This window comes from Pan paniscus, chromosome 4 (genome assembly GCF_029289425.2).
Source record: "Pan paniscus chromosome 4, NHGRI_mPanPan1-v2.0_pri, whole genome shotgun sequence".
Lineage (NCBI taxonomy): Eukaryota > Metazoa > Chordata > Mammalia > Primates > Hominidae > Pan > Pan paniscus.
Genome location: NC_073253.2, coordinates 92,574,899 through 92,646,987, shown reverse-complemented (window position 1 = coordinate 92,646,987; position 72,089 = coordinate 92,574,899). Strand labels below are relative to the sequence as shown.

The 72,089-nt window shown below is 37.8% G+C and overlaps 1 pseudogene; it reads right to left on the bottom strand.

The window, feature by feature from the left end:
- Positions 1 to 21,749: 21,749 nt before the first annotated feature.
- On the bottom strand, positions 21,750 to 29,924 carry LOC100980764 (YTH domain-containing family protein 1-like; annotated as a pseudogene).
- Positions 29,925 to 72,089: the final 42,165 nt, after the last annotated feature.

Below are 72,089 nucleotides of genomic sequence, written 5' to 3'. Positions count from 1 at the left end.
ATGTGCAGGAAAGAAAATCTGATGAAAGAAATCAAAGGAAGCTCTAATGGACAGATATTCCATATTCATGGATTGAAAGACTCAATATTGTTCAAATGTTAGTTCTTCCCAATTTGATCTATAGATTAAATGCAATCCCAAGCATAATCTCAATAAGCTCTTTTGTAGTTGTAGATACACTTACTCTAAACTTTAAATGAAGAGGGAAAAGATCCAGAATACAATGCAATGCTGAAGAAAAACCAAGTTGGAAGACTCATACTACCCATTTCAAGACCTACTATAAAGCCACAGTAAGAAAGACAGCATGGCACTGGAAAGAGAGTACACTGAATGGAATAGAATAGAAAGCCCAAGAATAGACCTATGCAGGTACAATCAACTGATCTTTGACAAAAGATCAAGGGTAATTCAATGAAGAAAGGAGAGTCTATTCAACAAATGGTGCTGAAAACAATGAGACATTTATATGCAAACAAAAAGGAGAAAGAATCTAGACACAGACTTTAGGCCTTTCACAAAAGTTAACTCCAAATGAATAATGGATCTAAATGTAAAATGCAAACTATAAAACGTCAAGAAGAAAACACAGGATATATAGAAATTTAGGTGACCTTGGGTTTGATGAAGAGACTTTATATACCATACCAAAACCATGATCCATTAAAAAAATTAAGTTGGTCTTTGTCAAAATTTAAAACATCTACTCTATGATAAAAACTATTATAAAAATGAAAAGCAAAACACAGACTGGTAGGAAATATTTTCAAAAACACATATCTATTAAAGAATTTCTATCCAAAATATACAAACAACTCTAAAACTTAATAAGAAAACAAATAAACAAATTAAAAAATAGGGGAAGAATCTGACTAGACAGTTTACCAAAGAGGATGTTGTTGGAGTTCATGAAAGATACTGCAAAGTATGGCATTTTGAAATGCTGAGCACTTTGAATTAAAGAGAATTAAAAGGCCTTAAAAGCATCCTCAGAGCCAAGGACTTTTTGACCTTCTCTTGATATCTACCCCCAAGCAAGCAATAGAACTGTATGCAAAGTTCACTTATCTGAGGCTCCTCCAGAAGGAAGATAATTGCCTTTGATCTCTTCCCTAAACTCTTACTAACCAGGGAAGATTAAACTCATATTGCAGAAAGGATGACAGAGGAATGTCACTATATCTAGGCAGACTTTGTCACAAGCTATTGTCTGTTCTTCAGTACCATTCAACTTCTAAAGAGAATCATTTATAAACTATTGTCTGCTCTTTGAGTCTATTAAACTCTCCTAAAAATCATTTAATACCCCACAAAATTGCCTACATTCCCCCATGTCACTCTCCTCTATGAAGAGGGTGCTATTTAAGCTTCAGCCATTTGATCCTTCTTTGTGTCTCATATTTTGGTGGTCTGGTGCATATTAATAAATTTGTGTGCCCTTCCTCATGTTAATCTATCCTTGTCCATTTATTTCATCAAATTCTAATCTTCAGAGAGAGAGGAAAACTCTCTTTGCCCGTACAATATATAGATGGCAAACAAGCATATGAGAAGAGTCTCAATACTATTTGTCTTTAGGGAATTGCAAATTAAAACAACATGTGATAGAGCTCAGGACATATTACTCCAAAATATGACTGTAGGTAACCAGAATATGTCCCTTTGGCATACTCATTATTTTGGATTGGTTATGTTGAGAAACTGCAGACATGGGAGTAGCTATGAAAATTTGCTCTTTCATAAGAGAAACTTATCTCTAGAAAGAAAATCTCTATTTATAAGGGTGTCTTCCTCTCTGCAGCAGGAAGAGAATGATAACTAAATCACCAGAGACTTAACCAATAGAGACAGCATATGCTTACATCTGTACAATAAATCTTACCTTTGTTTTATGGTGCTTTTCCTGGCAATCTCCTCTTAACTGAGCCTTTCCTCACAAACTTTTTTGTTTCACAGGAAGTGATATTAAAGCCTAAAGCTTAAATGCACTTTTGAGTTTACTCTGGTGATTTACTCATTTCTCTGGGTTTTCTCCCAGAGAAATCAACATATATACAGGCAGTATATATGTTGATAAAATTCTGTTTTTCTCCTGTTAATCTCTGTTTTGCTACAGTGAGTTCCAGTTAAGAACTATAAAGTGTGGAGAGAAAATTATTTTTCATACAAATCAAATACCACTACATAATTTTTAGAAGTTAAATCCAAAAACTGACAATGCCAATTGCTGTCAAGGGTGCAGAGCAACAGGAGCTTTCATTCATTGCTGGTGGGGATGCAAAGTGGTATACTTTGGAAGATAGTTTTGATGCAGGGCAGAAGATGCCCAAAATTTGGGTTTAGCCCAGGAAGGTTTCTGGCTTCACTCAGGACAGAATTCGAGGGTAAGTTGGTAGTAAAAGAAAACAGCTTTTTATTGAGGCAGCAGTGTTACTGCTGTGTGACTGCTCTTGCAGAGAAGGGCTACCCCATAGACAGTATGATGAGATTAGCAGTTCAGGGGCATTTATACCTACTTATAATTATGTGTAAATTAAGGGCCAGGTCATTCAGAAATTTCTAGAAAAGGGGCAGTAACTTCCAGGTGTTGCCATGGAAAAGGGTGTTAAGGTCTCGGTGTTGCCATGGCAATGGTAAACTGTCATGGTGCTGATAGGTGTGTCTTATAGATTCTCTTTGGCCAAGGTACTTAGAGTTAAAAGACTTTTAGCCAATTAAACATTCTAGGCCAATGGAGATGAGGAGGCACTCACTAGCCCTTAAAATATTTTTGAGTCAAAAACTAAAAGACAAAAATAAGATTATATATCAGTAAAAACCAAGATTATAGAATCAAGCTATATTGGGGGGAAACATTGCTCCCAAAGACCTCTGAGACAAAACACTTTAGCATCAAGCCACAATTTTAGTCAGAATCAGAAGAGAAAAACTCACTGGAGATGTTGAAAAAGGAGAGAGCCATTATTCCAGGCCTTCTTAAAGGGAGATAAACTTGGAAGTAAAACAATAGTTGAGTATGTTAGACATTAATCTGAGAACTTTTAAAAGAAATTGGTTATAGTACTAACAGCAAAATTTCCTCTAATTTAGGAAATCAATACCTTAAGAAAGCCTGGTTCTAATATGGAGACCATTTTCTAGAAAGTCTACCGCAAATAATTCTTCTTTAATCATAGCAAGCTTAATCCTAAACAAAATTACTTTTATAAATTCCCCTTCACAAGCCTTATCCTCACTTATGCAGACCAGCTACATTATGCTTGGACTTTCTGACTTGTCCTACCTTTTCTACCTTCTTCTTAAATAGCCAATCATATTACCCTAGGACCAGGATTTACTATTCAAAATCCTTTCTCATATAAAATTACCCTTTTTTTTACATTCTTCCTAGCCAAAAAAAAAAACATGCACTTTCTATCCATAACATTCTTAACATCTCTTTTCTACTAATTGGTTCCCTCATATTTTGAAACTCCCTTTTAATAATTTCCAAACTGACATATACATATTTATTTTTTTTCTTTTCCCAATAGACAGTACAATTTTTGGTATATTTTCTATAAACCCAGAAAGCAAGAAATCCTGAATTGCCCACCAGACACTGACATTTTATAGATGAGAACCATTTCACAACTTAAGATTTTTAACTACACAAAGCTCACTTTTTAAAGCCATTTTAACCATTCTAAAGCCTATGGACATCAATTTATTGTAAAGTTACATTTTAGAAGACACAACATTATTTTCAAACTAAAACATTTGAACTAGCCTTATTTGTTTAATTTATGAGTGAGTTTATAAACCAATTTGTCAAATTTGGTTTATAAACCAATTTGATAGCATCCTAGACATAACACCCATCACAATACCTGTATATACACATAAACAAACATATCAAACAAAGTGACCTACACAATACAACTGGATCCAAGTTATTTACAAAATTGGAACCTGTCTACCTGGCCAAATTTTGTTTGCCCCAATAGGTATGGAAAACAGGAAGAGTCAGGGAAGAGGATCCCATAGCATTAAGTAAGGAAGAGAGGGGGCAAAGTATATTACTCAAAGGGAGATCCTGGAGTCCCTAAACCACTGGAGGGCTCACCGGGCAATGGAAACACTGAAGAAAAATGTTTGAGTGGCCACTTGTCTGCCACTGCAGAAAGCTGTTCATCAAGTCAAGTATCCAAGACCCCTAGTAAACTTACTTGAACAAGGTAGCTTGTTGGGGCTAGTGGAAGAAGGTTGGCTCTAGTATTGATGGGGAGCTTTTTTTCTCTCTCACGGGGGGATGGTTAAGACATTCTCATTGTCAATAGCCCTTTTGCTTATACTACACACACTGATTCCAGCCCAGGGGCCAGAGAGTCAGGAACTCTTCTTTGGGCATTTGAGATGCCAATCTTGTGACACTTTCTTGGGATGGGTAACCCTGAGAGGGTAGGGAGCTTAATGAAACTGTTAATAATTGCATTTTTTGGCTATTTCCTTTTTTTTTTAACCTCTTTTGCCCTATCCCTATTGTAAACTTTAGAGGTGATGATTAAGAGTTGGCTCATAGAGGTTTGGGGTCCCATTGCTGCTTTCTAAAGCTTCCTTCTAATATCAGGGGTAGAATGAATAATAAAATACATACCAAGGAGAGCTTTCCCTTAGGGGTAGTCTGGGTCTGTATTCATATATTTCTGAGTGCCTCAACCAAATGACCCTGAAACAGAGCAGGATTTTTGTCTTTTCCCTGACTTATTTCTTTAACCTTGTCATAATTAACTGGCTTAACTTTTTTTCCTACAACACAGTAAGCACATGACAATACTTGCAAGTCTTGACAAATTAAAGCACATGGTCACCTTAACAAACATCTCTATGAACTTCTTTCGATCCTCTGAAAATCGCCCATATTTTGACTGGAAAAAGCCAAATCACACTTAGAAAATTGGACATATATTCCAAGTGTTACTTTATTTCCATCAGCTACCTCCTGCAATCGACACAGGTTCGATTTTAGAGACTGATGTGGGACCCCGCTCCTGGTGGTACTGTTTGAGCTTACTTTCTTCTCAGGCAGTAGGAGCTATAAGCTAGGGCTAGTGGATAAGGGGAAGGGGTACCTGATGGCCCTGGGGTGGAATCCTTCATTAGAGAACTAGTGAGATTCCCCCTGACCAGAACTGAGGGACTGAGGAAGATCCACGGAGCGTTAGGGCTTCTAGGGAGAGAAGCTAGGAGGAGATCCCTTAGGGATAGCTCAGGGGTAGCTTCCTGGTGGTGGAAGTAACATAAACAAGTAAAGGGTCATAAAAGCCTGTACATAAGGTACCTCCTCCCATTGTCCTTCTTATTTACAGAATGAATCTAATTGTAAAATAACATTACATGCCTAGGCCAGATGTGTTGGTTTTCTACTGTGTAGTGGACCCAAAAATGTTGCAATAGAAAATGAGTTTCTTTTTCTTTAAGCCAAATTTGAATTTGCTCTAGTAGCCTAAAAGACACCCTAGTGGAGAGTCCTCTGGGATGCTCATCATTGTCCCCATGTCTAACAAGGATTTCTACAGGACACAGAAGACTTTCTAAATCTAGTAAGAGGGAAAGCAACTAGGCCCTTGCTATTTTTCCCTTTTAGTTTCTCACTTCCTGCAAAGAAGGTATAAGTATAGTTAGCAAGTTATGAGAGTGGATTATAAGTGTTTGCCAGTAAACAAAATATGACAAAAGAAGTATTTTTTTAACTAAGTGTAGAAGGAAAAGTGTAAATAAAGTGACAAGAAAAAAAAATGCTGTTGTGAAAAATAATAACTTTAGAGCCAAAAACAAGAGAAGGCAAGAACAAGTTTCCCCCAAGATTCCCCCAGGGTGGGCCTCTAACCCACATTCCTAGAAGAAATGCCAATGTCAAAAACCCTGGAGAATCCAGGGAGCAACTAAAAATACCAAATGTCTAAAACCCACAGTACCTGAATATCGGCCAGTGAGGGTCTCCACAACTAATGCGAGAAAACCCAGAGTATCTGGGAGCCAACCAATGCTGAAAACCCCAGAGCACCCAGGGGATAGCCAACAGAACCCCAAAGGCATGGTTGGGGCCACAGAACAATGTGACTCCAGCATTTCAGAGTCCTGCAAACAAAACATTAATTTTAGGACTGAAAATAAAATGACTGGTGGTGCAATAAAATGGAGTCAGAAGAAAAAGGACCAGGGGAATGGGTAACAAGGGTGTGTTTCAGGGCATTCAAATGACAGGGGACTTTAAATTGACCACTTAGCCAGAGGCTTTTATTCCCTAGCTCACCCAATATTATGGGAATTGGGGAAGTGGGGACACTCATCAATCCACAGGAGCCAAAATGGTGCTGATGAATCTTCTGCATGGGACCCAGGTGAGCTTTCTTCAGGTTCCCCAGGTTGGGTAGGCTCAGCTGTTGCAGTGGGAGTGGCTAGCACAGGGACCAGTAACCCATTAGCCTGCTGGTCAGAGTGGCAGGTATTGTGTAAGGCAGCAGTACTATGATCACTTGCCTGTCCACTCACCTCTGGAAAAATGAGGGCTCTGAAAAGAGCCTTTGCTTAGTGCTATAGCTCTTGCAGTGTGAGCAGCTCTTCAGTGTTACAGCCTCAGTGTTACAACTCTTGCAGCCTCAGTCACTGACCACTTTACCATCTCTCTCCTCTTTGCTCATCGTCTCACTGGTCGCTGTCTCTTGCCATCATCTTGCCAACTATAACCACTGCTTCTCTCACCGTCATCTTCTCTCTTCAGCCCCACTTTGGGCACCACTTGATGTAGGGTGAGCAAGCCCTAAAATTGGTGCTTAGCCTTGGAAGTTTCTTGGCTTTGCTCAGTGAAGAATTCAAGACCAAGCTGGTAGTAGAAGAAAACAGCTATATTGAGGCAGCAGAGTTACAGCTCTATGACTTCTCCTGCAAAGCAGCACTACCCCATAGGCAGCGTGTTGAGAATAGCAACTCAAGGGCAGTTCTACAGTCATATTTATACCCACTTTTAATTACATGCAAATTAAGGGGAGAGTTATTCAGAAATTTCTAGAAAAGGGGTGGTAACTTCCTTGGAAAGGAAGGAAGGGGCAGTAAGTTTCGGGTACTGCCATAGCAATGGTAAACTGTTATGGTGCTGGTAGGTGTGTCTTATGGAAAAGTGCTTTCAGTGTATCTTCCTGTTTCAACCAGTCTTCAATCTGGTCCAGAGTTGAGTCCCACCTCCTACCTCAGTTTGGCAGTTTCTTACAAAGTTAAACATTTGGTAACATTACTACATAATCCAGCAACTGCACTCCTAGATATTTACCAAACTAATTTGAAAACATGTCCCAAGAAAATATGCATATAAATGCTTATAACAATTTAATTCATAGCTATCAAAAACTGGAAACAAGCAAGATGTTTTTCTATATCTGAATTCATAAATACACTCTAGTATATATTAATACATACAGTGCAATGTTACTGAGTGATAAAAAGAAATGAGCTAATAAGCCACAAAATGACATTAATAAATCTTAAGTGTATATTACTATTTGAAAGAAGCCAATTTGAAAAGGCCATGTAATATGTGGCTCCATTTATATGACATCATGGAAAAGACAAAATGATAGGGATGATAAACATATCAGTGGTTGCTAGCAGTTGGGTGGGTGAGGGGAGTTGAATAGGTGAAATTATGCTATATGACATTGTAATGTGGAATACAAGACATTAAGTAGTTGTGCAGTGGCTCACGCCTGTAATCCCAGCACTTTGGGAGGCCGAGGCAGGCAGATCATGGGGTCAGGGGTTTGAGACGAGCCCGGCCAACATTGTGAAACCCCATCTCTACTAAGGATACAAAAGATTAGCGGGGCATGGTGGCACGCGCCTGTAATCCCACTACTCGGGAGACTAAGGCAGGAGAATCGCTTGAACCTGGGAGGTGGAGGTTGCAGTGAGCAGAGATCACACCATTGCACTCCAGCCTGGGCAACAGGGCGAGACTCCATCTCAAAAAAAAAAAAAAAAAAACCGTGGGGAAAAATGTACAAATTGCCCATGCAGAAGAATTCCAAATAATTTATGTGGCTATTCTGTCCCCAAGGAGGTAAAGCATAGCTCCCCACTCTCTCAAGTGCGGGCTGTGCATAGTGACCTTTCAAAGAGTATAGTATGTAAGGGAAGCATGGAAAGAGTAACTATACAGTGGAGAAACTTGACAAGCAATACCTCAGCCAGCTGATGAACGTCCACATCAACAGTGATAAGTCACATTGAAAGCATGTATCCTGAATATGATAGAATGAAAATGGAACATTGCCTCTATGGTTCTCCTCCCAAAAACGTTATGAACCCAAGTCTAATCATAAGAAAAACATCCTACAAATTCCAATTTAGGGACATTCCAGAAAATGTCTGAGCAGTGCTTTCAAAACTGCCAAGATCATCAAAAACAAGTAAAGTGTTAGAAACTGTCACAGCCAAGAGGAACCTAAATGAACATGACACTAAATATAGTGTGGTATCCACTAAATGTAATGATACCATGAATAGAAGAAAAAAAGGACATAAGAAAATATGAATGAAGTGTGAATTTTATTTACTAATAATGTATCAATATTGATTCATTAATTATAACAATCATACTATATTAATATAAAATAATGATAATAAGGGAAATGGTGTGCAGTCTATGGGGAATCTATGTAATATCTTCACAAGCCTTTTCTGAATCTAAACCCATTCTAACATTAAAAGTTAATCTAAAAAAAACAATTTGCCAACTTCAGGGGATGATAAAGAAACAACTCCTCTTCCTGAAAACTAGTAAATTAAGGAAAAGAATCATGCATTTATCCTGTCATTCCTAAATAAACTGGACTCTGAGTAATTTTGGTAGCTTTGTAATATGGCAATGTGGCTGGGCTGAATTATATACTTGAGAATTCCCTTTCCTGTGTGTTTTCAGTTAGGCTGGGTGAAAAAGATCATCGAAGGCTCATGCAGTATAAGGCCTGTAGTGGCTGCCAGCACAGTGGACAGGAGAGACCAGTCTTCCGAGAGTCAAGCTGCTTGATAATGCAGCCCAAAGTAAGTGGTAAACTTCATCTTTGGCTAAATATCAGCAAGATAGTGATATTTAATAAACTAGTACAATAAGGGAAAGTTGAAAATAATTTTGAAAGGAGAGAGTGAGCAAGACAGAAAACAGTCTTTTATAACCTAGTTTAGAAAGTGACATCCCATCACTTCTGCCATATTCTATTCCTTATAAGAGAGTCACTGGTCCTAGCTTACATTCAAGAGGAGGGGATTACACGGAGCATGAATACCAGGAGGCAGGGATCATTGAGAGCCATTTAGAAACTGCCTACTACAGTTTGCCTTGTGACTCCCCATTGACTCACATCCTTCCACATACAAAACACACTCATCCCCTCCCAGAGTCCCCAAAATTCTCATCCCATCACACCATCCGCTCAAAGGCTAGAATATGGCAACCTCCAAATCAGATTGTATACAGATAGGGCTCCTCGGGTGTAGTAACTATTTATTTTCCTTCTTAAAAATTAAAGATGCTTGATTTCCAAATCTAAAACTTAAAAATATTATTAACTTCAGGGCAAATGCATCCTTCTTGTCATTAGCAAATTGTACACGATGTATCATATATGTTCCAAAGTAAATATTTAAGTGCTAAAGAGGAGATATTTTAGGAGAGCTTAATTAACAATTGCCAGGTCCATTGATTAATCTTGACAAATGTCTTTATTAAATGTTAATGAGAATCTAGAAGACTGACAACAATTTCTGAAGTTAGCTGGCAGATCAAGACTCAGATACTTGATTAATACTAATTCTTCCCTGTCCTACTTTAGTGTGTAAAAATGACATTTGCGACATTTTTCAACTGATACCAAAGAAGTAAAAAAGAGAAAATTTATTATGCTTCCTAAAATAGTTGAAACTTTCATTCACAAATGACAGAAGCACACTTTAAACTAGTATAAGCAAAAATGGAATAAGGAATTTACTTGTTCATTGCAATTGAGAAATGTAAGGCAGAGCTGGATTCAGATGCAAATGAGACCTCAAATAATATTGTCTTTCCTTTCTGCTTCCCTTTCTCTCCAGCTCTCAGAACCACATTTTTGAGAATGTTCGAAAATTCTCCTCTTTAGGCACATATCAACCCATCAAATGACCATAGAACACACAGAAATATCTCCTTTTTTGAATCAATATATAAAATTTCAGAGAAGGCCTCTGATTGGTCCAACCTGGATCACATGTTCGTTGGGCTGATTTTTTTAATCAAGAAGCAGGGTACTGTCATCACAAACACACCAGAACTGGAGTAGAAGAGGGCCAGTCTCCTAAGGAAAGGCAAGAAATAGGGGAGAGCAGGTGGGAAGGGGATTTTACCACAGCAGGAAAGAAAAAGATAGCTGGACAAGCTAAAACAGTTTTGTTATGCTGTCTTAATAGTAAATTGAAATCAAGTATTATGTGAGTTATCCAGCTACATCTAAAATGTACAAAGATACTAACATTTCAATTCAAGAAAGTTTATCTCGGCCAAGATTTATCTGCTTTCGAAAACTAATAATCTTCATAGTCATTCATATCTATTATGTATTTAAACTTTCAATTTGTTGGTATTTAATGCTACACACCATCACTAGAAGAAGAATTATAGGTATTTGCTTTTTAATCTGAGTAAAGATTTACCTTATCTTAGTCTGAGTTCACTGCTGTTGTAGTAGATGTTTAAATAGTTTTTACATATGACTCAACTGTAAAAGTTCTCTAATATAACTCTTCCAATAAAAAACATGGTATATGCAAAAACAACACATTTATAAAAGTAACCTAACTCCTGTAAGAAGGTGATACTACTGACATGTTGTTGATATGTTGTTTTAAATTGTTTTCAACTGCTTTCTTTGAAAATGAAATGATAAAAAAACTGAAAAATGAATAACTTGATGAGATATTTTAAGATGAACTCATTTATAACTACCACCCAGATCATAAAGTAGAATTTTGCAAGCCACCCAGAAACTCCTCCATGTAACTCATCACAGTAATAAGTCCCTTATTCTCCTAAATTTAATCACTGTTCTGACATTTGTAACATTCACTTCCTTCCATTAATTATCATGTTATCACCTAAGTATGCATCCTTAGACACTATAATTTAATCTTGCACCCTCTTTAAGAATCTGATGTGTCTTTTAAGTCTCTTTTAATTTATAGGTTTCTCCTTCACCCCTTTCTTCTTATATCTGTTAAATAACTCGGCGCATTTGAACTATAGAATATCCCAGCAGGTTCCTGTAGCAGTTTAGTTATTTCAAGTCTGTTCCTTCAGCTCTCTTAATAATTGTGTAAATTGCTAATAACCCTGAATAAATCCTTTTCTGTTTAAACTAGTCAGAGTGGGTACAAATGCCTACAGCTAAAAAATACACATATAGTGGAATATAAGATGAGGATGAAAGTTATCTTTAAGAAAATTTTTAGTGAAATTTTATTTAGAAATATATCCAGCTGGGTGCAGTGGCTCACACCTGTAATCCCAGCACTTTCGGAGGCCGAGGCGGTTGGATCATGAGGTCAGGAGTTCGAGACCATCCTGGCTAACACAGTGAAACCCCATCTTTACTAAAAATACAAAAAATTAGCTGGCTGTGGTGGTGGACGCCTATAATCCCAGCTACTTGGGAGGCTGAGGCAGGAGAATCTCAAGTACCTGGGAGGCGGAGCTTGCAGTGAGCCGAGATCACACCACTGCACTCCAGCCTGGACAACAGAGTGAGACTCCATCTCAAAAAATAAATAAATAAATAAAAATAAATCCACATTATGAGAAATAATATTGCAGCTTAGTTTCTTCATGTCATGTAAACACCAAGACAACTCTTTCTAAAATTGTTCATCTTGTATTATAGATCCATATGCAGATCTCTATCAATAGGCCAAGAATATGTGTTGATATAGATGAAAATCTCCATGCAGAGATGAGAAATATATGGCAAAATTTAGGTTTGTAATATTTCCAGCAAAACCCAAATTAGCTTTAGAATTTGAAAAGCAAATATAATTTAGCTTTTAATGAGCATAAACAATGTACATGATACCACCAAGAAATAATGGTAATCACCTATCTTCTTACTGGTTTGAAATGATCATATAACTTAAGGAAGAAGACAAAAGACTCAAACATAGACAATACCGTTAGCAAAAGGCAAAGTCTGCAAGTGTGAAGTGACTTTAAGTGTAATCACTACTGGATTTAATGTAGTAAAGATTAATGAAGATGCATAATGCATAAGTATTCCTTGAAGCTAGCTAGAAAACAGCAAGTAAGGCATTGACAAACGGAATGTCATCATTCTAATGCAATACTTTTATTGACTACCCTTATTCTGTAGGTTCAAAAGGAAATACAGAGGAAACAGCTAGATAATAATCTAATAAACTTACCACATATTATATATGTTTTCCATCTAACCAGGCAATGGTCCAGAAATAAAATTAATGCTTTAGCCAATGTATTCTTGGCATTACCCAAAGTTGTTGAAAGCTCTTCAATAACAAAAACCATAAGAAAATAGTGTTGAGATACATAACATAGGATAGGAATGTGTAAATCATAATATCATAACAGAGATACTAATAGAAATAATGCTAAAATACCTGCACATTCACACATTATAAAGGAATATAAAGAAGGATCTATTCCAAAATCTCCAAGTTGGAATGATTCACTCTTTGTAGTCTAGGCATTTGGTTGGTCAGTTATATCTTAATACCAAAATTCACTTGTATGTTAACATATGTCTACACAATACTGAAAGACAGCAGCCTACAACAGAAAGGACAGATGTGTAGCAGACACTGTGTTATTTGCACAAACTCTATTATTATGTCAGATACTCCTAAGTAATGATAGAACTCTTTCCTGAGGACATGGGCAAAGATTCAGAATCTCAACTCAGGGATCCAGGCAGCTACTACTAATGGAACAAACATGGATGATCCTTCAGACTATGTCTATTTGCCCTCCCTGGCCTGCAGTAAATAGGCAGAAGGATAACCTTGAATTATTTGACAAGAGATAAGCTAAAAATAGCTGGTAATAAGCAGTAGAAATAAGTATCATTAAAATTTCCACCAAATGATGCTTCATAATGGAAAAGTTATTGACTTGAGTTTGAAAAATCATGTTTCCTCAACTGGTATGATATGATAGGTAGTCGATGATTTAAATCCCTTGTTTTTCAAATCATAGTCAACCTAATCTTTTATACTCCATAGAGTGCTTATGTTAATTCCAATAAAAATAATATTTTATAAAAAGTAAGGTACTGCTATGAGCATGTTTTTGAAGGAAGCAATGCATGTTTGTGAAGGAAGCACAAATGTAACACAGACCAACCATAATGCCCCAAAATTTAATATAGAAAAGCATGTTTCTTTGAAAATGCAAATTCAATTTTTATCTATTATTGAACTTCTACGATAGGTGATGCACCTTTGGAGATTACAATCCTATGTAGTGGTCCAAAATATGAGCTCTGGAATCCTAGTGCCAGGGGTCAAATCATGGCCCTGTCACTCCCTAACTGACCTTGGTGACTTCTCTAAGCCTGAGTTTTCCCATCTATAAAATGAAGTAAAAATATTAGCTATGTCATTGTGAAGTGGTATAAACTCATGATATATTATAATGCAACAGTACTACACCATCTTCAACTAGTGAACACTCAACAAGACTTAGAAGTTATTGTTTTTATTATTGTTATTGTTGTCATTGTAATACAAAGATCAATATGACTCATTTAATATTCTCAAATCCTCTTTCAAGAGTCTGGGAGCATAGGGTGGGAGGGGAGGTGGAGGATGGAGAAGTGGGAGGAAAAAACAGAATACATCTAACAGAATAATATAAGAGATAGAATAATATTGGCATATTGATATAAAAACTGTTAGATCAATTCAACTGTTATCAGAATTCAAGTTCAGTTGAAAGCATTAAGAAGATCTTCATCGAGAAGATGAAATTTTGAGAAAGGCATGAGATGGTACCTATGATTTCAACAGACAGAAGGGTCAACATGAGCAAGCTGGAAAGAATGCAGAGGACATGTTTGGAGACTAATGAGTCAGAAATTAAGGAGTAAGTAAGGAAAAATGTGAAAATATAATTTAAAAGTTAGGCTGAACCATATGCTAAAGGGCCAAGATGCTTTGATGAAAGTTTGAAATTGAATAAAACAAGTTAGAAACTCAGCATGTAATACAGAGCTAGAAGTCTGTTTGTAGAAACAAATCATAACAGGGTATTTTTGTGGGACAATGATGACTCACCACCCCCAAAGTCAAAGGCCAGTCAAATGTGCTTTTTTAAAATTTTACTTTGAATTATAGTAAATAATATTTTTGTTAATATTTTTAAATTACAGGGAAAGTTTTGCAAAATCTAGTTAATCTCAGAATTTGCATAATGTTACTCTAAACTGTCCGTTACCTTCTCAAATGATAATCAATGAAAATGTACCATATAAAAGAAGTATACATAACTGCTGTTTTAAAACATATATATAATACCCAGATAATAAACCACATTAAAAGTGACATCTTCTGGATTAAAGACTTAAACATTAGACCTAAAACCATAAAAACCCTAGAAGAAAACCTAGGCATTACCATTCAGGACATAGGCATGGGCAAGGACTTCATGTCTAAAACACCAAAAGCAATGGCAACAAAAGACAAAATTGACAAATGGGATCTAATTAAACTCAAGAGCTTCTGAACAGCAAAAGAAACTACCATCAGAGTGAACAGGCAACCTACAAAATGGGAGAAAATTTTTGCAACCTACTCATCTGACAAAGGGCTACTATCCAGAATCTACAAAGAACTCAAACAAATTTACAAGAAAAAAACAAACAACCCCATCAAAAAGTGGGCGAAGGACATGAACAGACACTTCTCAAAAGAAGACATTTATGCAGCCAAAAAACACATGAAAAAATGCTCATCATCACTGGCCATCAGAGAAATGCAAATCAAAACCACAATGAGATACCATCTCACACCAGTAGGAATGGCAATCATTCAAAAGTCAGGAAACAACAGGTGCTGGAGAGGATGTGGAGAAATAGGAACACTTTTACACTGTTGGTGGGACTGTAAACTAGTTCAACCATTGTGGAAGTCAATGTGGCGATTCCTCAGGGATCTAGAACTAGAAATACCATTTGACCCAGCCATCCCATTACTGGGTATATACCCAAAGGACTATAAATCATGCTGCTATAAAGACACATGCACACGTATGTTTATTGTGGCACTATTCAAAATAGCAAAGACTTGGAACCAACCCAAATGTCCAACAATGATAGACTGGATTAAGAAAATGTGGCACATATACACCATGGAATACTATGCAGCCATAAAAAATGATGAGTTCATGTCCTTTGTAGGGACATGGATGAAATTGTAAATCATCATTCTCAGTAAACTATCGCAAGAACAAAAAACCAAACACCGCATATTCTCAATCATAGGTGGGAATTGAACAATGAGAACACATGGACACAGGAAGGGGAACATCATACTTGGGACTGTTGTGGGGCGGGGAGGGGGGAGGGATAGCATTGGGAGATATACCTAATGCTAGACGACAAGTTAGTGGGTGCAGCACACCAGCATGGCACATGTATACATATGTAACTAACCTGCACAATGTGCACATGTACTCTAAAACTTAAAGTATAATAATAATAAATAAATAAATAAATAAATAAATAAATAAAAAGAATGAAAAGAGAATAAAAAAATAAAATAAAATAGAATTTCAAAAAAGTGACATCTTCAAAATCATCTTCAGATACTCTTTTCTTATTACAAAGAATTATGAACCGCTGAATTTTGCATTTATATAAGTAGCACTGGACTTGGCTTTATAAAGACTTGAAAAGAGGCATATAAGCTTCTCTTCAATCAAGGATATCTACATAAAGAATCAAGACACATCTTTTTTAAAATAATAAAATAAAATACCATGTTAAGTGGCTAGAATAAAGTAAAAAATAAAGGGAGCTAACCTTTTTTGAAAGCCATGTAGTTTACATCCCACATCTCACTGAATCTGCTCAGCAGCCCCATTTTTACCGATCAGAGAGGTTATCAAGAGGTCATCTTCCCAACAGGTGAGGCTAAGCCTGGACTCAGGAGCTAGAAATTCAAATGCTAGTGCTGCCTCTAAAGGCTTTGTGATCTTAGGCAAATGGTAAGCCTCTTTAAGTCTCAGTTGCTTCATCTGTTACACTGGGAATATAACAGTATTTGATAAACACAGATGCTGTGAAGGAAAACTAAAAAGTATGTGTGAAATAATTACACCCTATTTACTTGAAGTACGTTCTGAGGAATTCTAGTCCTGGAAGATTGTTGTGACCACAAATGGATCTACAGTCTTACAGATTGATTCTTGGGAATGACTATGTATAATTTTTACCCTTTGGAGATTTATAGTGTTCATTAACACTGAGAAATCCTGCAGTCAAATATTTAAAAATGTAGCTTTAACTTCACTTAACCCATAAGTTTTCAAATTTATTTTTACATAGACTATTATTTTACTCTTTTCCCTTTCATTACTTTTCCTATCTTTTATTGTTTTTCTTCCTTTCTTTGTTCCTTTTTATGGAGCATTTAAGCCCCTATATCCAAAGAAAAATACTCCACAGAATATTCTCCAGGAAGCACTTTATAATACAATTAGCTGGCATTCATAGCAGGCATGAGAGATTCAAACAATTAGCAATATAAAAGTTCAAATACGGAAAAGGTACATGAGAAATGGCATGACCCAAGAGGCTTTACAAAAGAAATAAACTTGATGCAGAGATACAAACTTAGACAAACAGAATAAAAAGGAGACTTACACGGGCAGAGTAAACACAGTTCAAATGGAGAGTTTGTAAAGGTAATAATATTGATGGTGATGCCAGATATCATGGCTATTGCATACCAAACACATAATATTCATCAGGCATTATCTCATTTAGCAGGTGAGAAGTTTAGTGAAGTAGACCAGGACCAAATTTGGGAAACTCTGAGTACCTTCTTATATAGCTATCTTCCTGATAAAATCCCTGGGGAATTTAAGTGTTGAATCATTCAAAAAGCATTCATTGAAAACTGCTCCTCAAAGCAATATGCTAGATACTTTGTGTAAGAGGAGTAAAGAATTAGTATGCTGAAAGCAAATTAGAAGGCAGTAAGTTGGAGGGAGGAGAATATAGGTAGGGAGACGAGCTAGCAAGCTATCATGTGAATCAAGGTATAAAATGATGAGGGCCTGGAGACAGACTTAAGGTGGAAAACAAAGAAAAAGATTAGATGAGAAATCAGTTCTGGGTGTCACATGATTAAGGAAGAGTGATAATTGTGACTAAGAATGGGTTAGCCCTCTAAAGCAGGATCTTTAAACTGCAGATTTTGGTAATCAGGGTTTGTGAAATGGGTTTAATGGATCACAACCAATATCTTACTGCATTCAAAGAAAAAGAAAAGAAAACAGCAGAGTGTACCTACACACTAAGTATTGTTTCATGAAACTTTTATTTCAGAACTATGTACTATACATGTGTGCACTGGGTCATATGTAGTTAAAAACTTTAAGATTCTATGCAAATAAAGAATGAAATAAAGCAGTGAAATCAGAAAAATGAGAGAATTTTAAGGAGATGATATCACATACCAATTATAAAAGAACTAAACACAATGATTTCTCAGAGAAAATTATTGGGCTCACATAAAATAGGGTCAATCAGAAAAGAGCAGACACTAGACTGCTAAGAAATATCATACATTTATTATTTTTTATTCATAGCATATTAACTTAGTAAACTAATGTACCTCAATCATGCGTAAAGATGACCAAATATTTTGAATTACCCTCATGTCTCTGATAGACTTTTCTTTTCTTAGTTTCGTGTTAATAATAATTCAAGTATTTAAGATCTGTAATGTACAATATTGAGAAAATCTATAATTTATGAAAATATGACCCTTAAAAACCAAAAATAAATCACTAGCTGTATAGGCATGCAGAAAGTATCCTTAAAAGGATTAAGATTCAGTTCCATTCATACCAAAAGCCTTTGACAAGGCAAAAGTTATGCTATTCTTCCAAAAACTGTACCTTGATTTCTGTTTATTATCCTTTCCGTTCAAATACTGCATCAAGCACAAGCTATTTTAACACATTGAAAATATTGCTTTAGGTTAAGAAGAGATAAGGGACTTAGCTGTTACTGTCAGTTGTTTGTGCATTACTCTGACATTTTACAAGACAAGGCATTTGGCCATCTCTGGTTGTCTAGATCTGCAATGGATGTATTTCAATGAATACTAAATTCAAAGAAAATTTATTGAGTTTTTAGTATGTAGACATTTCAACAATATTGTCGTTTCTTGTACATAAGAAATTAACAATCCCGTAGGAGTTCTAATTATATAATGAACCACGATTAAGGCAGAGTATGCTATGTGCCATGCTATAGATAAAATCCAGGGTCAAAAGGGTTTCAGAGAATAAAGATACCTTTTATTTTTCACTAGGATGATTGATGAAGACTTTATAAGAGATGTGACACTTTAACTGGTTCTTGTAAAACAATAGAATTCTGACAGGTCAAAATTAGAAGTAGGGATTAATGATGTAAGAAGATAAACAAGATGAGGAAAAGGAGAGATGAAGATTCACAGTCAACCAATTTGAATATATCATAAGGTATATGTGCAGAAGGGTGGATGCTGCTGTAATGAGCTACCCAGATCACCCTCAGGAATGAAGGACCTACATTCCAGCTTCTGGAAATTCTGCCAACTTACAGCCCTTAGATGTCAGCCCTCTCCAAAAATATCCTATGCCTAAAAAGAGCCACCTGAATCAAGGTCACTCTCTCATCATGGGCCAGCCCATGTTTAATGATTGACTGATGCAGAAGTACAAAGGCATTCACTGGATGCAGGACAATTCTGACAGCCATCCCAGCTTCAGAGATCCTGGTTCAGCTGAAGCCTTTGTTGAGACTACATCACATCTCAACTTCTACTTCTGCCAAACTCTGTTTCATTTACTTCCCTTACCTCCACAGGAGTTGATCCCAACAGTGCTTCCTAACACACTTCCTGCACACTAATATCCATCTCAGAGTCCTTATTTGGGAGGCCAACCTATGACAAGAAGCGTTAGTAGAGATTTCTGATTTTTAAGATGAAGAACAGAAAGCATTCTACTCTTTCTATTCATTTTGTCCTCCAAGATACTTCCCAGAACTCACAAGTAGACAAAGAAATAGAAATTCCATATTCATTAAAACCAGGAGATATATTTGAACCCAAAATATAATATAGAAAGAAGGAAAATAAAGACCAGTGCATTTAGCAAAATATTGGCTTGTTAGACTTCAAAGCACTCATAAGAGAATAACTAAAAAACAATTTGCCCCACATATCCATGAAGATTGTTTAGGGACTGAACTTTGTCCCCCCAAAACCACATGTTAAAGTCTTAAATGCCCAGCCCCCAACCCAGTACCACACAATGTAACTGTGTTTGGAGAGAGAATCTTTATAGAGATAGGTAATTAAGTTAAAATGAAGTCCTAGGTGGGCCTTAATACAATATGACTGGTGTGCTTAGAAGAGGAAATTAGGACACAGAAACATACAGAGGGAAGGTTATGTAAAGTCACAGAAAGAAGACAGTGATTTACAAGCCAAGAGGCGAGGCCTTCAGAAGAAACCAACCCTGCCAACACTTTGATCTTGAACTTGACTCAGGAACTATGAGAAAATAAATTCTGTTATTCAAGTCACCCTGTCTACTGTGTTTTGTTATGATGGCCCAAGAAGACTATGGGTCTTATCTAATATCTCATGCCTAAAGATCTTAAGCTGTTTGAGAAAACTCAAAAGAACATTTAAAGCAAGAGAATACAAAGGAAACACAACCAGCATAGAATATAACAGCAAGCTTCAAAGTAATCATCTTCAATATTCTGAGAGATAAGAGAACAAATTATATCAAGAAACAAGATATAGATTGCTATGAAAATAAAAAAACAATTTCTTTTAAATTAAAAAATGTAACAGATAGAATTAGAAAAAATTAATAGCATACTCACAAAATAAATTTAGAAATTAGAAATTTTCCCAAAAAAATCAATGAAAAGAAAAGAGTTAGAGAATAGGAGAGAAAAGAAAATTAAAAGACCAGTTGAGGAAGGCCAATATTCAGCTAAAAGGGAGACCATGTGACATTGCTCTAGCTAATAAGATGTAAATGGAAGTCATTATTAGGTAGAGCTTCTAGGAAAATATTTTAAAAGAAAAAAGACTCAGAGGGCTCAAGCTTTCTGCCTGTTTTCATTCTTTCTTCCTGTCTGAAATATAGATGAATGCTGAAAATAAAGCATTAATCTTGCAACCTAGAAGTGACCTGCATGATACAAATAGCCACATGAAAAGAACTGGAAAGTCAGAATGAAACTTGTGTACCAAATGGCATAGTGAAGCCTATTCATCATCACTGAGCTGCCTATTTCTGGACTTCTTACTATACGGGTAACATTGAAATTCTTGGCACAGTGTAGCCAAGTCTTCTATAATTAGCCAGTGTAGTCTATTTCATTATTATAGTATACTATTTGACTCAGCAGATACTTAAAACATCATAAAAATAGAAACTCTAAATATTAACTTAACAAAAACTATAATATAACCAAAAATAGTATATATTAGAAATGTGGGGATGTATTAGAGTTCTCCAGAGAAACAAAACCAATAGGAGATAGATATAATAGATAGATGATAGATAAATAGATAGATAGATAGATAGATAGATAGATAGATAGATAGATAGATAGATTGATTGATGTGGAGAGAGAGGTTGTGAGAAATTGGCTCACATGATTTTAGAGGATAAGAAGTCCCATGATCTACCATCTGCACATAAGTAAGTATATTCCAGGCCGAGGCAGGAGAAGCTGCAATGAGAAATTCCAGCTCATACAGTGAGGCAGGAAAAAAAAAGGGCAAATTCCTCCTTCCTCTACCTTTTGTTCTATTCAGGCCCTCAACCCTGAACAGATTAAATGATGCCCACTCACATTGCGGAAGAGTATCTACTTTACTCAGTCCACTGATTCAAATACTAATCTCATCCGGAAACCCCCAGAGATACACTCAAAATATTTAACCTGGATACCCCTTGGTCCAGTCAATTTGACACATAACATTAATCATCACAGGGGAGTTGCAAGATAGCATAAATCCTGATCTATGATATGCAAGTTCAAATAAATGCCTTAAACTAATGAATTGAGAGAAAGCAATGTAAGTATATAACTTAAAAATATAAAATAACTATTATAAAAGAGTGAAAGTGGCTGCCAAAGGAAGCTATAGTTTGCAAATAAAAAGACATGAAGCAGGTGAATGAATTTTTAATTTTAATCCTTTTGACACTGTTAGACTTTATTAAATGTTCTGCATGTATTTTTTTTTAATTTAGAAAGTATTTGAAGATGAGGAATGAATTCCAGTAGTCCTTAACTAAGCCCTTATCCTCTAGCCTTCAGACTTAAAAAATTTAATAAAGGTCACTGTCATTTTGTCAAATGGCCAATGAACATTTTAAGTCAGCACTCCAAGTGACTTCACACATAAAATCAGAAAAGTACAAATGATTTTAAATTTCACAGTACTCTTTTAGGATGGTTTGTATTCAAACATCTACATGTTCCACATTTTAACTATCCAGTGTCCCAGTAATGGATTTCCAGTTTTCCTTTCCCACTGTCCCAGTGATGGATTTCCAGGCTTATTTTCCCACTGCCCCAGTGATGGGAATCTAGGATTACCTACCTATAGGCCCAGCTCTTCTATCTCTGTCCAGGTGGCAGACATCCAGGGCTGCCTTCAACTCCTGCCTTGACAAACATTTCTGCAAAGAAAATCCTAAATCCTCACATGTGTCTCCTCAAGCTCACTGAGATGTGTACTCAGAAGTAGAAAGGTAGGGTTGTAGGATACACTTACACTTAATCTGAATAAGTCATGTCAGATCCACTACCACTACCACTAGAAGTGCAATAGAGTTCTTATACCTTCATATTTCAGTTGCTATTACCTAACTTTCAAATACCTGCCAGTCTAATCATTTACAATTACAGCTCAATGATGCTTGAACTTGAATTTCTTAAATTACTCACCATTCTGACCATCTTATCACATGCCTCTTAGTTTTCTAAGTTTATTCTTCTGTAATTTCATGTTCATCTATTTTTGTCTGTTCCCTGGGGTGCCTTTTTCTAGTTGATTTTTAGGAGACACTTGTGTAGTTTATATATTAAGCACTAGTTGCTGTTAGATTTTGAAAATGTTTTTCCACTTATTATCAGTTAATTTTATTCAATGAGTTCTTTAATGAACAGAATGTTTAATTTTTACGTAATGTTATCAATTTGCAATTTTAATTTTTTAAATTTTTCAACTTTTAAATTTTGGAGTATATGTACAGGTTTGTTACCTGGGTATATTTCATGATGCTGAGGCTTGGGTATAAATGATCCCATCACCCAGGTACTGGGCATAGAACCAACAGTTTTTCCACACCTGCTCCCCTCCCTCCCTGTCCACTCTAGTAGTCCCTAGTGTCTATTGTTGCCATCTTTAAGTCCATACGTACCCAATGGTTAGCTTTCACTTATAAATGAGAACACACAGTATTTGGTTTTCTGTTCCTACATTAATTTGCTTAGGATAATGGCCTCCAGCTGGATCTATATTGCTGCAAGGACATGATTTCATTCTTTTCTATGGCTCCAAAGTATTCTATGGTGTATATATACCACATTTTCTTTATCCAGTCCACTGTTGATGGGCACCTAGGTTGATTCCATGTCTTGTTATTGTAAATAGTACTGGACTAAACATGTGAGTGTATGTGTTTTCAGTAGAACAATTTGTTTTCTTTTGCGTATATACCCAGTAATGGATTGCTGGGTCAAACGTTAGTTCTGTTTTTTAAGTTCCTTGAGAAACCTCCAATCTGCTTTCTACAGTGGCTGAAATAATTTATATTTCTACCAACAGTGTAGAAGTGCTCCCTTTTCTCTGCAGCCTCACCAATATCTGTTGTGTTTTGACTTTTTAATAATAGCTATTCTGAATGGTGTGAGATGCTATCTCATTGTGGAACTTTGTTGTTGTTGCTGTTGTTATTGTTGTTGTTGTTGTTTTGAGACAGAGTCTTGCTCTGTCGCCCAGGCTGGAGTGCAGTGATGCGATCTTGGCTCTCTGCAAGCTCTGCCTCCCGGGTTCACACCATTCTCCTGCCTCAGCCTCCAGAGTAGCTGCGACTACAGGCACCCGCCACCATGCCCGGCTAATTTTTTGTATTTTTATAGAGACAGGGTTTCACCGTGTTAGTCAGGATGGTCTCGATCTCCTGACCTCATGATCTGCCCACCTCGGCCTCCCAAAGTGCTGGGATTACAGGTGTGAGCCACCACGCCCGGCTGTTGCTGTTTTTTTTTGAGATGGAGTCTCATTCTGTGGCCCAGGCTAATCTCAGCTCACTGCAATCTCCACCACCCTGCCCTGAGCTCAAGCTATTCTCCTGCCTCAAGCTCTGGAGTAGCTGAGATCACAGGCACATGCCACCAGGCCCTGCTAATTTTTGTATTTTTAGTAGAGATGGGGTTTCACCATGTTGGCCAGGCTGGTCTCGAAGTCCTGACCTCTAGTGTTCCACATGCCTAGGCCTCCCGAAGTGCTGGAATTACATCATTGTGTTTTTGATTTGCATTTCTGTAATGATTAGTGATATGCAGAAATTTTTTAATTTTTATTTTTATTTTAAGTTCTGGGGTACATGAGCAGGATGTGCAGGTTTGTTACATAGGTAAACATGTGCCATGGTGGTTTGCTGAACCTATCAACCCACCACCTAGGCATTAAGCCCAGCATGCATTAGCTATTTTTCCTAATGCTCTCCTTCCCTCTACCCCACCCCCTGTATTCTTGATATAGCTCTCAGCTTGAACAGTATTGGTATATAGAAATACGGCTGGATTTTTTACATTGATTTTGTATCCTAAAGATTTGATGAAGTTGTTTATTGATTCCTGGAGCCTTTTGATGAAGTCTTCAGGGTATTCAAGAAATAGAATTATATCATCAGCAAGAAGAGATAGTTTGACTTATTTTCCTATTTGGATGCCTTTCTCTGGCCTGATTGCTCTGACTAGTATTTCCAATACTATGTTGAATAGGAGGGGGAAGAGTAGGCATTTTTGTCTTATTCCAGTTATCAAGGAGAATGCTTCCAGTTTTTGCCTGTTCAGTATGTTGTTGGCTGTGGGTTTGTCATAAATGACTTTCATCATTTTGAGGTATGTTGCCTAGTTTCTCGAGGGTTTTTACCATGAAAGAATGCTGGATTTTATCTAAAGCTCTTTTTGCACCTATTGAGATGATCACATAGTTTTTGTAATATAATTCTGTTTATGTGATGAATCACATTTATTGATTTGCATATGTTGAAACAACCTTGCATCCTGGGAATGAAGCCTACTTGATTATGGTCAACTAACTTACTGATGTGCTGCTGAATTCAGTTTGTTAGTATTTTGTTGAGGTTTTTTTGCATCTATGTTCATCAGGGATATTGGCCTGTAGTTTTCTTTAGTGGTTGTGTCTTTGGCAGGGTGTTGCTAGCTTCATATAATGAGTTAAGGGGGAGACCCTCCTCCTCAAATTTTTGAAATAGTTTCAGTAGAATAAGTACCAGGTCTTCTTTGTACATCTGGTAGGATTCGGCTATGAATCCTTCTGGTCCAGGGCTTTTTTGGTTGTTAGGTTTTTTTTATTACTGATTCAATTTCAGAACCTGATATTGGTCTGTTCGAGGTTTCAATTTCTTCATGACTCAATCTTAGGAGATTGTGTTTTTCCAGGAATTTATCCATTTCCTCTAGATTTCCTAGTTTGTGTGCATAGAGGTATTCATAATAGTCCCTGAGCATTTTTTTTATTTCTGTGGGTTCAGTTGTAATGTCACTTTTGTCATTTCTGATAGTGTTTATTTGGATCTTTTCTCCTTGTAAATCTGGCTAGTGGTCTACCCATCTTGTATATTCTTTCAAACACCAACCTTTGATTTCATCAATTCTTTATATGAATTTTTGGGTGTCAATTTCATTCAGTTCCACTCTAATTTTAGTTATTTCTTTTATTTTGCTAGCTTTAGGGTTAGTTCATCCTTGTTTTCCTAGTTCCTTGAGGTGCATTGTTAGATCATTAATTTGAGATCTTCCTAACTTTTTGAAGTAGGCATTTAGCACTATAAACTTTCCTCTTAACACTGCTTTTGCTAATTCCCATAGATTAGGGTAATTTGTGTCTCTGTTTTTATTTAGTTGAAATTTTTTTATTTCTGCCTTGATTTCATCATATACCCCAAAGTCATTCAGGAGCATATTGTTTAATGTCCATGAAATTGTATGGTTTGGGGAGATTTTCTTAGTATTTATTTTTATTTTTATTTTTATTTCACTGTGGTCTGAGAGTGTGGTTGGTAGGTTTTTGATTTTTTTTAATGTATTGAGACTTGCTTTATAGGGGAGTAGATGGTCAATCTAGGACTATGTTTCATGTGCAGATAAAAAATGTATATTCTGTGATTGATAGGTAGAGTATTCTGTAGATGTCTATTAGGTCCAATTTGTCAAGTGTCAAGTTTAAGTCCAGAATTTTTTTGTTAGTTTTCTGACTTGATGATCTGTCTGATGCAGTCATTGTGGTGTTGAAGGTCACTACTATTATTGTGTGACTGTCTAAATCTTATAACAAGTCTAGAAGTACTTGTCTTATGAATCTGGATACTCCAATGTTTGGAGCTTAAATATTTAGGATAGTTAAGTCTTCTTGAACTGAACACTTTATCATTATGTATTGCCCTTCTTTGTTCTTTTTTACTGTTGTTGGTTTAAAGTCTGTTTTGTTCTGATATAAGAATAGCAATTCCTTCTTTTTTTCTTTTCCATTTGCATGGCAGATCTTTCTCTGACCCTTTACTTTGAGCCTATGAGTGTCATTATTTTGAAATTCCTTAAGATTTTTAATTCCAGAAACTCTGATTGATTTATTTTTAAGATGTTTATCTCTTCCTTCATTTCCTAGATTGCTTAAAAGTTTCTTTGTGTTACTTTTCAACCTTGTCTTGGATCTCATTGAGCTTCCTTGCAATTCCTACTTTGAATTCTTTATCTGTCATTTGTGAATTTCCATTTCGGTTAAGGAACCATTCCTGGAGTGCAAGTAGAATCCTTTGGTGGAGTCACTATGTTCATCTTCAACTGAAATTCCAGGTAGTGGTGAGTCCAATTATTTCATGAGTCCCTCATTTCACAAAACATGAAAGCTATTTTTTTATAAATCTTTTTTTTTTTTTTTTTTTTTTTTTGAGACGGAGTTTTTGCTCTTATTGCCCAGGCTGGAGTGCAATGGCATGATCTCAGCTCACTGCAATCTCTGCCTCCCTGCAATTTCTGCCTCCCGGGTTCAAGCGATTCTCCTGCCTCAGCCTCCTGAGTAGCTGGGATTACAGGTATGTGCCACCACGCCTGGCTAATTTTGTATTTTTAGTAGAGACAGAGTTTCTCCATGTTGGTGAGTCTGGTATCGAACTCCCAAGCTCAGGTGATCCGCCTGCCTTGGCCTCCCAAAGTGCTGGGATTACAGGCGTGAGCCACCGTGCCTGGCCTAATTCATTTTTTAAATGGGTTTATTTTTTGTTTTTACCCATTCAACAGAAAAAAAAAATTAGACATGGTGAAATTTACAATTGGTGACATCATCCTTCACTCTGTCTGTACTATGAGATTCTACACTTAAAGCTCAGCATTATTGGTATAAAACTTTAAGACATACGCCTGTAATCCCAGCACTTTGGGAGGCCGAGGCGGGCGGATCACGAGGTCAAGAGATCGAGACCATCCTGGCTAACACGGTGAAACCCCGTCTCTACTAAAAATACAAAAAATTGGCTGGGCGTGGTGGCGGGCGCCTGTAGTCCCAGCTACTCGGGAGGCTGAGGCAGGAGAATGGCGTGAACCCGGGAGGCGGAGCTTGCAGTGAGCCGAGATCGCGCCACTGCACTCCAGCCTGGGCGACAGAGCAAGACTCCGTCTCAAAAAAAAAAAAAAAAAAAACTTTAAGACACCATAAGGATTCTCAAGTGAAGAAAAAGGGGGAAATTAAAAATGATCTGCAAACAACTAAGAATGACTAAACATTGAACCAGACCTAAAACATCTTCCAATTCCTCTGCACACTGCATCCCATTACTATCCAGCCAGATCAGACAACAGGGCAGTGAGGAACAGAGAAGCCACTTGGTAGATATTTTCAAGGGATTTTAACAGAATACTCTCAAATGAGAAAACAACTCATGGTTTCTTATGTTTGCTATAAAGCAATAAAAGGGTGAGAAATATGAAATCTCAAATGGAGATATTAAATGACTGTGAATCTAGGAAAAAGATCATAATTTCTGACAAAATAGAAAAAATTAATTGGGATGTACTACGTTTGTTTTGCTTTGTTTGTTTTTAAGGATACTTATATTTCACATTGGTCTCATTGATAAGGTGACCCAAAAAAACTTTTTTTTTTTTTTTTTGAGACAGAGTCTCACTCTGTCACCCAGGCTCACTGCAGAGCATGGCTCACTGCAACCTCCGTCTCCTGGGCTCAAGCAATTCTCCTGCCTCAGCCTCCCAAGTAGCTGGGATTACAGGCACTCACCACCATGCCTGGCTAATTTTTGTATTTTTAGTAGAGATGGGGTTTCACCATCTTGGCTAGGCTGGTCTTGAACTCCTGACCTCATGATCCACCCACCTCGCAATGTGGCAGGATTACAGGCATGAGAGTGAGTTCTACAGTATCATTTTAAAAAGTACAGGTGAATGTGGATCCATCTGCGAAAAAAAAAAAGAACTACAAAAAGACAAAAATGCAACACTCAACCCTTGCAAAGGACGACACACTGGAGCTGACCAAGCACGTGCTTTATAAATGCTTTTTCAAAATCAAATGATAGAACATACAAGAAACTGGTTTGTTGTTATTGTTTATTTTGATTGTGTCATTCCTTCCACATCACCTCCTCCTCGTCCTGGCATTTCGCGTAGTGAGAAAAGTCATCAAAGATAGAGGTTGTGTGCTTGTAGGAAGCAATAATTTTCAGCACTTGTTTTTCTTTTTCTAAAGGCAACTCCTGTGTTTCATGGTTTATGACTGGCTTGTTGTCATGATTCTCCAGTCTGATGTGCCTGAGCTGGTTATTGGGTACATCACTGACAAAAATCCACTTGACATCAAACTTCCCCTTCCATTTGTCTTGAGACCAGACTCTGGCACTGGTGCTGCTGTCCACAGAGCACTTCATCTCCGCCACCCCACAGAAATACTCACTCCCACTGATGCCGAAGAGCAGGTAGACAGGCCCCTTGCTGCTTATGGAGCTGAATGCACTATTCAACTAAGTAGTGCCATGTTCTGTACTACACAAAACGGAGTACTTAATGGAGTGGTGAATGTCATCCTCAGAATAGCTCTTTATAATGCGTACATGTCCACTTTTAAGATTCCAGTCAAATTCTTTAGGATTATAACTGTGGGCAGCTTTCACTTTTTTTACACTTGGGGCAGAATTAGTCTTGGTATTTCCAGGAGAGTTACTACCACTGTCAACCCCTCTGCTCTGCCCAAATGCCATATTTCCACGTGAGGAATGATCCAGCAGGTCTGGAGTGGCTGCTGAGGGCTCTGATACTGTGGTTGAGCCAAAGCAGGAAGCTTCATTGGGAGAAGCTGAAGCACCTTCTGGGGTTGTAGGACAGCCTGTGAGGATCATGTCTCCTGGGGGACCGGGGTCTTCAGCACAGGCCCCTTGTTATCCTGGGTGTCAATATCCTTGTTATGCTTTATAGATGGAGGGGGCAGTGCACCCCCCTATGACAGGCCCACTCCTTGTTTCCATTTTAGGCCATGGTTTTGCAGGCTTGCTGGCAATGGCGGCCCATGAGGTCAGCTTTGAAACTGCCATGTTCACATATGTCCCATCATTGCCAGAAAGGATGCCAATCAGTGCCACACTGCTGATGACAGAGCCCACTGTCTTGACTGCAGAGGAGATGACATCCCCAATTTTCAGGCTGACCATGCCCTGCTTCAGGCTGTTCACCCCAGGGGCCTTGCTAAGGGTGTCACTGTGAAAGCCCATCTGCCCATCAACGACTGCGTGGCCCAGGGAGCTTGGGGGTAGGTGTAGCTGCTCCCATATGTAGAGCTCTGAATCTGCTACCCTTGAGACCCACTTGTCCTCCATGCCAAGAATACAGGGTTTGGGGGTAAAAATTAAACCTGTGCTGATAGATTTTGTTCTCTGGACCCCAAGGCCACCCCAAAATAGAATTGTGCATAAAATTATGATCTCTGTTACTGAGCTGTTCATAGGTGATGAGGTGTAGAATCAAAGGGTCCCTTGCAGTGGACCACAGAGCCTCATTGAGGGATTAAGGAACTCCAGTGGATGGTGGGTAATAGCCGGACAGGCAGAGGTCACTCGCTGAAGGGTAATTGTTACTCTAATTTGACTCTCCAGAAAGGTAGGGCTGAAAGTCATTGTCATGAACCACATCTTTCTGATGCAAAGAATCATTGTGTACTTTACTGTCTCGTCCTTTTGTTCTCTAAGTGTCCATGCTGATGGTCACATGCTTCATGAACAGCCTGGGGCCGTGCAGGGCCGGGACACTGGCTGGCTCAAGCATCCCTGTAAGGCTGGGCCTGTCATCTCTGCTAACACAATCTCTGGCCTCACCACCAACTCCCCAGGTACCAGCTGGGCAGTGGCAGTGGCAGTGGCTGCTGGGTGCTCAGGCCACTGGTGAGGCACTACCTCAGTAATGCTTTTCCCAAGCCCCAGTCTATGTAAGTTTCCTGTTATAAACTCCAATATTCCCCTGTAATTTTCTATTTTTCCATCATGGTAGTTATCATCCTTGCCATTTCTTTTTCTCTTTTTTTTGAGATTGAGGGCTCACTACATTGCCCAGGCTGGTCTCAAACTCCTGAGTTCAAGCAATCCTCCCCCTCAGCCTCCCAAGTAGCTGGGATTACAAGCATGTGCCACCAGGCCTGGCTATCCTTGCCATTTCTTTCCCGCTATCCACCTACTCAACAAAATTGTGAAGACAAAAGGGCAAGAAATGTGGCGATCTAGTTTACTAATGCTTATCCCAGCACCTTCCATGGGGTAGAAGGTGCTCAATGAAGTCTGCAGAATCAGTAAATAAATGGAAAGAATGGGCATTTCATACATAACTGGAAATTTATATAATAAATAAAAGCCTATGAGAAAAACTAGATTTAATTAGTTTTAACTAATTTTACCTTGTAAAATAAGTGAAAGAAAGGGCTAATGGTGATGAAGGAATAAATAAAATATAAAACCATAGAGAAAATCAACAAGGTCAAAGTCATTTTTAAAAATTTTTTATAAAATTGATAAAGTCCTAGCAAGATGGAATAAGTAAATTGCTGACATCAAATATGAGATAGGGGACATTATTATAGATACTATAGAAATTAATGAGATAATAAAAGATGTTATGAAAATTTTATGTTAATAAATTTGTCAACTTAAATGAAATGGACAAATTTGGAAATAGATAAACAAATTTTGATATGTTGATACAATGAAATACTGCATAGCAATACAAATAAATGAACTATTACTAGATACAATATGGATCTCAAAAACATTTTGTAAAGTGACAGAAGTCGTCCCCAACATAAAACACACTGTATATTTCTATCTATATGAAGTCAAAGAACAGGCAAAAATAATCAATGGATACAAACAAAAGAATAGTGATTTTCATTTGGGGGATCTTTGGGGGTGGTATGAATGGAAAAGGAAATGAAGGAACTTTCTAAATCAGCCATTCTCAATTAGATGCAATGAGAGAATTAGACCTCACAGAAAATAATTTGAGACACTATCTTCTTAATTATTCTAATAATGATACATAGTATCATTCTTGATGCACGAGAGGTAAACTGATTAATTAGAAACAGTGTATGCCTTTGGGCATGAGGATTTAACTCCCTTCTAGATCCCCAGTTGAGAGGTACTATCTGAGGCTGCACTGTTCCATATTGTAGCCACTAGCCACATGTGGCCATAGGAATTTACATTTAAACTATTTAAAATTAAATACAATTTAAAATTTAGTTCCTCAGTCAGACCAGCCACACTTCAAATGCTCAAAAACCATATATGGCAAGAGCTGCTATATTAGATAATACATATGTGTCAATTTTATCTCAAATTTTAAAAATAAGTCAGCACAAATAAGTTTATATTACGTATGAATAAGGTTTTAAAGTTTGATGATGGTAAGGCATTATGTCTCATGAAACACACACACACACACAAAAACAAATCTTACTTTTGTCAGTTTTCATAATATAACACATCTACTAAACTACAACATTTCCTATTATTACCGGTCCTGAATAATCACTTTCCATGAAAATCGCAATTTAGAAATGTGTATCTGGGCTTGAGTTCATTTTGAAATATAATTAATACCCCCAGGACTGGTCAGATTTGTTTCACCCAATTTATCTTTAAAGGATTATAGAGCCAGGGTATTTTGCAGCAATACATGGACCAAATGCTTAATATTCAAGATGGGCTTTAACACAGCACACTTGGTGAAAAACACCACCACTACTACAAACGATAGAACACTTTCTATATTAGCCAAGTTAAACATATCAGCATTTTTCATGAAGTCATGCAATCAAACAGACTTCATTTTACAAGACACTGTTCATTGGACTCTAAAATGAGTTTGCTAAATTAATATTTCTATGAATTACTGTTAAAGAGAATATATAGATTTTCAAGTGCCATTGGTTTAGACCGAAGTGTCTTAGAACCAAAAAACAAAGTTATCAATAGTTGTCAGCAGTCTGTAAGTATTCAACTTAAAGGAATATGTGTAAATTGTGAATTTATTCCAAACATCCAAACAAGAAAATAAAATTTAAAAAAAGGCTCTGATTCCTAGAATAGCCTATAGCCAAATTTCTACCAAAAGAATGCTTATTTTAAATAAATTCTCAGCCCTACAAAATGTAACAGCTGAATTATAGTCTGAGGTCGAGCACATATATAGACATGTAAAGTCTAGTGTGTATATAACAAACTAGCCTGCCCTAATGCTCAGGAGGTCCCAACAATGTCCAGTTGATATTGGAAAGATGAGTTCTAAGCCACAGAGCTCAGTCACAGTGTGCTCGAGGCAGCTTGCCCTGTCTTTCAAGAGCCTATTGTACTCATATCTTCCCAATTCCACTTTCAGGGACATCATGTTAGTAGCTTGAATTAGGCCACAGTGGAAATTTCCAGATGGTTCTTATTTAAACATTGAAATAATAAGTAATAACACACTAGAAAATGACAATAATATGAAATAGGTCCCACACTAGAAACATGTTTTATGGTTTATCGTTGTGTTGCCCCTGACTGTTGCTCTCACCCACTCCACAATCTTATTTAATTACATCTCCAGTCTCTGGATGCTCAGGCAAAATACTTTACAATCACGCTTCTCTTTATCTCATGCCCCTTTTGTCACCTATCAAAAAATTTGGCTGCTGTTACTTTCAAAATATATCCAGAATTCAACTGTTTCCCACACTTCTCACTGCTACCACCCTGGACCAAGCCACCAACAGCTCTTTCCCTGTCTTCATCTGCTCTTAACTGCTGCCATTCTACTCCTTACCACCTAGTCTCAGAATACCAGCCCCAGGGACACTCAAAACCCTGCTGGCTCCCCATTCATAGTAAAAAATCTGAAGTCTTTACAGCAGTCTGTTGATCCGACCCCTGTTCCCACTCTGAACACAGTTTTAGCTACTTTCCTCTCACTCTCTTCACTCTAGCCACATAGGCCTTTTTGCTCTTCCTTGAACATCCCAGGAAATTTCCCACTTCCATGCCTTTGCATGAATTGTCCTAGTATTAGAATGCTCTTGCCTAATACCTGCATGACTACCTCTTTCACTCCCTTCAAGTCTTGACTCAAATGTCACCTTAATAAGCCTGATCACACTCTCCAATTGCAATGCCCTCTTCAGCAATTGCCACTCTCCTTTATCCTCCTCCACTTTCCTTTCCTCCCATAGCACTTATTAACTTCTAACATAGTATACAATTTACTTATTTTATGTAAATAAAGGCAAGTAAAGTTAATACTTTATGAAAGCAGAGTCTTTCATCAATTTTATTTGCAGATGTATCCCATGCCTCTGGAATAGTGCTTGGCACATCATATTTGCTCAAGAAATGTTTGTTAATGAAAAAATGAGTGGCTATCCCAAACTCTAAAGAATGTCAGATAGCTTTGTTTTCTCCTTTGATCTTAAGATGTTTGGGAACATGATAACTGGATCTGAAAGCCATCCAAATGTGTTGTGAAAATGTTCAGAATTGTTTAATCACATATGTGATTCCATTCTGTAAACCAAAATCTGTCAGAAATCTAATGCCAAAATTGTTAGTGGACTTTTCTTGCTCACTGCATCACTTCTAAGAACAGTTTCAATCATTTCCTGAGACCCTAAAGGCTATAAATATACAATCTGCTTCTTAACTGGTGAAGAGACTCTAGTTTGTGTAAAAGTTTTAAGCATATTTTAGGAGACACAAATGGTTTGAACAATAAAATTAACCTATGATTTACAGGAGTAAAAAACAAATGATTTTACCATCCAGTAAAATTTTATGCTTGACTGCTCCGTTATTTTATATCTATACATGAAACTACTTTTCATTTTCTTTACTGGATACTATCAAGGTACAAATAATAACTCAAAATCTAGAAGTATAAAATTCTTATAACATCAAAGAACCAGCAGAACTAGTGTACTTTGTATTGTTCAATAATGTAGGTGGCGGTAAAAGAATGTATTATCACATTTGAACACTCCAATTCTAAAATTTTATAAAATGTCTTTAAATTATATTAAAATGATCAATATATTTTGAAGCAAATTTCTCAAATGGCCTTCAGACACAATCTTCATAGCCATGCAGAGATGTAAAGCAACAAATAACCTACATTTGTTTTAAAAATGTGTTGCAATGCTCTATACACCTAACATATGCTTTAGAAGTTTAAATTCATTGCTATAGCAGTAAACATGACTGACAGCTTTAGAATAAGTTAAAGAAATAAAAAAGAATTTTTAAAACTATTATGAGTGCCTGGATGGAAAGAAGTAAAAAGAGAACAAACACAGGGAATTCTAACTTCTCCATACCTCTGGAGGATAAGAGAGTTGTTTGTTATTCATTTTTTTGTTGCTCTCTTTTAGAAATAAAGTGACGGAGCATGAGCTACATTTTCACCTACCAATTTTTGGCAGAAGCAGCTAAACAAGTGGTGCAAAAAGGAACTATGGCTCCTGCTGTCATGGCTGAGATAACCATAGCCATCAGCATTGAATGGTGATGTAAGAAATATAATCATTGTAACAATCAAAGTGCACAAGCCCTACCTGGTCCATTCATATGTAATTCAATGAACATTGTTCTCCTTGGGCAAGATAAGCAGCCCCAAAGTGCAGGTGAACAGAAGATATGGGGAGATTACTGGCTTCAGTGTGAATCCTAGCCAGTTTGAAAGTTCATATTGGAAGTAAAACCACTAAAGAGGAAGTATTACTAAGCAATAATGCGTATTAAGAGCACGGTATTATTGTTGATTAAATTCTCAAGTATTTATTAATTTTTAAATGCACTATATGCCTTCCTAAGAAAAACTTAGCTCTCACGTGCCTCTAGAATCCTTGTTTCAGTGCACACTAAATATTTAGGAATGACATATGAAAAATTTCCAGCTTTTCTATACCTTTCAATTAAATAACAAATATCTAGTAATTGCCTACCATTTACCAGACACATGTTGAGAGTGCAATAATAAACAAGGTAAGTGATGCTAGTAATTTTTGTACATTGATTTTGTATCCTGGAACTGCTGCAGTTGTTTATTAGCTGAAGGGGCTTTTGGGTTAAGACTATGGAGTTTTCTAGATATAGCATCTTGTCATCTGCAAACAGAGATAGTTTGGCTTCCTCTTTTCCTATTTAGATGCCCTTTATTTCCTTTACTTGATTGATGTGTCTGGCTAAGACTTCAGTAGTATGTTGAATAAAAGTGGTTAGAGAGGGCATACTTGTCTTGTGCCACTTTTCAAGAGGAATATTTCCAGCTTTTGTCCATTCAATCTAATGTTGGCTGTGAGTTTGTCACAGATGACCCTTACCATTTTGAGGCATGTTCCTTTAATACTTCGTTTATTGACAGTTTTTAACAGGAAAGACAGCTGTCACTTTAAATTAAAAGCTAGAAATGATTATGCTTACTGGGACAAGCCAAAAGCTAGGCCTCTTTTGCAAAATAGCCAAGTTTTGAATGAAAAGGAAAAGCTCTTGAAGAAAATTAAATGTGCTAGTCCAGTAAACACATGAATGATAAGAAAACAAATCAGCCTTATTATTGATATTTTTAAAAGTTCGAGTAGCCTGTATAGAAGATCAAAGCAGCTATAACATTCCCTTAAGCCAAAGCCTAATCCAGAGCGAGGCCCTAACTCTCTTCAGTTCTAAGAAGGCTGAGAGAGGTGAGAAAGCTGCTGAAGAAGAGTTTGAAGCTAGCAGAGGTTTATTCATGAGGTTTAAGGAAAGAAACTGTCTCCGTCATACAAAAGTGCAGGCCAGGCATGGTGGCTCATGCCTGTAATCCCAGCATTTTGGGAAGCCGAGGCAGATGGATCACAAAGTCAAGAGATCGAGACCATCCTGGCCAACATGGTGAAACCCCGTCTCTACTAAAAATACAAAAATTAGCTGGACGTGACAGCATGTGCCTGTAATCCCAGCTACTCAGAAGCCTGAGGGAGGAGAATCACTTGAACCTAGGAGGCAGAGATTGCAGTGAGCCGAGATGGCGCCACTGCACTTCAGTCTGGAGACAGAGCAAGACTTCGTCTCAAAACAACAACAACAAAAAACTGCAAGATGAAGCAGCAAGTGCTCATGTAGAAGCTGCAGCAAGCTATCCAGGAGATCTAGCTAAGCTAATTGATAAAGGTGACTACACTAAACAACAGATGTTTAATATAGATGAAACAGCCTTATATTGGAAAAAGATGCCATCTAGCACTTTTATAGCTGGAGAAGTCAGCCTGGCTCCAAAGATTCAAAGAACAGGCTGATTTTCTTGTTAAGGGCTAATGCAGCTGGTGACCTGAGATCGAATCCCATGATCATTTACCATTTCAAAAATCCTAGGGCCCTTAAGAATTATGCTAAATCTACTCTGCCTACTCTATAAATGAAACCAGAAAGCCTGAGAGACAGCACATCTATTTACATAATTGTTTACTGAATATTTTAAGCCCACTTTTGAGACCTATTGCTCAGACCAAAAAAAAAAAAAAATCTCTTCAAAATGTTACTGTTTATTGACAAAGCATGCATGGTCACACAAGAGTTCTGGAAGAGATGTAGAAGGAGATTAATGTTATTTTTTTAATTTATTTATTATTATTATACTTTAAGTTCCATGGTACATGTGCACAATGTGCAGGTTTGTTACATAGGTATATATGTGCCATGTTTGTTTGCTGCACCTATCAACTCATCATTTACATTAGGTATTTCTCCTAATGCTATCCCTCCCCCAGCCTTCCACCCCTGCCAGGCCCCGGTGTGTGATGTTCCCCTCCTTGTTCCAAGTGATCTCACTGTTCAACTCCCACCTATGAGTGAGAATATGCGGTGTTTGGTTTTCGCTTCTTGTGTTTCTTTGCTGAGAATGATGGTTTCCAGTTTCATCTATGTCCCTGTAAAGGACATGAACTCATCCTTTTTTATGGCTGCATAGTATTCCAAGGTATATATGTACCACATTTTCTTTATCCAGTCTATCATTGATGGGCATTTGGGTTGGTTCCAAGACTTTGCTATTGTGAACAGTGCTGCAATAAACATACGTGTGCATGTGTCTTTATAGTAGAATGATTTATAATCATTTGGGTATATATCCAGTAATGGGATTGCTGGATCAAATGGTATTTCTAGTTCTAGATCCTTGAGGAGTCGCCACACTGTCTTCCACAATGGTTGAACTAATTTACACTCCCAACAGTGTAAAAGCATTCCTATTTCTCCACATCCTCTCCAGCATCTGTTGTTTCCTGACTTTTTAATAATTGCCATTCTAACTGGCATGAGATGGTATCTCATTTTGTTTTGATTTGCATTTCTCTAATGACCAGTGATGAGCATTTTTTCATAAGCTTCTTGGTTGCATAAATGTCTTCTTTTGAGAAGTGTCTGTTCATATCCTTCGCCCACTTTTTGATGGGGTTGTTTTTTTCTTGTAAATTTGTTTAGAAATAGTTCTTTGTAGATTCTGGATATTAGCTCTTTGTCAGATGGATAGATTGCAAGATTTTCTCCCATTCTGTAGGTTGTGAGATTAATGTGTTTATGTCCACTAACACAACCTCCATTTTGTAGCCAATGGAACAAGAAGTGATTTTGACTTTCACATCTTATTATTTAAGAAATACATCTTGCAAGGCTGTGGGTGCCATGCATAGTGAGTCCTTTGTTGGAGCTTGGCAATGTAACTTGAAAACCTTCTGGAAAGGATTTACCATTCTAGAAAATAATAATAATATTTGTGATTCCTGAGAGGAGGTCAAATATCAACATTAATAGAAGTTTGGAAGAAGTTGATTCTAATGTTCATGGATGACTTTGAGGAGTTTAAGGTTTCAGCGGAAAGAGTAATTGCAGATGTGGTGGAGATAGAATGAGAACTAGAATTAAAAATGGGCCCGAAGATATGACTGAATTGCTGCAAGCTTATAATAACACTAACCTATGAAGAGTTGTTTCTTACAGATGAGCAAGGAAAGTAGTTTCTTGAGAGGGGAACTTCTTCTGGTGAAGATTCTGTAAACATAGGATTTAGAATACTATGTAAATTTAGTTGATAAAACAGTGGCAGGGTTTGAGAGGACTGACTCCAATCTTGAAAGAAGTTCTACTGTGGGTAAAATGCTATCAAACAACATTGTAAGCTACAGAGAAATCTCTCATGAAAGGAAGAGTCAAGTGATGCAGCAAACTTTATTGTTGTCTTAAAAAATTGCCACAGGCACCCCAACCTTCAACAACTACCACCCTTATCAGCCAGCAGCCATCAACATTGAGGCAAGGCCCTCTATCAACAAAAAGACCATGACTTATTGAATGTTCAGATGATTGTTAGTGTTTTTTTTAGCAATACAGTATGCTTTAATTAAGGTATCATTGTCTTAGACATAATGCTATTTCACAGTTAATATACTACAGTATAGTGTAAACATAACTTTTAAATGCACTAGGAAACAAAATAATTTCTGTGACTTGCTTTATTGCAACATTCATTTAATTGTGGTGGTCTAAAACCAAACTTGAACTATCTTCAAAGTCTGTATAAATGAAGCCTAGAAGGATACCATCCAAGCAGTTAATAGTGGTAGACAACAGATTCAAATTTGTACACTTGTGCACTATTTGAACCATTTAAATAAGCATATATCACTTCTCTAATAAAAAACAATTTTTCATTGGGTAGATCTGTCCAATATCTTGCTACCCACCTAATTATTAGTAAATGCTTTGTGATGTAATTATCTGGGAGGCAGAGCAAGATGGCAGGATAGATGACTCCACTGATCATATCTCCTGCAAGTACATCAACTTAACAACTATCTACCCAGAAAAAAATTAAAAACACCTTCATAAGAACTAAAAACCAGGTAAGCCCTCATAGTACCTGGTTTTAACTACACATCACTGAAAGAGGTACTGAAGAGATAGAAAAAAAGTCTTGAATCACCAGTGCCACCCCACCCCTATCACCCCAGCATTGGTAGCATGTTGAGAAGAGCATCTCTGGGTGCTGAGGGAGGGAGAACACAGCAATTGTGAGCCACTGAACTCAGTGCTGTCCTGGTAGAGCAAAAAGCAAAACCAGACCAAATTCAGCTGATGCCCAACCACAGAGGGAGCATTTAAACAAGCCCTAGCCAAAGGGGAATTACCAATCCCAAAGGTCAAAACTTGAATTCCCACAAACCTCACCACTAAGGGCCAAAGTGCTCTGAGTCTCTAAGTAAACGTGAAAGGCAATCTAGGACATAAGGACTGCAACCCTTAGGCAAGTTCTAGTGTTGAACCAGGCTAAGAGACAGTGGAATACACAACCTACTGAGATAGCTGGAGCAGCTAAGGAAATGCTGGCATCACCCTTCCCCTAACCACAGGCTGCACAGCTCCTGACTCCAAAAGAGACCCCTTCCTTACGCTTGAAGAAAGAACAGGAAAGAGAGGGGAAGACCTTGTCTTGCATCTTGAGTACCAGCTCAGCCACAGCAGAATAGGGCACTGCTCAGTCATGAGGCCTCAATTCCTAGGCTCTAGCTCCCAGACAACATTTCTAGACACAACCTGGCCCAGAATGGAACCTATTACCTCGAAAAGAATAAACTATTCTTGGCACCATTTATCACCTGCTAACTGAAGAGCCCTTGGGCCCTGAACGACAAGCAGCAATACCCAGGAAGTACCTTGAAGGCCTTGGGTGAGCTTCTGAGATTCACTGGCTTCAGGTGAGATCCAGCATGTTACTGGCTGTGGTGGCTATAGGGTGAAACTCCTTCTGCTTGAGAAAAGCAGAAGAAAAAGTACAGCGGAATTTGCCTTGCACTTTTATGTACCAGCATGGCCACAGGAGGATAGAGAATACCAAGTGGGCTCTTGGGGTCCCTGATTCCAGGTCTTGACTCTTGTCAAGTATCTCAGGACCTGCCCTGGCCCAGAGGGGAGCCCACTGCCCTAAAGGGTGAGTCCCAGGTCAGGCAGCATTCATCACATGCTTATTGAAGAATTATTGGACCTTAAGCGAACATCAGCAGCAGTCAGGCAGAACTCCTCATGGCCTGTGGTGGCCGTGACTATGAGGTGAAGCTTCTCTGACTTTGGAAAGGGGAGGAAAGAGTGGAAAGGACTGTATCTTGTGGTTTGAGTGTCAGCTCAGCCACAGTACAAGAGTACACCCCATAGACTTCTAAGGTTTGTGACTCTAGTCCCTGACTCCCAGACAGAAACTGTGGATTCACTCAGGGCCTGAGAGAACTTGCCACCCTGAAGGGAAGGACACAGGCTTAGCTGGCTTTGCCACCTGCTGATTGTAGAGCCCCAGGGCCTTGAGCAAACACAGGCAGTAACCAGGGAGTGGTTACAGCAGGCCTTAGATGAAACCCAGTGCTGTAATGGCTTCAGGTCTGATCCGGTGCAGTCATAGTGGCGGTGGCCACAGGGGTACTTGTGGCACTCCACCCCTAGCTGTAGGTGGCTCAGAAGAGAGAGAGACTCTGTTTGTTTACTAGAAAGTAAAGGAAGAAAACAAGAGTCTCCAAGGGGTAATGAAAAAATTCTCCCAGATCTTGCCCAAGACTATCAAGGTGGTACATCAGTGAGTCTACAACAACCACGGCGTTATTGGGCTTGGGGTGCTCCCTGAAGCAAATGCAGGTTAGATCACAAAACCCAAGTCCTTGAAAATATCTAGCAAGCATGCCCAAGAAGGACAGGTATAGACAAGCCCAGATAGTGAAGACTACAATAAATACCAAACTCTTCAATGTTAAGCCACTGAAGAAAATCTGCTAACATTAACACCATCCAGGAAAACATGACCTGACCAAATGAACTAAATAAGACACCAGGAACCAATCCTGGAAAAAGAGATGTGTGACCTTTTAGACAGAGAATTCAAAATGGCTGTCTTGAGGGAACCTCAAAGGAATTCAAGATAAAACAGAGAAGGAATTCAGAATTCTATCAGATAAATTTAACACAGATGAAAATAATTAAAAAGGATCAAGCAGAAAGTATGAAGCAGAAAAATGCAACTGTCATACTGAAGAATGCATCAGAGTCTTTTATTAGTGGAATTGATCAAGCAGAAGAAAGAGTTAGTGAGCTTCCAGGCAAGCTATTTGAAAATTCACAGAAGAGATAAAAGAAAAAATTTTAAAAAAAGAAGCATGCTTAAAAGATATAGAAAATAGCCTCTATAAAAATAGCCTCAACAGGAGAATGGCATGAACCCGGGAGGCGGAGCTTGCAGTGAGCCGAGATCATGCCACTGGACTCCAACCTGGGTGAAAGAGCGAGACTCCGTCTCAAAAAAAAAAAAAAAAAAAAAAAAAAAGCTTCAAAAGGGCAAATTTGAGATCTGACCTTAAAGAAGAAGTAGAGAAAAAGAAGTAGAAAGTTTATTCAAAGGAATAAAAACAGAAAACTTCCCAAACCTACTGAAAGATGGCAGTATTTGAATACAAGAAGGTTATATGAACACAAGCAGACTTAATCCAAAAAGATGACCTCAAGGCATTTAATAATCAAACTCCCAAAGATCAAAGAAAGGATTCTAAAAGTAGCAAGAGAAAAGAAATAACATACAATGGAGCTCCAATATGTCTGGCACCAGACTTTTCAATGGAAAGCCAGGAGAGAGTGGCAAGACATATTTAAAGTGCTAACGGGGGGGGGGAAACTTTACCCTAGAATAAATATCTGGTGAAAATATCCTTCAAACATGAAGTAGACAAACAAAAGCTGAGGGATTTCATCAACACCAGATCTGTCCCACAAGAAATGGTAAAAGGAATAATTCAATCAGAGAAAAATAAGAATGTTAATTAGTAATAAGTAATCACCTGAATGTACAAAACTCGCTGGTAATAGTAAGTACACAGAAAAATGCAGCACAGTGTAACACTGCAACTGTGATGTGTAAACTACTCTTAGATATAAAGACTAAAAGAAGAATCAATCAAAAATAATAACTACAACAACTTTTCAGGACACAGAAAGTATAATAAGATGCTGATAAAATCAACACACAGTTTAAAAGTTGGGGGAATGGAGGGCGAAGTAAAGGTGTAGAGTTTTTATTTTACATACACTGACTCCAGGCTTCCCAGTGAAAGTGACAGCAACTCCAGCAAGGCAGGAGGTTGGATCTCTGTACATACCCCTTTGAAGGGGACTGAATCCAGGGAGCTGAGCAGTGACTGTCTCTGGGCCCTACTTCCGCAGCACCACACAGGATAAGACCCACTGGCCTGGAATTCCAGCCAGCCACCAGAAATAGCATTGCACCTACCTGGGACAGAGTTCCTGTGGGGAGGAATGGGCTGCCATCTTTTCTGTTTGGGAGACTCAGCTGTTCCAGTCTTAGGGCTTTTGAGAGTCCAAACTGGCCAAGGGCAGAAGGAATCCCCCAGCACAGCACAGCTACTCTACCAAAACATGGCCAGACAGCTTCTTCACGTGGGTCTCCAATCTGTACCTCCTCGCTGGGTGGGACTTTCCAACTAGGGCCTCAAGCCACCCTCACCAGTGTTCTCAGGCCGATAGAGATTTGAATACACCCTGAGAGGAAGTTCCCAAAGGGAGGGGCAAGCCACTATCTTTGCTGGCTGGGTGACTTAGACATTCGAGCCTGTGGGCTTTGGAAATCTCAAGCTGACTGGGGCAGAAGTGGTCCCCCAGCACAGCAGAGCTGCTCTATGAAAGGCATGGCCAGACTGCTTCTTTAGGTAGCTTTACCAATTATGTGTCTCCTAACTGGGCAGAACCTCCCAAACAGGTCCTCCAGCCACCCCTGCTGGTGTTCTATATCTGACAGACATTTGAATTCTCCCAGGGATGGAGTTCTCAGGAAGAGGGGTGGCTGACACCTTTGCTGTTTGTGTGACTGAGCCATTTCAGTCTGTGGGCTTTGCAGAGTCCAAACCAACCAGGGTCAAAGGAGATCTCCCAGCACAGCACAGCTGCTCTAACAAAATGTGGCCAGACTGCTTCTTTGAATAGGTCCTCAATCCTGTTCCTCCTGACTAGATATGACTTCCTAACAGGGGTCTCCAGCCACTTCTACAGGTGCTTTCAGCCAGCAACACCCCCATACCTCTCTGGGCTGGAGGTCCCAGAGGAAGGAGCAGGCTGCCTTCTTTGCTGTTTTGCAGGCTTCACTGATGATACCTCTGGGTGCTGAAAAAATCCAAGGCAACTAGCGATTGGAGCAGACCCCCAGCAGACCACAGCAGCCCTATGGAAAAGTAGCCAGACCATTAAAAGAAATAGAAAACAAAAATCCAAAGGTCAGCAGCCTCAAAGATTGAAGGTAGATAAGCCCAAAAAGATGAGAAAGAATCAGCGCAAAAACACTCAAAATTCAAAAAGCCAGAGTGCCCTCTTTCCTCCAATTACTGTATCACCTCTCTAGCAAGGATTCAAAACTGGGCTGAGGCTGAGATGGCTGAAATGACAGAAGTCGAACTCAGAAAATGGATAAAAACAAACTTCACTGACCTTAAGAAGCACCTTGTAACCCAATGCAATGAAGCTAAAAATCATGATAAAACATTATATGAGCTGACAAACAAAATACAGTATAGAGAAGAATGTAACTGAGCTGACAGAGCTAAAAAAAAAATTAAAGAATTTCATAATGCAATCACAAGTATTAATAGCAGAATAGACCAAGTGGAGAAAAGAATCTTAGAGCTTGAAGACTGTCTTTCTGAAGAAGACAGACAAGAATAGAGAAAAATGAAATGAAAAGAAATGGTCAAAACCTCTGAGAAATATGGGATTATGTAAAGAGACTGAATCCATGACTGATTAGTGTACCTGAAAGAGATAGGGAGAATGGAAAGTTGGAAAATATATTTCAGGATATCGTCCATGAGAAATTCCCCAACTTAGCTAGGCAGGCCAACCTTCAAATTCAGGAAATGCCCAGAACCCCAGTTACATTACTCCACAAGAAGATCATTTCCAAGACACATCATCCTCAGAATCTCCAGTGTCAAAATGAGAAAAAAAAAAATGTTAAGGGCAGTTAGAGTGAGAGGCCAGGACACCTACAAAGGGAAGCCCATTGGACTTCCAGCAGTCCTCTCAGTGGAAACCCTACAAGCCAGAAGAGACTGGGGGCTAATATTCAAAATTCTTAAAGAAAAGAAATTCCAATCCAGAATTTCATATCTGGCCAAACCAAGCTTCATAAACAAAAAAGAAATGAGAGCTTTTTCAGACAAGCAAATGCTGAGGGAAATCGTTAGCACCAGACCTGCCTTACAAGAGTTCCTAAAGGAAGAACTAAATATGGAAAGGAAAGATCATTACCAGCCACTACAAAAACATGCTGAAGTACACAGACCACTGACACTATAAAGCAACCACATAAACAAGTCTGCAAAATAGCAAGCTAACATGACATGATCAAATCTACACATATCAATACTAACCTTAAATGTAAATAGGTTAAATGCCCCAATTAAAAGACATGGAGTGGCAAGCTAGTTAAAGAATCAAGACCCATTGTTATGCTGTCTACAAGAGACTCATCTCACATGCAGTGACACACATAGGCTCAAAATAAAGTGATGGAGGAAAATCTACCAAGAAAATTGAAAACAGAAAAATGCAGGGGTTGCAGTCCTAGTTTCTGACAAAACAGATGTTAAGCCACAAAGATCAAAAAAGACAAAGAACGGCATTCATTACATAATGGCAAAGGGTTCAATTCAACAAGAAGACCTAACCATGAGCACCCAGATTCATAAAGCAATTTGTTAGACAACTTCAAAGAGACTTAGACTCCCATACAATAATAGTGGGAGACTTTAACACTCCAATGACAATATTAGACAGATTATCAAGACAGAAAAGTAACAAAGATATTTAGAACCTGAATTCAGTTCTGGGTCAAATGTACATGATAGATATCTATGAATTCTCTACCCCAAAACAACAGAATATACATTCTTCTCATCAGCACATGGTACTGCTCTAAAATCAATCACATAATCAGAAGTAAAACACTCCTCAGCAAATGCAAAAGAATTGAAATCATAACAGTTCCTCGGACCACAGTATGATCAAATTAGAACTCAAGACTAAGAAATTCACTCAAAACCATACAATTGCATGGAAATTGAATAACCTGCTCCTGAATGACTTTTGCATAAATAATAAAATTACGACAAAAATTAAGAAGTTCTTTGGAACCAGTGAGAACAAAAATGCAACATACAAGAATTTCTGTGACATAGCTAAAGCAGTGTTAAGAGGAAACTTTTTAGCACTAAGTGCCCACATCAAAAAGTTAGAAAGATCTCAAGTTAATAACCTAATATCACAACTAAAAGAACTAGAGAGCCAAGAGAAAACAAATTCAAAAACTAACAGAAGATAAGAAATGACCAAAATCAGGCTGAACTGAAGGAGATAGACACACACACACACACACACACACACACACACACACACACACACAAATTCAAAAAATGAGCAAGTCCAGGGGCTGTTTTATTTGGAAAAAATAAAAACTAATAAAATAGATAGACTGCTAACTAGACTAATACAGAAGAAAGAATGTTCAAATACATAAAATCAGAAATTATAAGACAGATATTACTATTGACCACAAAAAAATACAAATAAACATTAGAGAATATTATAAACACCACTATGCAAATAAACTAGAAAATCTAGAAAACATGAATAAATTCCTGGACACATTCACCCTCCAAAGGCTGAATCAGGAAGAAATTAAATCCTTGAATGGACCAATAATGAGTTGTGAAATTGAAGCAGTGGTAAATCGCTTACCAAAAACAACAACAACAACAGGAACAACAACAACAAAAAAGCTCAGAACAAGATGGATTTACAATTGGATTTTACCAGATGTACAAAAAAGAGCTGGTACCCTTTCTGCTGAGACTGTTCCCGAGAATTGAAAAGGAGGGACTCCTCTCTAGCTCACTCTATGAGGCCAGCATCAACCTGGTACCAAAACCTGGCAGAGATACAACAAAAACAGAAAACTTTAGGCAAATATTCTTGATGAACATTGATGCAAAAATCCTCAAAAACTACTGGCAAACAGAATCCAGCAACACATCAAAAGCATATCCACATAATCAAGTAGGCTTCATCCCCAGGATGCAAGGTTGATTCAACCTACACAAATCAATAAATGTGATTCATCACATAAGCAGAACTAAAGAAAAAAGACGCATGATTATCTCAATAGATGCAGAATAGGCCTTCAATAAAATTCAACATCACTTCAGGTTAAAAACTCTCAATAAAGTGATATTGAAGGAAGAAACATACCTCAAAGTGATAAGAGCCATCTATGACAAACCCACAGCCTCCATTATACTGACTGGGCAAAAGCTGGAAGCATTCACCTTGAAAATCAACACAAGACAAGAATGCCCTCTCTCAACACTCCTTTTCAACATAATATTGGAAGTTCTGGCCAGAACAATCAGGCAAGAGAAAGGAATAAAGGGCATCAAATAGTAAGACAGGAAGTCAAACTATCCCTGTTTCAGATGACATAACCCTATATCTAGAAAATCCCATTTTCTCAGCCTAAAGCCTTCTTAAGCTGATAAGCAATTTCAGAAAGTCTCAGAATACAGAATCGATGGGCAAAAATTGCTAGCATTCCTGTGCATCAACAGCAGTGAAGCCAAGAGTCAAATCCTGAATGAACTCCCATTCATAATTGCCACAAAAATAATAAAATATCTAGGAGTACAGCTAACTAGGGAGATGAAAGCTCTCTACATGAATTACAAACCACTGCTCAAAGAAATCAGAGATGACACATACAAATGAAAAATCATTTCATGCTCATAGATAGGAAGAATCAATATTGTGAAAATGGCCATACTGTCCAAAGCAATTTATAGATTCAATGCTATTCCCATTAAGCTGTCATTGATATTCTTCACAGAATGAGAAAAAAAACTATTTTAAAATTTATATGGAACCACAAAAAGAGTCTGAATAGCCAAGGCAATCTTAAGCAAAAAGAACAAAGCCACGGGCATCACACTACCCAACTTCAAACCATACTACAGGGCTACAGTAACAAAAACAGCATAGTACTGGTACAAGAAGAGACACATAGACCAATGGAAGAAAATAGAAAACCCAGAAGTAAGACAGCATATCCTACAGATATCTGATCTTCAACAAACCTGACAAAAACAAACAATGGGCAAAAGGCTCCCTATTCAATAAATGGTGCTGGAATAACTGGCTAGCCATATGCAGAAGATTGAAACTAGACCCCTTCCTTACAACATATACAAAAATTAACTCAAGATGAATTAAAGAGTTAAATGTAAAGCCCAAAACTATAAGAACCCTGCAAGACAACATAGGCCATACCATCATGGAAATAGGAATAAGCAAAGATTTTATGATGAAAACACCAAAAGCATTTGCAACACAAGCAAAAAAATGATAAGTGGGATCTAATTAAGCTTAACCACTTCTAAACAGCAAAAGAAACTATCAACAGAGTAAACAGACAACATACAGGAGAAAATTTTTGTCAACTATGCATCTGACAAAGGTCTAATATCTAGCATCTATAAAAAACTTCAACAAATTGACAAGAGAAATAAGCCATTAAAAAACAGGCAGAGGACATGGACAGACACTTCTCAAAAGAAGACCTGCATGCAGCTAAGAAGCATATGGAAAAAAAAAAAAAGCTCAGCGTCACTGATCATTAGAGAAATGCAAATCAAAACCACAGTGAGATACCATCTACACCAGTAAGAATAGCTGTTTTAAAAAAGTCAAAAAATAACCCATGCTGGTGAGGCTGTGGAGAAAAAGGAACACTTATACTCTGTTGGTAAAAGTGTAAATTAGTTAAATCATTGTGGAGGATAGCATAGTGATTCCTCAAAGACCTAAAGACAGAAATACCATTTGACCCAGCAATCCCATTACTTAGTATATACCCAAAGGAATATAAATCATTCTATTATAAAGACACATGCATCTATATGTTCACTGCAGCACAATTCACAATAGCAAAGCCATGGAATCAACTTAAATGCCCATCACTGGATAAAGAAAATGTGGTACATATGCACAGTTGGATTACATATATACACATATACATATATACATATATTTGGAATACATATACACAATGGAATACTATGCAGCCATAAAAAAGAATGAGATCATGTTCTTTGTAGGAACATAAATGGAGCTGGAAGCCATTATCCTTAGCAAACTAACACAGAAACAGAAAACCAAATACCACATGTTCTCATTTATAAGTGGGAAGTAAATAATGAGAACACAGGAACACATAGAGGAAAACAACACACACTGGGGATTATCAGAGGGTGGAGCATGATGGGAGGGAGAGGATCAGGAAAAATAACTATTGGGTACTAGGCTTAATACCTGAGTGATAAAATAATGTGTACAACAAATCTCCATGACACATATTTACCTATGTAACAAACCTGACTGTCTACCCCTGAATTTAAATAAAAGTGTTTTTTAAAAGACATAGAGCTGGCTGAATGGATTTTTTAAAAAAAGACCCATTGATCTGTTGCCTAAAAGAAATTCACTTCAACTATAAAGACAGACATATACTGAAAATAAAAGAGTGGAAAAAGATATTCCATGCAAATGGAAATGAAAAAAGGGCAGAGTAGCTATACTTACATGAGGCAAAATAGAATTCAAAACAAAAACTATAAGAAGAGACCAAGAAGGTCACTATATAATTATGAAGTGCTCAATTCTGTAAGAGAATATAACAATTTTAAATATATATGCACTAAACACTGAAGCACCCTAATATATAAGGAAAATATTATTAGAGCTAAAGAGAGAGCTAGGCCCCAATACAATAATAGCTGGACACTTCAGCACCCTACTTTCAGAACTGAACAGATTGTCCAGACAGAATATATACAAAAAAAAAATTGAACTTAATCTATACTACAGACCAAATTGATCTAATAGATATTTACAGAACAGTTCATCCAATGCCCACAGAAAACACATTTTTCTCCTCAGCACATGGATCATTCTCAAGGACATTCTATATGTTAGGTCAAAAAATAAGTATTGAAACATTCAAAAAAATTGAAATAATGTGAAGCATCTTCTCTGACTACAATGGAATTAAACTAGAAATTAAAACAATGGGAATTTTTCACATTATACAAATAAATGAATATTAACCAATATGCTCCTGAATGACCAGTGGGTCAATGAAGAAATTAAAAAGAAAATTTTAAAATTTCTTGAAACAAATAATAATGGAAACACAGCATAACAAAACCTATGGGATACAGCAAAAGCAGAACTCAGAGGAAAATTTATAGCCATAAATGCCTACATCAGAACAGAAGAAAAACTTTAAGTAAACAACTGAACAATGCATCTTAAAGAACTAGAAAAGCAAGAGCAAACCAAACCCAAAATTAGTAGAAGAAATAATAAAGATCAGAGCAGAAATAAATGAATTTGAAATAAGGAAATAATACAAAAGATCAATGAAATGAACAGGTGGTTTTTTGAAAAGTTAAAGAAAATAGACAAAGCTTTAGCCAGACTAAGAAAAAAAGGGAGAAGATCCAGATTTTAAAAATCAGCAATGAAAAAGGAGACATTAAAACTGATACTGCAGGCAATGGCTCATGCCTGTAATCCCAGCACTATGGGAGGCCAAGGTAAGAGGATCACTTGAGGTCAGGAGTTCGAGACCAGCCTGGCCACATGGCAAAACCCCACTTCTACTAAAAATACAAAAATTAGCCATGCGTGGTTGTGCACGCCTGTAATCCCAGCTACACAGCTACACAGGAGGCCAAGGCAGGAGAATTGCTTGAATCTAGGAGGCGGAGGTTGCAGTGAGCCAAGATCATGCCACTGCACTCCAGCCTAGGTGACAGAGCTGGACTTAGTCTCAAAAAAAAAAAAGAACAAAAAAACAAACAAAAAAAAACCTGATACTGCAAAAATCCAAAAGATCTTTAGTGGTTTCCATGAGCAATGATATGTCAATAAATTAGAAAATCCTAGACAACTTACCATAATTGAACCATGAAGAAATCCAAAACCTCAACAAGCCAATAACAAGTAATAAGATTGACACCATAATAAAAAGTTTCCCAGAAAAGAAAAGGCCAGTAACCTAAGGTTTACTGCTGAATTATACCAAACATATAAAAAAGAACTAATACAATCCTACACAAACTATTCTAACAAATAGAGAAGGGAATACTTCCAAACTCATTTGATAAGGCCAGTATTATCTTGATACCAAAACCAAAGACACATCAAAGCAAGAAAACTACAGGCCAATATCTCAGATGAGTACTGATGCAAAAATCCACAGCAAAATACTAGCAGACCAAATTCAACAATACATTTAAAATGTCATTCATTATGATCAAGTGGAATTTATCCCTGGGATGCAAGGATGGTTCAACATATGCAAATCCATGAACGCAATGCATCTTAACAACAGAATGAAAGATAAAAACCATATAATCATTTCAATTGATACAGGAAAAGCATTTGATAAAATTTGATATCAATTCATGATTTAAAAAAATCCTAAAAATGGGGTATAGATAAAACATGTCTCAACATAATAAAAGCCATATACAACAGACCTGCAGCTAGTATCATACTGAATGGGGAAAAACTGAAAGCCTTACCCCTAAGATCTGGGGACAAAACAAGGATGCCCACTTTCACCACTGTTATTCAACATAGTACTGTAAGTCCTGCCTAGAGCAGACAAGAGAAAGAAATAGAGGGCATCCAAATTGGAAAGGAAGAAGTCAAATTGTCCTTGTTTACAGATTATAAAATCTTATAATTGTTTGAAAAAAACTAAAGACTTTGTCAAAAAAAACTATCAGAACTGTTAAATTCAGTAAATTTGTAGGATACAACATAAACATACAAAAATAAAGAGCATTTCTATAGGCCAACAGCAGGCAATCCAAAAAGAAAGAAAAAAGTAATGCCATTTACAATAGCCACACTTAAAATTAAATATCTAGGAATTAATGAAAGTGAAAGATCTCCCTAACGAACATGTGAAAACACTGATGAAAAACATAGAAGAGGACACCAAAAAATAGAAAAATATTTCATGCTCATGAAGTTGAAGAATCATTATTGTTAAAATGCCCATACTATACAAAGCAAGCTACAGATTCAATACAATTCCTATCAAAATAACAATGACATTCTTCACAAAAATAGAAAAACAATCCTAAAATTTATATGAAACTGAAAAGGACCCAGAATGGCAAAAGATATCCTAAGAAAAAATAACAAAACTGGAGTAATCATATTACCTGACTTAAAATTATACTACAGAGCTATAGTAACCAAAACAGCATTGTACTGGCATAAAAACAGACACATACACTAATGGAACATAAGAGAGAATGCAGACACAAATGCACACAATTACAGTGAACTCATTTTTCAAAAAGCTGCCAAGAACACAAGCTGGGGAAAAGACAGTCTCTTCAATAAATTGTGCTGGGAAAACTGGATATCCACATGCAGAAGAAGGAAACTAGACCCCTACCTTTTGCCATATACAAAAATCAAATCAAAATGAACTAAAGACTTAAATCTAAGAACTCAAACTATGAAACTATTACAAGAAAACATTGGAGAAGATCTCCAGGTCATTGGTCTGGGCAAATATTTCTTGAGCAATACCCCACAAGCACAGGCAACCAAACCAAAAATGGACAAATAGGGTCACATCAAGTTTAAAAGTTTCTACCAAGCAATGGATAAAATCAATAAAGTGAAGAGACAAACCACAGAATGGGAGAAAACATTTGCAAACAACCCATCTGACAAAGGACTAATAAGCAGAAGATATAAGTAGCTCAAACAACTGTATAGGAAAAAAATATAATAATCTAATCAAAAATGATGAAAAATTTGAATAGACATTTCTCAAAAGAAGACATATAAATGGCAGACATATGAAAAACTGCTTAACATCATTGATCATCAGAGAAATTCTAATCCAAACTACAATGAGATATCGTCTCACCCCAACTAAAATGGCATATATCCAAAAGACAGACAATAACAAATGCTGGAGAGGATGTGGACAAAAGGAAACCCTTATACACTGTTGGTGGAAATGTATGTTAGTACAACAACCATGAAGAATAGTTTGGAGATTTCTCAAAATCTAAAAATAGAGCTACCATGTGATCCAGAAATTTCACTGCTGGTTACATACCCCCCAAAAAAGCAAACTAGTATATTGAAAAGATATCTGCCCTCCCATGTTTTTTTTTTTTTTTTTTTTGCAGCACCATTCACAAGAGCTATTAATAAAATTTGGAAGCAACCTAAGTGTCCATCAACAGATGAATGGATAAAGAAAGTGTGCTATATATACACAATAGAGTACTATTCAGCCATAAAAGAATGAGATCCTGTCATTTGCAACAACATTGATAAATTATGATCATTATGTTAAGTGAAATAAGCAGGCATAGAAAGACAAACATTGCATGTTCTCACTTATTTCTGGGATGTAAAAATCAAAACACTTAAATTCATGGATGTAGAGAGTAGAAGGATGGTTACCAGAGGCTGAGATGAGTAATGGGGGTAGGGGGGCCGTGGGGACAGTTACTGAGTACAAAAAAAATAGAATGAATGAATAGGACATACTATTTGATAGGACAACAAGGTGACTATAGTCAAATAATAATTGTACATTTAAAACAACTGAAACAGTGTAACTGGATTGTTCATAATACTAAAGATATCCCACTCTCACTGATGTGATTATTACAGATTGCATGCCTATCATGTTTTATCAGAGACTGGGATTGCAACCCCTGCTTTTTTTTTATTTTCCATTTGCTTGGTAGATCTTCCTCCATCCCTTTATTTAGAGCCTGTGTGTGTCTCTGTACGTGAGATGGGTCTCCTGAATACAGCACACTGATGGGTCTTGACTCTTTATCCAATTTGCTAGTCTGTATCTTTTGTAAATTGCAGCATTTAGCCCATTTATATTTAAGGTTAATGTTGTTATGTGTGAATTTGATCCTGTCAAATGATCCTTATGATGTTAGCAGGTTATTTTGCTTGAATGAACTTTTTGTTTCATTGATCTTTTGTCTTGTTTTCTTCATTTTAATTTCATTTATTTCTGCTCTGATCTATAATATTTCTTTTATTCTACTAATTTGGGGGCTTGGTTTGCTCTTGCTTTTGTAATTCTTTAATATGCATCAATTAGGTTGCCTATGTGAAGTTTTTCTCCTTCTTTTTTTTTTTTTTTTTTTTGATGTAGGCACTTATGGCCATAAATTTTCCTCTTACTACTGTTTTACTGTATTCCATAGGTTTTGGTGTGTTTTGTTTCCATTATCATTTGTTTCAAGACATTTTTCCATTTCTTTCTTAATTTCTTTATTGACCCACTAGTCATTCAGGAGCATATTGTTTTTAATTTTGATATGTTTGTATGTTTCCAAAATTCCTCTTATTATTAATTTGTAGTTTTATTCCATTGTGATCAGAGAAGATGCTTAATATAATTCCAAGCTTTTTAAATTTTTAGAGACTTGTTTTGTGGCCTGACATATGGCCCATCCTTGACAATGATCCATGTGCTGAGGAGATGAATGTGTTTTCTGCAGCCAATGGTTGAAATGTTCTATAAATATCCATTCGGTCTATTTGGACTATAGTGCATACTAAGTCTGATATTTCTTTATGGATTTTCTCTCTAGAAGTTCTATCCAATGCTGAAAGTGGGGTGTTGAAGTCTCGAACTATTACTGTACCGGGGTTATGCTTCCTTTGCTCTGATAATATTTGCTGTACACATCTGTGTGCTCCAGTGTTGGGTGCATGTATATCTACAACTGTCATATCCTCTTGCTAAACTGACCTCTTTATCAGCATATAATAATCTTCTTTGTCTCTTCGTATAGGTTTTGCCTTAAAATCTAATTTTTCTGATATAAGTATAGCTACTACTGCTTTTTTGTTTTCCTGTGGAATGCAATATCTTTTTCCATCCTTTTATTTTTAGTTTATATGTATCTTTATAGGTGAAGTGTGTTTCTTCTAGGCAACAGAACAATTGGTCCTGTTTTTCATTCATTCAGCCACTCTATGTCTTTTGATTGGAGATTTTACACCATACACATTCAATGTTATCATTGATAAGTAAGAACTCACTCCTGCCAGTTTGATATTAGTCTCCTGGTTGTTTAGTGGTCTTCTCTTCCTTCTTTCCTTCCTTCCTGTCTTCCTTTTAGTGAAGGTTATTTTCTCTTTTGATATAATTTACTTTCTTCCTTTTTATTATTTGTGTACCCATTGTATTTTTTTTTAATTTCACGTATGATATGCTTTAGCTGTGTCCTCACCAAAATCTCATCTTGAATTCCCACATGTTGTGGGAGGGACTTATGGGAGGTAACTGAATCATGGGGGCAGGTATTTTCCATGCTGTTCTCATGATAGCAAATAAGTCTCATGAGATCCGATGGTTTTAAAAAGGGGAGTTTCCCTGAACAAGCTCTCTTGTCTTGTCTGCTACCATGTGAGATATACCTTTCACCTTCCACCATGATTGTGAGAGCTCTCCAGCCACGTGGAACTCTAAGTCCAATTAAACTTCTTTCTTTTGTAAATTGCCCAGTCTTGGGTACATATTTATCAGCAGTGTGAAAACAGACTAATACAGTAAATTGGTACCAGGAGCTGGGTGCTGCCAAAGATACCCAAAAATGTGGAAGCAACTTTGGAACTGGGTAACAGGCAGAGGATGGAAAAGTTTGGAGGGCTCAAAAGAAGACAGGAAAGTGTGGGAAAGTTTGAAACTTCCTAGAGACTTGTGGAATAGCTTTGACCAAAATGCTGATAATGATGTGGACAATGAAATCCATGCTGAGGTGGTCTCAGATGGAGATGAGGAACTTGCTGGGAACTGGAGCAAAGGTTACTCTTGTTATGTTTTAGCAAAGAGACCAGTGGCATTTCACTCCTACCCTAGAGATCTGTGGGACTTTGCACTTGAGAGAGATAATTTAGGGTATCTGGTGAGAGAAATTTCTAAGCAGCAAAGCATTCAAGAGGTGACTTGGGTGCTGTTAAAGGCATTTGGTTTTAAAAGGGAAATGCAGCATAAAAATTTGGAAAATTTGCCACCTGACAATTTGATAGAAAAGAAAATTCCATTTTCTGAGGAGAAATTCAAGCTGGCTGCAAAAATATGCATAAGTAATGAGGAGTCAAATATTAATCATCAAGGCAATGAAGAAAATGTCTCCAGGGCATGTCAGAGACCTTTGTGGCAGCCCCTCCCATCACAGGCCCAAAGGTTTAGGAGGAAAAAATGGTTTTGTGGGCCAGGGCCAGGGTCCCTCTTATGTGTGCAATCTAAGGACTTGGTGCCCTGCATCCCAGCCACTCCAGCCATGACTAAAAGGGGCCAAGGTATAGTTTGGGCTGTTGCTTCAGAGGGTGGAAGCCCCAAGTGTTGGAAGTTTCCATGTGGTGTTGAGCCTTTGGGTGTACAGAAGTCAAGAACTGAGGTTTGGGAATCTCCACCTAGATTTCATAGCATGTATAAAAAAGCCTGAATGCCCAGGCAGAAGTTTGCTGCAGGGGCAGAGGCCTCATGGAGAACTTCTGCTAGGGCAGTGTAGAAGGGAAATGTGGGGCCAGAGCCCCCACACAGAGTCCATAGTGGGGCATTGCCTAGTGGAGCTGTGAGAAGAGGGCCACTGTCCTCCAGATTCCAGAATGGTAGATCCACCAATAGCTTGCACTATGCACCTGGAAAAGCCACAGACACTCAATGCCAGCCTGTGAAAGCAGCCAGGAGTGGGGCTATAACCTGCAAAGCCACAGGGGCAGAGCTTCCCAAGGCCATGGAAGGCTACCTCTTGCATCAGGGTGACCTGGATGTGAGACCTAGAGTCAAAGGAGATCATTTTGGAGCTTTAAGATTTGACTGCCCCTCTGGATTTCAGACTTGCATGGGGCCTGTAGCCCCTTTGTTTAGGCCAATTTTTTCCATTCGAAATGGCTGTATTTACCCAATGCCTGTACCCCCATGGTATCTAGGAAGTAACTAACTTGCTTTTGATTTTACAGACTCATAGAAAAAGGGACTTGCCTTGTCTGGAATGAAACTTTGGACTATGGACTTTTGAGTTAATGCTGAAATGAGTTAAGACTTTGGAGAACTGTTGGGAAGGCATGATTGGTTTTGAAAGGTGAAGACATGAGATTTCAGAGGGGTCAGGGGTGAAATGATGTGGTTTGCCTCTGTGTCCCCACCCAAATCTCATCTTGAATTCCCATGTGTTGTGGGAGGGACCCAGTGGGAGGTAACTGAATCATGGGGGCAGGTCTTTTCTGTGCTGTTCACATGATAGTGAATAAGTGTCACAAGATCTGATGATTTTTAAAAGTGGAGTTTCACTGCACAAGCTTTATTCTCTTGTCTGCTGCCATGTGACATGTGCCTTTCACCTTGCACCATGATTGCGAGGCCTCCCCAGAGAAGTGGAACTGTAAGTCCAATGAAACCTCTTTCTTTTGTAAATTGCCCAGTCTCAGGTATGTCTTATCAGCAGTGTGAAAACGAACTAATACAAGACACTATGAGGATTGCAAGTACTTTCTTATATCCCATTATTGTACAGCTGATAACAACTTAATACTCTTTGCATATACAAACAAGCAAGCAAAAAAAAAACAACAACAAAAACTCTACATGTTAACTTTATCCACCCCCCAACTTTTAAACTTTGTGTTGTTTCTATTTGTATCCTTTATTGTACTATTTATTTCTTCAAAAGTTGCTGTAGTTATTATTTTTGATTGATTCATATTTTAGTTTTCTAAGTAAGAGAAGTTTACACACCATAGTTACAGTGTTATAATATTCTCTGTTCTTCTGTGTACTATTACCAGTGAGTTTTGCACCTTCAGGTGATTACTCATTACTCATTAATGACCATTTTTTCTGATTGAAAAAATCCCTTTAGCATTTCTTGTAGGACAGGTCTTGTGTTGGAATACCTCAGCTTTTGTTTGTCTGGGAAAGTCTTTATTTCTCCTTCATGTTTGAAGTATATTTTCACCAGATATACTCTTCTAGGGTAAAAGTTGTTTTCTTTAGAACTTTAAATATGTCATGCCACTCTCTCCCAGCCTGTAAGATATACACTGAAAAGCTTGCTGTCAGACATACTGGAGCTCCACTGTATGTTATTTTATTTTTTTCTCTTGCTGCCTCTAGGATCCTTTCTTTATCATTGATCTTTGGGAGTTTGAATATTGAATGCCTTCAAGAACTCTTCTTTGGGTTAAATCTGCTTGGTGTTCTATACCTTTCTTGTATTTGGATATTGCTATCTTTCTATAGGTTTGGGAAGTTCTCTGTTAGTATACCTTTGAATTAAATTTTCTACTTCTATCTCTTTCTCTATTTCCTCTTTGAGGCCAATAATTCTTACATTTGCCCTTTTGAAGCTATTTTCTAGACCCCATAGGCATGTTTCATGGTTTTTTATTCTTTTCTTTTTTGTCTCCTCTGTGTGTTTTCAAATAGGCTGTCTTCAGGCTCACTAATTCTTTTTTCTGTTGGATTGATTCTGCTATTAAAAGACTCAGATGCACTCTTCAGTATGTCAATTGCGTGTTTCAACTCCAGAATTTCTGATTGATTCTTTTTCATTGTTTCAATCTCTTTGTTAAATTTATCTAATGGAATTCTGAATTCCTTTTCTGTGTTATCTTGGATTTCTTTGAGTTTCCTCATAACAGCTATTTTGAATTCTCTATCTGAAATATCACATATCTCTGTTTCTCCAGAATGTCTCTGGTGCCTTATTGAGTTTGTTCAGTGAGATGATGTTTTTATGAATGGTCTTGATGCTTGTGGATGTTTGTCAGTGTCTATGTATTGAAGAGTTAGGTATTTATTGTAGTCTTTGCAGTCTGGGCTTCTTTTTACCCATCCTTCTTGGGAAGCATTTCCAGGTATTTTAAAGGACATGCATGTTGTGATCTAAGTCATATCTGCATGAGGGGACATTTGAAGCCCACTAATGCCATGCTTCTTGCAAACCTGTAGAGGTACCATCTTGGTGGTAATGAGTAAGACCTGGAAGAATTCCCTGGATTACCAGGCAGAGACTCTTGTCCTCTCCTCTTGCTTTCTCCCTAACAAATAGAGTCCCTCTCTCAGTGCTGAGGCAGCCAGAGCTGTGGATGGGGTGACACAAGCACTCCTGTGGCCACCATCACTGAGACTGCACTGGGTCAGACCTGAAGCCAGCACCGTACAGGGTCTTTCCCAAGGCCCACTGTTACCACTACCTGGCTACCACCTATGTGTGCTAAAGGCCCCATTGCTCTATAATCAACAGGTGGTGAAGTTAGCCAGGCTTATGTCCTTCTCTTCAGGGCAGTGAGTTCCCCTGGGCCCTGGGTGGATCAAGAGATGCCATCTTGGGGCCAGGGACTAGAATCAAAAACCTTAGACATCTACTTGGTATCCTATTCTACTGCAGCTGAGCTGGCACTCAAACCGTGAGATGTAGCCACTTCCACTATTTCCTTCCCTTTCCACAGGCAGAGGAGTTTCACCCTGTGACCACCACCATCACAGGCTCATGGTGAGTACTGACAGACTACTGTTAATGTTCATTTAAGACCCAAGGTTTCTTAATTTAGCTTGTGGTGAATGCTGCCAGGCCCAAAAATCATGCTTCAGGGAAGTGGACTCCCTTCTAGTCCAGAGCACATCCAGAAATGCCATCCAAAAGCAAAGGCCTTGAACTGGGGACCCCAAGATTCCACTTAGTGCTCTACACCCCTGTGGCCAAGCTGGTACCTAAGATGCAAGACAAAATCCATTTTACTTTTCCCTCTGCATTTCTCAAGCAGACGGAGTCTCTTACCACAACCATCACAGTTGGGAAAGTGCTGGGTCTCATCTAAAGCCAGAAAGGCTCAGAGTTTCACCCAAGGCCCATAAGTATTACTGCTAGTTATTCAAGCCCAACGGATCTTTAGTCAGCAGGTGTTGGGTCCCACCAGGATTAGGCCCTTCCCTTCAAGGCAGCAAGTTTCTTTCTGGCCCAGTGTATGTCTAGAAATATTGTCTGGGAACCAGTATCTGGAATGGAGATCTCACATTTCTGTCTGGTGCCCTATCCTACAGTGGCTGAGCAGGTATCCAAAATGTAAGACAAAGTCCTCTTTACTCTTCCCACTCCTCTCTTCAAGCAGAAGGAAGAAATCTCTTTTGGAGCCATAAGTTTTGCAGCCTGGGGTTGAAGGAAGAGTGGTGCAAGCACTCCCTTAGCCACCAAGGCTATTGTCTCAGTAGGTCACGTACCTTCCAAGTTCACTGGTTCTAAGCCCAGCTCACCAGTATGACTCACCTAGGAGTTGCAGTCTTTGTGGCCTAGAATGTCTTTCAAGTTTATTTAGGGCCCCAAGTACTTTAGTCCACAATGGCAAGTTTGCTAGAACTCAAGTTCCAACCACTGGGATGGGTGATTCACCTTCTGCTAAGGCCACTTTGTATGTTCCCTCTGTAGCAGGCATCAGCTGAGTTCAGCCCAGTTTTGCTTTCCGCTGTGACAGGGCAGCACTGAGTTCAATGTAATGTCTCAAAACTGCTGTCCTCTCCCTCTCCCAAAGGCACAGATTTTCTCTCAGCACCACACACCTGCTGCCAAGGGATGGGGGAGGGATGGTGTTGGCAATTCAGCACTGTTTCCTACCCTATTCAGTGCCCCTTTCAGCGATATGAAGTTACAACCAGGTACTGTGTGTGCTCACCTGATATCTGGTTCTTATGAAGCTGTTTTCTGTATGTAGATAGTTGTTAAATTTGGTGTTCTTGTAGGACAGATAACCAGTGAAGCCTTCTATTTGGCCATCTTGCTCTGCCCCTCTCCAGTCATTATCTTTAATATTAATTTTCATTCAAGAAAATAGACCAGATCACCAATTCCATTTTATCCATGCTTCTAAATGAAATAAAATAATTTAATGAGTATTTTTCCCGCCTTCTAGATCACAAAGTTAGTTCAAATAAAATTTTGTAAAGAATAGAAAATGTTCATGTGATAGAAAATTTCAGTTTGTTACTCTTAGAATTAATTTTTATAATGATATTGTAGCATTATATATATTTTAACCATCAAGCTAAGTAGAACTATTCCACCCAAAAAGCAAAGCACTGTTTTAAAATGGGCTAGTTCTCACTAAGTAACATCTGATTCCAATAATTATCCCATCCACCAACTGCAAAGGTAGTGTGATTCTTCTTTTGCTTCTACCTATCTTTTCCATCAACTCTTAAAGCATCTACATTTCATACTTCTCAATGGAAATATTGTAATAACCCCTCAACTCCATTCATGATATTTCTTTCCTTTTTTTCATTTTATTAGAACTTCTCTTTTTGTCTTTCCTTTTTAATACATTTGACCACTGAGTTTTAATTAAAGTTCTAGAATGCCTTGTATTGAACATGTTAATACTGTGTTCAAACCAACCTCTATGTTCCTCAGTGCCTTTACAATAAATGGAAATCTGTTGCAAATTCATTCACACTTGACTTCCAGCCATACTGTCATTAAATCTCTGAACTCTAATCAGGCCAAATGTATCATTTCCCAAACATATGCGTACCTATTTTTATCCTCCAATTTTGTGCAAGTGGCTTCATTTATATAATTTGCTGGTTAATTTAACCTGTAAAGTCATACATCTCAGCCTATTTAAGCCTTTGGAGAACCTATCCATCTTTCACAGCCAAACTCAATGCTCACCTTTCTGAAGCTCTATCTGTATTAGTCTTTCCTTCTTCTAAATTACCAAACCATTTTTAAAATTTACCACATTCTGCTTCTTGAAATCCATATTACATTCAAATGTTGGTTTATGATAAAAGTAACTAACAGCGTTTTTCATAAAATAGACTCTCAATAAATTTGTGTGAATTAATGAATTAATTATGTGGACTAGAAATGGTTCATGGGCTGTAAGAGAAACTGTGCCCAACCAGAACTTTGGTAAGAGAAAGCCTGGTGATTCTAATGAAAATGCAACTCTCACGTCTCATTTTTTAAAACTTCATAGCCAAGGGCTAGAAACTTATGTGATTATATTTAAACTTTAATTTTAAAATGAGATTAATTATGCATAAAAATGTAAATATATGTAATCAAGCCTACCTATCAAACAAACACAACAGGTAACAATCAAAATGCAGTCTTTTTGTTCCTATTACTGCTTTACCTTCTAAAAACATTTTCTTAAAAATTTAAAACCCAGAAAGAAGGGGCCAGCCTTCAAGCAACAGCGACCCAAGATGGCAGCCACCATGGGCTCAGGAGTAAAAGTCCCTTGCAATTTCCAACTGTTGGAAGAACTCAAAGAAGGCCAGAAAGAAGTAGCAGATGGCACAGTTAGCTGGGATCTAGAAGATGAGGAAGATATGACACTTACAAGATGGACAGGGACGATAATTGGGCCTACAAGAATAGTTTATGAAAACTGGGGGGAGTGGCTGGCAAGATGGCTGAATAGGAACAGTTCCGGTCTGCAGCTCCCAGCGAGATCAATGCAGAAGGTGCGTGATTTCTGCATTTCCAACTGAGGTACCCAGCTCATCACATTGAGACTGGTTATACACTGGGTGCAGCCCATGGAGGGCAAGCGGAAGAAGGGTGGGGCATCGCCTCACCTGGGAAACACAAGGGGTCAAGGAACTCCCTCCCCTACCCAAGGGAAGCTGTGAGGGACTGTGCCGTGAGGAACAGTGGACTCCAGCCCAGATACTATGCTTTTCCTATAGTCTTCACAACCCACAGGCCAGGAGATTCCTTCAGCTGACTATGCCACCAGGGCACTGGGTTTCAAGTACAAAACTGGGCAGCCGTTTGGGCAGACACCAAGCCAGCTGAAGTTCTTCTTTCATACCCAAGTGGCACCTGGAACACCAGTGAGACAGAAACGTTCACTCCCCTGGAAAGGGGGCTGACGCCAGGGCCCAAGTGGTCTAGCTCAGCGGATTGCACCCCCACAGAGCCCAGCAAGCCAAGATCCACTGGCTTGAAATTCTCGCTGCCAGAACAGCAGTCTGAAGTTGACCTAGCATGCTTGAGCTTGGTGGGGGGAAGGGCGTTTGCCATTACTGAGGCTTGAGTAGGTGGTTTTCCCCTCATAGTATAAACAAAGCTACTGGGAAGTTTGAACTGGGCAGAGCCCACCACAGCTCAGCAAAGCAGCTATAGCCAGACTGCCTCTTTAGATTCCTCTTCTCTGGGCAGCATATCTCTAAAAAAAAGTCAGCAGCCCCAGTCAGGGGCTTATAGATAAAACCCCCATCTCCCTGGGACAGAGCACCTGAAGAAAGGGGAGGCTGTGGAGCAGCTTCAGAAGACTTAAACATCCCTGCCTGCTGGCTTTGAAGAGAGCAGCCCCACATGGCGTTTGAGCTCTGCTGAGGGACAGACTGCCTCCTCAAGTGGGTCCCTGAACCCCGTGCCTTCTGACTGGGAGACACCTCCCAGCAGGGGTTGACAGACACCTCATACAGGAGTGCTCCAGCTGGTACCTGATGGGTGCCCCTCTGGGACAAAGCTTACAGAGGAAGGAATATGCAGCAATCTTTGCTGTTCTGCAGCCAACACTGGTAATATCCAGGCAAACAGGGTCTGGAGTGAACCTCCAGCAAACTCCAGCAGACCTGAAGCAGAGGTGCCTGACCGTAAAAGGAAAACTAACAAACAGGAAGGAATAGCATCAACATCAAAAAGGATGTCCACTCAGAAACCCCATCCAAAGGTAGATAAATCAAAGACCAAAGGTAGATAAATCCACAAAGATAAGGAAAAATCAGTACAAAAAGGCTGAAAATTCCAAAAACCAGAATGCCTCTTCTCCAAAGGATCACAACTCCTCTCCAGCAAGGGAACGAAACTGGACGGAGAATGAGTTTAACAAATTGACAGAAGTAGGCTTCACAAGGTGGGTAATAACAAATTCCTCCAAGCTAAAGGAGCATGTTCTAACCCAATGCAAGGAAGATAAGAATCTTGAAAAAAGTTAGATGAATTGCTAAGTAGAATAACCAGTTTAGAGAAGAACATAAATGACCTGACGGAGCTGAAAAACAGCACAAGAACTTCGTGAAGCATACACAAGTATCAATAGCTGAATCAACCAAGCTGAAGAAAGGATATCAGAGATTGAAGATCAACTTAATGAAATGAAGCATGAAGGCAAGATTAGAGAAAAAAGAATGAAAAGGAATGAACAAAGCCTGCAAGAAATATGGGACTATGTGAAAAGACCACACCTACATTTGATTGGTATACATGAAAGTGACAGGGAGAATGGAACCAAGTTGGAAAACACTCTTCAGGATATTGTCCAGGAGAACTTCCCCAACCTAGCAAGACAGGCCAACATTCAAATTCAAAAATTACAGAGAACACCATAAAGATAATGCTCGAGAAGTGCAACCCCAAGACACATAATTGCCAGATTCACCAAGGTAGAAATGAAGGAAAAAATGTTAAGGGCAGCCAGAGAGAAAGGTCAGGTTACCCACAAAGGAAAGCCCATCAGACTAACAGTGGATCTCTCTGCAGAAACCCTACAAGACAGAAGAGAGTGGGGGGCAATATTAAACATGCTTAAAGAGAAGAATTTTCAACCCAGAATTTCATATCCGGCCAAACTAAGCTTCATAAATGAAGGAGAAATAAAATCCTTTACACACAAGTAAACGCAGAGAGATTTTGTCACCACCAGGCCTGTCTTCAAGATCCTCTGAAGGAAGCATTAATACGGAAAGGAAAAGATGGTACCAGCTACTGCAAAAGCATACCAAAGTGTAAAGACCATCAACACTATGAAGAAACTGCATCAACTAACTGGCAAAATAACCAGCTAGCATCATAATTATGGGATCAAATTCACATATAACAATATTAACCTTAAATGTAAATAGGCTAAATGCCCCAATTAAAAGACAGAGACTGGCAAATTGGATAAAGAGTCAAGACACATCAATGTGCTATATTTAGGAGAGCCATTTTATGTGCAAAAACACACATAGGCTCAAGATAAAGGGATGGAGGAATATTTACCAACCACAAGGAAAGCAAAAAATGCAGAGGTTGCAATCCTAGTCTCTGAAAAAAACAGACTTTCAACCAACAAAGATGAAAAGAGACAAAAAAGGGCACTACATAATGGTAAAGGGATCAAGACAACAAGAAGAGCTAACTATTCTAAACATATATGCACCCAATATAGGAGCACCCAGATTCATAAAGCAAGTTATTAGAGACCTACAAAGAGACTTTCACTCTCACACAATAATAGTGGGAGAATTTAACACCTCACTGACAATATTAGAGAGATCAATGAGACAGAGAATTAACAAGGATATTCAGGACTTGAACTCAGCTCCAGACCAAGCAGACCTAATAGACATCCACAGAACTCTACACTCCAAATCAACAGAATATACATTCTTCTCACCAACACATTACACTTATTCTAAAATTGACCACATAATTGGAAGTAAAACACTCCTCAGCTACAGTAACCAAAACAGCATGGTACTGGTACCAAAACAGAGATACAGACCAATGGAACAGAACAGAGCCCTCAGAAATAATGCTGCATATCTACAACTATCTGATCTTTGACAAACCTGACAAAAACAAGAAATGGGGAAAGGATTCCCTATTTAATAAATGGTGCTGGGAAAACTGGCTAGCCATATGTAGAAAGCTGAAACTGGATCCCTTCCTTACATCTTATACAAAAATTAATTCAAGATGGATTAAAGATTTAAATGTTAGACCTAAAACCATAAAAACCCTAGAAGAAAACATAGGCAATACGATTCAGGACATAGGCATGGAACCAAAACACCAAAAGCAATGTCTAAAACACCAAAAGCAATGGCAACAAAAGACAAAATTGACAAACGGGATCTAATTAAACTAAAGAGCTTCTGCACAGCAAAAGAAACTACCATCAGAGTGAACAGGCAACCTACAGAATGGGAGAAAAGTTTTGCAAACTACTCATCTGACAAAGGGCTAATATCCAGAATCCACAATGAACTCAAACACATTTACAAGGAAAAAACAAACAACCACATCAAAAAGTGGGCAAAGGATATGAACACACACTTCTCAAAAGAAGACATTTATGCAACCAAAAGACACATGAAAAAATGCTCATCATCACTGGCCATCAGAGAAATGCAAATCAAAACCACAATGAGATACCATCTCACACCAGTTAGAATGGCGATCATTAAAAAGTCAGGAAACAACAGGTGCTGGAGAGGATGTGGAGAAATAGGAACACTTTTACACTGTTGGTGGGACCGTAAACTAGTTCAACCATGGTGGAAGTCAGTGTGGCGATTCCTCAAGGATCTAGAACTAGAAATACCATTTGACCCAGCCATCCCATTACTGGGTATATACCCAAAGGATTATAAAATGTGCTGCTATAAAGACACATGCACACGTGTGTTTATTGTGGCACTATTCACAATAGCAAAGACTTGCAACCAACCCAAATGTCCAACAATGAGAGACTGGATTAAGAAAATGTGGCACACATACACCATGGAATACTATGCAGCCATAAAAATGGATGAGTTCATGTCCTTTGTAGGGACATGGATGAAGCTGGAAACCATCATTCTCAGCAAACTATCACAAGGACAAAAAACCAAACGCCGCATGTTCTCACTCACAGGTGGCAATTGAACAATGAGAACACATGGACACAGGAAGGGGAAAATCACACACCAGGGCCTGTTGTGGGGTGGGGGGAGGGGGGAGGGATAGCATTAGGAGACATACCTGATGTTAAATGAAGAGTTAATGGGTTCAGCACACCAACATGGCACACGTATACATATGTAACAAACCTGGACATTGTGCACATGTACCCTATAACTTAAAGTATAATAAAAAAAGATAAACAAATAAATAAATAAAAACACTCCTCAGCAAATGCAAAAGAATGAAAATCATAACAAACTGTCACTCAGACCACAGTGCAATCAAATTAGAACTGAGAATTAAGAAACTCACTCAAAACCACACAACTACATGGAAACTGAAAAACCTGCTCCTGAATGACTACTGTGTAAATAACAAAATTAAGGCAGAAATAAATAAGTTCTTTGAAACCAATGAGAGCAAAGACACAATGTACCAAAATCTCTGGGACACAGCTAAAGCAGTGTTTAGAGGAAAATTTATAGCATTAAATGCCCACAAAAGAAAGCATGAAAGATCTAAAATTGACACTGTAACATCACAATTAAAATTAACTAGAGAAGCAAGAGCAAACATATTCAAAAGCTAGCAGAAGACAAGAAATAAATAAGATCAGAGCAGAACTGAAGGATAGAGAGACAAGAAAAACTCTTCAAAAAAATCAATGAATCCAGGAGCTGGTTTTTTGAAAAGATCAACAAAATAGATAGACTGCTAGCCAGACTAATAAGAGAGAAGAATCAAATAGACACAATAAAAAATGATACAGTGGCTATCACCACAGATCCCACAGGAATACAAACTACCATCAGAGTATATTATAAACACCTCTACCCAAATAAACTAGAAAATCTAGAAGAAATGGATAAATTCCTGGACACATACACCCTCCCAAGTCAAAACCAGGAAGAAGTCAAATCCCTGAATAGACCAATAAAAAGTTCTGAAATTGAGGCAGTAATTAATAGCCTACTAATGAAAAAAAAGTCCAGGACCAGATGGATTCACAGCAGAATTCTAACAGAGGTACAAAGAGTAGCTGGTACCATTCTTTCTGAACCATTCCAAACAATAGAAAAAGAGGGAATGCTCCCTAACTCATTTTATAAGGCCAGCATCATCCTGATACCAAAACCACAGACACAACAAAGAAAGAAAATTTCAGGCCAATATCCCTGATGAAATCAATGCAAAAATCCTCAATAAAATCCTGACAAACCAAATCCAGCAGCACATCAAAAAGCTAATCCACCACAATCAGTTGGCTTCATCCCTGAGATGGAAGTCTGGTACAACATACACAAATCAATAAATGTAATCCAGCATATAAACAGAACCAATGACAAAAACCACGATTATCTCAATAGACGCATAAAAGGCCTTTGACAAAATTCAACAGGTCTTCATGCCAAAAAAACTCAATAAACTCGGTATTGATGAAACGTATGTTAAATTAATAAGAGCTATTTAGAACAACCCCACAGCCAATATCATACTGAATGGGCAAAAACTGGAATCATTCCCTGTGAAAACTGTCAGAAGACAAGGATGCCCTCTCTGGCCACTCCTATTCATCATAGTATGGGAGTTCTGGCCAGGGCAATCAGGCAAGAGAAAGAAAGAGAGGGTATTCAATTAGGGAAAGAGGAAGTCAAGTTTTCTCCTTTTGCAGATGGCATGATTATATATTTAAACCCCATTGTCTCAGCCCAAAGTCTCCTTAAGCTGATAAGCAACTTCAGCAAAGTCTCAGGATACCAAATCAATGTGCAAAAATCACAAACATTCCTACACACCAATAATAGAGAGCCAAATCATGAGTGAACTCCCATTCACAATTGCTTCAAAGAGAATAAAATACCTAGGAATCTAACTTATAAGGGATGTGAAGGACCTCTTCAAGGAGAACTACAAACCACTGCTCATGGAAATAAGAGAGGACACAAACAAATGGAAGAACATTCCATGCTTATGGATAGGAAGAATCAATATCGTGAAAATGGCCATACTGCCCAAGGTAATTTATAGACTCAATGCTATCCCCATCAAGCTACCAATGACTTTCTTCACAGAATTAGAAAAAAACTACTTTAAAGTTCATATGGAACCAAAAAAGAGCCTGTATAGCCAAGACAATCCTAAGCAAAAACAACAAAGCTGGAGGCAACATGCTACCTGACTTCAACCTATACTACAGGGCTACAGTAACCAAAATAGCATGGTACTGGTACCAAAACAGATACACAGACCAATGGAACAGAACAGAGGCCTCAGAAATAACCACACATTTACAACCATCTGATCTTTGACAAACCTGACAAAAACAAGCAATGGGGAAAGGATCCCCTATTTAATGAATGATGTTGGGAAAACTGGCTAGCCATGTGCAGAAAACCGAAACTGGATCCCTTCCTTAAACCTTATACAAAAATAAACTCACGATGGAGTAAAGACTTAAATGTAAAACCTAAAACCATAAAAACCCTAGAAAAAAACCTAGGCAATACCATTCAGAACACAGGAATGGGTGAAGACTTCATGACTAAAACACCAAAAGCAATGGCAACAAAAGCCAAAATAGACAAATGGGATCTAATTAAACTAAAGGGCTTCTGTACAGCAAAAGAAACTATCTTCAGAGTGAACAGGCAACCAAAGAATGGGAGAAAATTTTTGCAATCTATCCATCTGATAAAGGGCTAATATCCACAATCTACAAAGAACTTAAACAAATTTACAAGAAAAAAAATCCCATCAAAAAGTGGGCAAAGGATATGAATAGACACTCGTCAAGAGAAGACATTTATGCAGCCAACAAACATATGAAAACAAGCTCATCATCAATGGTCATTAGAGAAATGCAAATCAAAACCACAATGAGATACCATCTAATGCCAGTTAGAATGGCGATCATTAAAAAGTCAGGAAACTACAGCTGCTGAAGAGGATGTGGAGAAATAGGAACACTTTCACACTGTTGGTCGGAGTGTAAATTAGTTCAACCATTGTGGAAGACAATGTGGCGGTTCTTCAAGGATCTAGAACTAGAAATACCATTTGACCCAGCAATCTCATTACTGGGTATACAACCAAAGGATTATAAATCATCCTACTATAAGGACACATGCACACATATGCTTATTGCAGCACTGTTCACAATAGCAAAGACTTCGAACCAACCCAAATGCCCATCAATGATACACTGGATAAAGAAAATACGGCACATATATACCATGGAATACTATGCAGCCATGAAAATGGATGAGTTCGTGTCCTTTGCAGGGGTGTGGATGAAGCTGGAAACCATCATTCTCAGCAAACTAACACAAGAACAGAAAACTAAACACTACATGTTCTCACTCATAGGTGGGGGTTGAACAATGAGAACACATGGACACAGGGAGGGTAACATCACACACTGGGGCCTGTCAGGGGGTGGGGGGCGAGGGGAGGGATAAGATTAGGGGAAATACCTAATGTAGATGACAGGTTGATGGGTGCAGCAAACTACCATAGCATGTGTATACCTATGTAACAAACCCGCATGTTCTGCACATGTATCCCAGAACTTAAAGTATAATTTAAAAAAAAAAATCTCTTTACCAATTTTTTCTTCTCTACACACTCACAGGTGATTTTCAGTGAAGTAGCTCAAGAATCATGAGACATTTTAATATTACATATGGTTTCATCTCACTGTCTAATTTCACATCTACTGTATCTGGATACCTAATTGAAACTCATTTTAATTTCCTTCAATTTAAATATCTTCTCTCTCTCTCTCTCTCTCATACACACACACACACACAAGAATAACTATAAATGAAATTATCCTTTGTTTATATCATCCAGAGATGACTACAATTCATTAGAGTTAGGAGAAATTATTGGAAAATGTTGACTGTTTATACAACCTTGGTACTGAAAGTTCCTTGATGCAAAAAAAAAAAAGTGAAAGAAATAAATTGAAGAAAGAAGATAAATCTTCTCAAAGGATATAGAATTCAATGATAATCCAAAATGGATTCAATTCATACTTAATCATTAATACTGTTCTTGGATAATCTTATGTCTATTTAAGAATATTTAATAATAACATTTACACTGGCTGAGCACTATCAGCATATTAGTTTTTATAGTAAACTTATAGAAGACCAAGTCCTATTCTCATGTCTATTTAATAAATATTGACTTCTTGTTTAGGTATCAGACAAGATTTATTGACATGACAATTCCATATTTTCTGAGAAGGATTAAAATTTTTATTAGGCCCCAAAACTAGAAGGCAATATCAATACTAGTCTTCTCACACTCATTTATCATAAAATTCATTCAAACCGCAGATTGAGGTTTCCATAAAACAATTAGTCCTGTTTCTCGTTCCATGCAAACAGGACAGACAGAATTTATTCAAACATCTTTCTCAAGTAAGATGTGAACAAAGAACTCTCAAGTCTAGATGCAATGTTGAATTTAGTAACAGTGCTCCTAAAACCAGCCAGATCTCTCAAAAGGCAAGGTGAGAAGGGGGAGACGCACAGCAGTGCAGACACTGTGCTGCCAGGTGAGGACGGGAATCATCACCGTCTGGCCTACTGTCACATTGTCAAAGTGGAAAACACTAAATTAATTTGCATGCATGAAGATCCTCTCTTGATTTGCATGTAATTGTCATCTAAGAGATAATAAAGGGCAATATGAAAGGATTTTATTTTATGTATCTATTTGTTTGCTTTTTAATTTCCCACTTAACATAGAGCAAAAGGAAAAAATCTAAGGAGGTCCTGAAATATAATCTGAAACAATAACCAATAACTGGATTGCTAAGAGAAAATAAGGATCCATAGATGAACATACCTGAAAAGAATGAAGCCACCTTAGGCTTTAGTTGATTTGCTTATTTCCTTTAAATAATATATGCAAAGTTTCTACATAATGTCAGCATATATTAAGTATTTAATAAATGAGCACTGTTGTTATTATGATTGATATTATTATAATGAATTTCTAGCAAAGGAATATTTGCAAAGCAAATACTCTTGATAAAGACACCACAAGCATGTTGAAAGAATAAATAATAGTTCGCTCCTTTATTGAAACATTATTTTTATTGTGTTCTGTTGTTAAGAGGGAAGGAGAAGATGGGGACAGGTAGGAATAATAGAACAAAATATGTATATATCATCAGGTAAAGACTAAGCTAAAACTAATCAATTTTTACTATTTAATAATTATAGGCTTTCACCAAAGCCAGAAACCAGATATTAAGTGCATATATATGATATATATATATATATATTTGGTTTGATATGCTCCAGATAGGCTTCCATATTATTCAACCCAGAAACTAAAAATAAAAATAATCATTATGCATTCAGAAATTGACATGGCCTTAACCTCAGAATAGTAAAGTTTTACAGACATCCCCAAATCAGTAACTAGATTATCCTAAGTTATCAACACAACAAGTACTTTCATGTTATCCTAACAAAACAATTATTTATCTACAGCACTGCCTGGTACAGAGTAAGTGCTCAGTAAATATTTGTTAAATTAATGAATGAACCAGAAAAATAATGTAATGGCATTTTGCAAATGATCAATAAATGTATTATTTTTTGAATGGAATAACTCTGCTTAAACATAAGAGGTATAAAACCAGTCAAGGAAAGGATCCTAACATACACTCTTCAAAATACCGTTTAATCTTAGAGAGTCCGATAGTATTTAACTCTGTTATGGTTTGTGATATAAGCAAAAGCATCAAAACAGCTTTACAAAATTCTCTATGATAACACCTTGGCTCATTTCTCTCTCTCACCAAATGAAGACATTAAATATCACTTTTTTTGTATTGTGGAAACTTGTCCTTATCTGATGATATATACATATACATTAAATTCTTACAGGAAAGGTGACATGGTTTAATAATTAGTCTTGAAAACTGCTTCTCAAACAAGATACCACTCTGAAAATAAAATAAAATAAAATAAAATAAAAAGACTAATGAGAAAGATTGCTTTCATGCACTACCTGTGTGT